Genomic DNA, 60,948 nt, shown 5'->3' with positions numbered 1-60,948 from the left:
ACAAATGTAAAAGATTTGAAGCCTCTTTGATACATATGTCTTGGTTTTGTCCCAATTTAGCAGAATATAGGACAGTTATTTTTAACCATTTTTGAGACTGATCGAGAAGCATGTCAGTTGATTGCAATGTTTGACTTCTCCAGTGATGTAAATGTATATTTAACATCTAACCAAAGACAGATCTCAGCATTTTCTACATTACTGGCTAGAAGAGGAATATTGCTTAAATGGAAAGAGGACTTTCCACCCATCCATAGACAACGGTTACTAGATATTGTCCTTTCTAAGTTTGGAAAAAAATATCAGACATAATGTTAGGAAGATTAAGATCTCTTTTGATAAGACTTGGGGTCCATTTAAAGCTTACTTTCATAATTGGAATGATCAAGGTGTGGGGATGCAGTAAATGGACATGTTTTGTCAGATCTCCAGAGGCCATTGCTCAATTTCAAGTCTGCTTGAATACCAATTTCAACCTTGGTTGATGGATGGGGTTAGTTATAATCAACCTTTTTTTTTTAACGATTCACTATATGTTTAGATTGGAATATGAGTCCATATTATTTCTATATGATGTGATACCAATACAAATGTATTGTGATGAATTATATATTTTATATTGTATATAGATATGTTTGGGAGATAGATTGTGGGAGTAGTGTAGGTCACAAACACCTTATTTAAAATGACAGAGCTTTCCTCAAGCCTGACAGTTCAGGCTCTGAGTGCCTTGGCAAAAACTTTGAAAAATGCCTATAGAGACTTCACAAGTAGGTGTTAATTGGACATGCTGTGGAGTAATGGATTATTGTTTTGGAAAGCAACAGATGAACTGAGTCAGAAGTTTGGGATCCGTGGTACAATCTGTCTGGTGGCAGTTAGCTGTTCTAAGAAGGTCATGTGGTTTTTGCAAGACGAGAAAGAGAGACCAAACAGGCTTTCTCTGAGAGAGAGGGAGCAGGAGAGGGAGAGGGGGAGAGAAAGAGAGAGAGAACTGGCAAGATGGCAGCTTGTTGAAACCCAATTTTGAAGACGAGTTGTGAATTTTGCCTGTTGAAAACTCTTGTGGTCCATACAAGAGGAAATGGCTGGCTGGAATGTTTCACATGAAATAAGGGAAACAAAAGGAACTCTGTGGTTACCTGCAGAAGCAGAGGTTATCATTTGGAAAATCCTGATGGGGGAAATTTCTTTGGCAAGATACTGAAGTGGCCAATTGGAGGGAATCAGCTTGTGTGCATCGAATGAGCAACAAATCTCTCTCTGAAACCAACAAGAACCTTCCTCAGTGGTAACCATTTAAGCACCAGAGCTTGGTGAAAATTCATAAATGTTAAATTCTGTGCATAGTATAAGAATTGCCTGATACCAGTGAACTTAGAGGAGTGAGAAGTGAGATTGGACTGTGTATCAAATAACTTTTCTGAACTTATACACATTACATACACGTGTGCTTAGAATTAGAAGGGAGTTAAGTTAATAGTAATAAGTTAAAATTTGATCCTGTTTTATGTTTAAAGAAAACTAAAAATGACTTTTGTTTAAGTAACCATTTGTCTTGGTGAATTTCTATTGGTGCTGGGTTTTGGTGTCCTCTGGGCCAATAATATTATATTTACCACATATTTTGGCATATAAGTGAATTTCAACCCCCCCCCCCAACCTTTTCAGCCTGACTTTAAGGGTTTTATGATACAGCTGGCGTATAGGCAGACCCCAGTTTTCTGGCTGCCTGGGCTGGCAAGTTGACTGGCATATAGGTCGACCCCCAAAGATCTCAATGCCTGAGATTGGCCGTTGACCAGCATATAAGTTGACCACCAGAGTATGTGCTCTGTTAGTTGCAGGATTCTCTCTGCTGCATGCGTGCATTGATCGACTGGGCATTGGCTGGAGGTGATCACTAGCACGGAGGGCCCATCGAAAACATGCAATACATGATGCAAGTTTGAAGTGAGTTTCAAATTGAAAGAGATTGAAATGGCCAAGAAAGAGGAGACTTTAAGAAAAATACCAAAAAGGCAATGTTCTATGAGAAATGGAATTACTTGCTGGCCAGAGTTAAAAAAGCAAGATGCAGAATGGGTATGTGAACAAGAGGCAAAATTGGTACATAGCTTTGCAAAAGAAAATAAGAACACTTGCACTGCAGTGGGCAAAGTTGCACCAAGACCTCAGTACAGACTTTAAAGCTACAGTAGGCCGGTGCAACCGTTTAATAAACAGGAAAAATTTGGTATTACAACAAAAAACTCTCAGAAACTACCAAAAGATCTTGATCATAGTTGTACATTTTCACCAGTTTATTATTTGTAACTGGCAGAAACCCCAGTTTTCATTATTGGTAATATGGGTGAAATGCTTATGAATTTCAACAAGATAGGCCAGAGGACAGAGGAATGGAATGGTGTTAAAACTGTGCAAACCAGTACAGGCCACAAAAGGACCTGGTTGACCGTGGTGTTATTGTACATGGCCAACTGGACAGAGTTAAGACCCATGGTGATCTTCAAATGCAAAATTAAACCGAAAATAAAATATTCACGAGAAAGAGTGGATGGATGAAAATGGAGTTAAACTGTGGACAGATAATGTATGGAGCAGGTGGTCAGGCGGTTTATGTAAAGAATAGAGTTTGCTGGTCTGGAATATGTTTTGTAGCCACTTAACAGAGAAAACTAAAAGTAGATTAGCACTACATAATGCTTGCATGGCAGTTAACCTGGATGGTTTGACGTCTGTATTGCAACCTCTCAATGTCCGCTTGAACGAGACCATGTCTGCGGCCAATGGAATACATGGATGTCAAGTGGTGCAGGAAATTTGTTTACAAATCTGCAACTGCCTCATCAGAGACAGACTGGGACCCATATGGTGACTGTTTAAACAGTGAGAGCATAGATGTGCTTGCTGCCATCTTTGCCTCAGACGATGACAGCGAGAATGATTTTGAAGGGTTTTTGTGATTTGTTTTGCAGATGATAGTGATCTAATTGTGCTGCTATTTTCAATAAAAATCTGTTGCAGTTGGGTTTCTTTGTTTTTTCAGAGGTCGACTTATACAACGAATCAGCTTTTAAGGGGTTGACTTGTATGGCGGATTGGTAATTTTCAATTTTGAGCTGATTGCAAGATCTCAAAAGCATATCCAGTGTATAAGTCAACCCCACACCACCTTTTGAGAATTTTTTTTGGTTTCATAACTCGACTTGTAGACCAAAATATAAGGTAATTTATATGGACCAATAATGTATATGGTTGTATGATAAAACTCAATAAAAATAATTTAAAAGAAAAAATGTGACTCAAAATAAAGTAAAGTGCTTCAAGGTTTATGTATTCATGCAAGTGAAGTTTGTTCAGTATAAGTACAGAATAGTATTTTTGTCTTTTAAACTGTTTATTCTTACTGCAGGTGTATTAGTTAGGCATTGTAAGAGCAAGTCTCAAGCAACTGGAAAATACACTTATCCGACATCTACCAATCCCCATAGGTGCTAGATACCAGGGGTTTCACTGTATTTAATGTATTGAAGAATACAACATATGATTTTTTTTTTGTTCTAAATTTAAGGCTTACATCACTGACATGGACTGGGAATGAATAAATGGATCCAATAATGAAACCCATACAGTTTATAAGTATTCTTCACAGACAGATGCTGTTTATATAACTGAAAATTATTCTGCTTTTGAGATGCACATGCAAACTCAATATTAAAAATGATTCCTTTCTTACAATTTATTCTTCCAAAAAGATGAATTTATAATGTAGCCACTGATGTTTTTTCATTGTATATCCTTAAAAAAATGTAAAAATGTTAAGTTTATACAACATTATGGCCTGATAACTAAGCTGCACTGCCCGTTCTACGAGCATAAGTTGTATTGGAAACAAAAAAGTCACATATCCAATAAAAAAATATCCAGATATTAAGAAAACACTTCCTGATTTCATTTGCAATATCGATCTGCTTTCATCTTGGATCTCCTGCAGAGCAAAACACAGAACAATAATTACGAAAGTAAAAATAAAAAGCAACTCAATAATCATAATGGATTATCATTTTCTAATTTAATACGTTCAAAAACTCAGTTACCGGTCTAGCAAAGCCTCGTGGAAAGCACCTTCTTGTCTGGCCTTCTTTAGTATTTTACTGTCTTCTGTATTCACTCTCAGCTTTTGATCTTGAAAACTCTGAAATTTCTTTCTGAAATAATGAGATATGTTTCCACAAATCTTATCACTCTCGATCAAATTTCACTTTTGAGATTTGAGCAAGGCAAGGGCATCAGCAAAATTTACACAAGGGGAGAAGTATATTGCACAGTGTATGCCATTGATGAAAAATCTCTAAGAACATTAAGTTACCATAAGATGTTCAGATACAGTAAAAGTTCTAAAAGCTAACATAAAATGTGTCAAAATGAGTTAATCTAATTTAAATTGTGAAAGGTAGATCAGAATATTTTGTAAACAAGAGAAAACTTGGAATTGTGGAGGACCAAATATTTAGCGACTGGTCTATGGAAATCACTAAAACCTGGTGGTCAATTTCAAAAATAATTAAGCTTTATAGAAAACTGACCTACCTTAAAATGACATGGAATACAGAGCAGACTGATTAAAATGCACCTGGGTTACCATGTCCATTTGACTGAAGAGATGTGAAAAATCACAAGAAAGTCAGTGATTTAATTAGGAGGTGCAAAGATCAGATTTATGTGGATATAAAACCATGGATAACCTAATTAAGATTAAATTTTAAATTAAATTTTAAAATTTACTCAGGATGAATGTGATTTGAAAACACAGATTCTCTGCTGGGCCAGTCCTGAACAAGATGAGTACCGTTAAAAGTAGAGTTAGATTGGTCAGGAAAATATACAAAAAAATGTTTTTAGAACACAATAAGCAGTGGAAATCTTTAGCTCTCAAATTTCAACAGCTGCAGAAGAGTTACAGTATTTTTGACAAACAAGATGATTTGACATTATGCATAATATTTCAGTCATATTTGAAGAATAAAAATTGTCCTTTTCTTCTCTCAGCTTTATATTCAAAATCTAGTTTTACAGGTCTGCTACTGTGCTACCGTATGTGTTGTTCCAATCCTATACCAAGACTTGACCCTCTACTGAAATCATGATTATTCTCCACAGTTCAACTTTATGAATCTCCTTGATTATAACATGTTAAGGCTATCCAAACTAAACAGCTAACTAGTGACCAAGAAAAAAAAACTCACTTAATCTTTTTGGGAAGATATGAACCTACACCTGGTGATGACATGATTTAGGAGTAGTAGCCCTCTTAGTTCCTGTATCTATCCACAGTAAAGGCCCTGTTATCCGGAATTCAAGCAACCAGCAAAATAATTATGAAAAATAAATAGGTAAAAAATATAGAAATGTAAAATTGGCGCACCTCGCTGTTAGTTTTCAATCAAGCAACAAGCAGCCGGAAGATTCACTTATCTGGCATCTACCAATCTCCATAGGTGCTGGACAACAGGAGTTTTACTGTATTTCTACTTTGAAAGTTTTGCTTCCTCTAGTATTTTGCAGGAGGCACTGATCCTTTTGAATTGCAGCTGTGCAATCTCTCATCATTTAGATCTGCATTTTTTTTGTACAACTATTTATTTTCTAGAAAATTGTAGATCTAATTGTACATTGCCTCAATTGTATTTAAATTGTTTGTGGAACTTACACATAATTGATTTCACATTGCTTTACGTTACCCTTGTCTTCATCCAACAACTCATCTTTTTCCTTTATTACAATATCAGCACAAGAACGGATCTATTAAAATAAAAATATAAATTACTGATAAGAGTACTGTTTGATATAATTAATCTGCAAGCACAAGAGAGATATATTAGCTACAAAATATAATATGACATTATATTGCCAGAATATTAAATCCATTAAACTAGAAAATTAGAAATAAAGACAAAACAATGCTTAAAAACATCGGACTGATTGATTTGTGAATGAACAAATCATCCTAAACAGAATTAAAGTATTAGAAATAGTAGCAGCTATTTGAATGGACATATTTAATTCAATACAAAAGACTAGTGGCTTAAGTTTCAACAAGAATGGAAATCAATAAAATTCAAAACTACAACCATAATTTTTCAGTGCTAACAAAAGGTCAGAAATTGAAATGCTTTTATTTTTTTCCTCCACCAATTTTGCCAGACCTAGTGCTTCCCCCCCCCCCCCACCTTTTCTTTAGTTATTGTGCAGTAAATGTAGTAATTCTGATAGCAAGATTTTCAACAAATAGAAAAATATTGTAATCAGGTAGTAGGATTAATAATTGCAGGGCACTAAGTGGAGCAGTTGAGGAGATGCAGATGCTAGGGCAAACATGCCTGAAAGGAAGGACAGATGAATGAGGATATTGAGAGTGATATGTTGAAGTGTGTTTGTTTTCTTCTTCTTTGGCTTGGCTTCGCGGACGAAGATTTATGGAGGGGGTAAAAAGTCCACGTCAGCTGCAGGCTCGTTTGTGGCTGACAAGTCCGATGCGGGACAGGCAGACACGATTGCAGCGGTTGCAGGGGAAAATTGGTTGGTTGGGGTTGGGTGTTGGGTTTTTCCTCCTTTGCCTTTTGTCAGTGAGGTGGGCTCTGCGGTCTTCTTCAAAGGAGGTTGCTGCCTGCCAAACTGTGAGGCGCCAAGATGCACGGTTTGAGGCGTTATCAGCCCACTGGTGGTGGTCAATGTGGCAGGCATCAAGAGATTTCTTTTAATGCAAGGCGTATTGTAGTAAGGCAGACAAACATAGAGCTTGGATTGGAACTAGAAAGTAGAATATTGTGGCCATTACAGAGATTTGCTGCAAGATAGTCAGGATTAGCAGCTCAATGTCCCTGAGCTTCATGTTTGACAGGATAGAGAATGAGGTAAAAGAGGGCGAGACATAGCAATGCTAATCAGGGAGTGTGATAGCTGCATTCAGAAAGAATCTATTGTGAGCTCAGCTACCAGGACAATGTAGGTAAAGATCATAAATACAGTACAATCACTCTGATTGGGCTACACTTGTGGCCTCCCACAAGTCACTGGGAAATGGAAAATAAACAGCTTAGTGGGAGACTAATTTTCCCACTATTGCCTAGGTAGCAGAGACTTAAATGAGGCAGAATTTGTGGTGCATTCAGTAGAGTTTCTTGAAGCAGCATGTGGATATCCCAACCAGGAAGGGGGTAATACTAGACCTTGTGTTTGGCAAATGAGTCCAGTCAGGCAATCAGAGTTTCAATGGTGGAACGTTTTGAAAACAGTGATTACTCTTCCTTAAGTTTCAAGATGGTTATGGACAAGGGTATGCTTGGGCCTTGTTGAAAAGTACTATATTCAGGGAGGGCAAATTATGATATGTTTACAGAGGAGCTAGGTGTGTACACTGTGAGCATGTTATTGAACAAATCCATTAATGACTTATTGGAGTTCTTTAAGGACCTACTAATTAAAGTCCATAAATGTACAAAATAAGAGAACCTTGCATCTAAGGTCATGAACTTAGTCAAAAAGGAAAAGTAGGGCACATGGAAGGATCAGGAAACTACAATCAGGCAGAGGCCCAGAGGAGTATAAAGATTGGAGGGAAGAGCTGAAGTAGGGCATTAGTAAGGCCAAAAGGGTGTATGAAATGTCCTTGGCAGGCATAATTAAAGAAAATCCTGACATTTTATATGCATTAAAAGCAAGAGGATGACTCAAGGACAGCGGAGAGAATTTATGCTTGTAGTCAGACAGAGTGAAGGTGCTCAGCAAAGCAATCTCCTACTCTTCGCCTAGTTTCTCTGATGTAGAGAAGGGCGCAAAGAGAGCACCAGATACAGTAAATCAATCCTACGGATACACAAGGTGTTGCTTCTTTTGAAAGGCCTGTGTGGTGCAACAACCTGAAACTCAACGTCGACAAGACAAAGGAGATGATAGTGGAGTTCAGAAGGACGAAGGAGCACTCTCCATGACATATCAATGGCTCCGTCATAGAGAGAGCGGAGAGCACAAAGTTCCTTGCCGTCCATTTAAAGGACAACCTATCCTGGACTTACAACATCTCCTCATTAGTCAGGAAGGTGAGCAGCACCTACACTTCCTAAGGAGGTTGAGGAGAGCAAGGCTACTGGCCAATATCCTAACAACATTCTACATAAATACAATAGAGAGTGTCCTGGCTCACTGCATCATGGCATCAGATGGGAGGTCAATACGGAGGGTGATTAAAACTGCTGAGAAGATCACTGGGGTCTCCCTTTCCTCTGTCGATGATATCTAAAGGCAGTGGTGCTTAAAGAGGTCTCAGAGAATCATTGAGGACACTTACCATCCAGCCTGCAATATCTTTAAGACACCATGTTCAAGAAGAGGTTTGCAAGAGAGCTTGTAATACCCTTCATACTTCGTGTTAATCAGTGTATCCTAATTTCACATCTGAAAGGTGTGGTTCTGATTTTGACTGTCTCATAGTGCTAGACTCAGAAAAAGTTCAAGATTCAATTAATTGTCGCGCTGCTTTCATCTGCCGTAAGGCAGACAGATTTGCCATCAGCAGAAATTACCTGAAGTTCCTCTTTCAGTCAAAGAAAGAGAAGCAAAGGAGAGTCCTCTCAGAATCATAGAATGTCCGTGGATTTGCCTCTAGCACTTCTGCAGCCATACAGAGTCCAGTCTAAACCATCAGCAGCCCAAGCTCCAGATATGAATCTCTGATACAATCAGGAACCCTTCAGCGCCCTCTCATGTCCCAGTTCTGATACCTGGTATCTCTTCAGACAGTCTTGAGCCATTCTCCAGCAGTCCAAAGCCTGGTGTAAATCCCTTGACCACAGGTGCCAGCAGCCCACAGCCTGCATGGGTTCCTTGCCTCAAGTTACCAGAGCCCACCGCCTGTGTGTTGCTTCAGCCTCAGAGCCCCTCACTGATCTGCCACTGCGGTTACTGTCCTGTGGGTCGTCTCCTCTGCTTCTCCTTCTCAGATTTTAAAAATTTTAATTTCAACCATCAGAAAAAAATTCGTAACTAATCCTAACAGTTTTCCCATACAAGGTGAAAATTTAAATCCCATTAACCAATCTCTTAAATTCCTGGGAATACAATCCTAGCCCATTTAAACTCTTTTCCTAAATCCTAGCCCATTTAAACTCTTTTCCTAAATCCTAGCCCATTTAAACTCTTTTCCTAATTTAACTATTGCAGTTCGAGTATTGTTCTGGTAAATCTACTCAGCTCTCCCTTCAAAAAGCAATACATCCTTTCTCATATTTTATGCCTAAAACTATGCGTAAACTGACTGTGCCATTGGAAGATGTAGCATAAATTTTAACTGCTTGTACTCATTTCATTAGATGTTAAGCCAAGTAATTTGGCAACAAGCAAAACTGTAAACAAATTGATATCAATGGGTTTATATCCAATCATTATTTAAATTCAGTTATAAATTATCCGTTGAGGCACAACATATCTTTTCAGATATAAACAATAGATTATGTCTCAAATTATTTTGAATACTCATGCAGAATTTACCAAGGAAATAAATCAGAATTTTTATTAACATTTGATAGCAAGGCTATGTAAACTTATAAAAGAAATGGAATAAACAACTTATTCTTAGTTTACAATGAATTAGCCACCCCCTCATGAATACCTTAATCATCTCGTCCTCTCCAGCTGTCTTTTGCTTTGCAATAATGTCACCTTCATCATTATATGAAATGAAGCAGCTGTTTGAAGCCAACAATGCTAGCTTTCCCTGGAAAAAATAAAGCTTGTGAGAATTCAATTGTTTCTTATTATACAAATATTGAAATTGTTTATGTACTACTGAGTAGGTTGCTGAACTCCATTCTTCCCATCTCCTCCCAAACATATCATAACACCACCATCTTAAAATAACACAAGGAAAGAAACTTGCTATTTCTAAACTCAGATCAGATTCCTGCATTTCTCCCCGAGTGCAAGATTAAACCAATGTTAAATGATTTTAATACTTGTAGGTCAGACGTCAGTAATCCTAACCTACAGCACAGGGTGAAAAAACACATAAATGTACCTTTGCCACATAAAGGTATTGTTTGATCTGCTGAGTTTCTCCAGCATTTGTGAGTTTTTTCACTTAACCACGGTGTCAACAGAATCCTGTGTTTTACCACAGCACAGAGTGGATCATTCATGCATTTTCATAGACATGAAATATCACTTATGCCAAAATAGCAGGTCACAAGCTACAAGTAAAATCATTATATTTGAATCATGGCATGCAAACTCATAACAGAGTTATGGCATCACTGGCAGTAACACAAAACTAGTAATTCAGGCTATGCAATTATCTTTATAAACTTTTATGGCTGTGTATCTCTCCTTTAACCAGCAGCTTGTCCTTAATGTGTTTGTGCTTATATTTTTAAATACAGGTCAAAGCTCCGAAATCTGAAATGCTCCAAAATCTGAAACTTTTTGAGTGCCGACGTGATGCCACAAGTGGGCGCCAGTTTGTTACCTACCAGACCTACATTATTTATTGTGTTTTTTGTCATCCAGCAAAACTTCTAGTATTTGGTGCTGCATTTATCTTTTGTAAGCAGAGATCAATTTTCTTTTGGTAAGTACAAAACATTATTCACATTATTCCAAAATCCAAAAAAAATCCTAAATCTGAAACACTTCTGGTCCCATGCATTTTGGATAAGGGGTACTTGACCTGTATTATTTTTAGTTGACTTGATTGGACTTGATAGCTAATTAAAATGGCCATTAAAGACCTTGCACCATGGTTTTCAAGCCAGTGATTTTTGATGTTTCTGGTTACTGAATAAGTACTTTCTTTCTCAGGCCTATAATTATGCAGGGAAATTAAATTAAGACTCCTTGCTTCAATGAATTAGAGAAAAAAAAAAGACAATTTCAATTTTAGAACTGCAACACTATGCAAACCGTTGGGAGTAGATGACATAGCAGATGTGTCAGAACGAGATATCAGGGTGAATCAAAGCTCTGAAGTATCAATCAGCCCAGCTCAACTTCAAACAGTTGCCAGGGAGAAGGTTATGGAATTGGTAGAATGAACAGGAAAATCATTCCTGATTTTAAACAGTTATCAAATCTAGTTCCCTCTTCTCTACTATCTCAATATGTCCACATAAATAAATCACTTATCCACTCTGATGAATTAAGAGTATTTGCATAGCTTGGTACCAATAACTGAATATAATTTTCTGCATTCAACTTTATTAATTACCAATTTGTATTTGGAATGCAGAAACCAAGGTATAATATTTTTAGGTAAGAATAAATGAATAAAATTTAAAGGAGGCAACTTACATCCTGAAACACTGGCTCCCACTGTTCTCGTGATCCAATTGCATCTGATCTCCCAGTAATGATACCATCAGAATTTATTCCCATATACTTGCCATAGCCAGACTTCAGTGCTATCCTACAGGAAATAATCAGAGGAATGAAATATATTCTGCAATGGTGATGTATAATAAAGTTGAAATAGGGATGAATTGTATTTACAATCATTTAAAAAATATTTTCCATAAAATCTATGACTCAGTGTAATAATGACTAGTTTAGTGACATATTTTTATCATCTATCAAATGATTTAATTATTATAACCTTGAATATTTGTATTACTTCGATAAAATCCGAACAATAAATATTATTGTGGCGGCCCGCAATTGCGGAGATCGGGCCGGCACATCACGCGGAAGCAGCCAAGGACAGAGATCGCTAAAGTGACTCCCAGGACAATGAACCAGTGGGGGTAGAAGCTGAGGAAGCATCAGACCAATAGCCCTAAAATGGTGTTGGTCAAGCTAACTCAGCAGAAACAGGCTGGGGAAGAGGGCATTCATATGCATGGATGTTCCCGCCCGCTATTTTTATTCATATGGATGGTGTAAACTTGAACATTATAAAAGCAGCCTTTCCAGCCCAAATAAAGGAGTGAGCTTAACCTGCCTCACTGAGTGTGTGTGTTTCTTTGTAGAAGTCGGCAACGATTGGTGACCTCGATGGTTTAGAAGGAATCTAAACCTAGCGATGGAGAACGAAGCAGCAGTCAGCACAGTCGGCCTGAAGCTCCCAACCTTCTGGACAGTTCGACCCGGTGTGTGGTTCAACCAGGCAGAGGCTCAGTTCCAGATCCAGTTCCAGAGACAACCTGGTACTACCATGTGGTGAGCACCCTGGATCCACAGACTGCAGACAGAGTGGCCAACTTTATCCACAGGCCACCATCAGATGGCACTTACACTGCCTTCAAAGAGCTATTAACCAAGACGTTCGGACTCTCTCGGAGAGAGCGAGGAGCATGTTTGCTCCACCTGGATGGGCTTGGAGACAGATCCCATTCGGCAATCATCAACGAGATGCTGGCACGTCTGGGAGATGAGCAGTCCGGCATCATGTTCAAGCAGGCGTTCCTGGAACTGATGCCTGAACAGATGCAGATTTCACCGACCCCCACAAAGTCGCAGCATGGGCAGACATTCTGTGGACTAGTCAACTAAAAATAATACAGGTCAAGTACCCCTTATCCAAAATGCATGGGACCAGAAGTGTTTCAGATTTAGGAGTTTCGCAATCAGACCAGAGCAGTCCCAAGCGAGGAACAGCAGACGAGAGGCAGGAGTGAGTCTAGCGACAGATGGTGCTTTTACCACCAGAGATGGGGCACCGAGGCCCACCGATGGCAGTCCCCCTGTGAGTTTCAGGGAAACAACAAGGCCAGCCATCGCTGACGGCCACAACGGCTGGCCACCAAGAGAGCCTCCTGTACGTCTGGGACCACCTGTCTGGCAGACACTTCCTGGTAGATACAGGAGCAGAGGTCAGCATGATACCCCAAACAGGGTTGGACACTAGATGCAGGCTAGCGGGACCCACGTTGAGGACTGCCAACAACAGTAGTATACGGACCTAAGGCACTCGTAGGGTGCAGTTCGGGGCCAGTCACTTCTTGTGGGAGTTCACGCTGGCCGCCAAAGAAGCACTGGCCAAAGCTGCACTCCTGACCCACCCCAGACCAGATGCACCCATGGCCTTCACAGTCGATGCCTCAGGAACAGCGATTGGTGGAGTCCTGGAGCAGCAGATTAAAGAAAGTTGGTACCCACTAGCTTTCTTCAGCAAACATCTGTGGCCCCCTGAACTAAAGTACAGTGGTTTCGATAGAGAGCTGCTGGCGCTGTACTTAGCCATCTGCTACTTCCGGTACTTTCTTGAGGGAAGGGGTTTCAAGGACCACAAACCACTGATTTTCGCCCTGGCTAAAATCTCCGATACCTGGTCAGCCCACCAACAGAGACACTTGTCTTACATCTTGGAGTACACCATTGGGAAAAGACAATGTGGTCGCGGACGCCTTGTCAAGGCACAGCATCCACTCCCTGGTCAACGGTCTGGACTTCACAGCACTGGCAGAGGCACAGCGGCAGGACGACGAGATCCCACAGTCACAGGCCTTTGGCTTCAGGACGTTCCAGTCGGCACAGGTACTACTACCCTCCTGTGCGACATGGCCACCAACTGTAGGAATGGCATGGAGGCGACGAGTTTTTGACTCCATCCATGGGCTGGCACACCCATCCATCAGGATTACGGTCTGGCTGGTGGCCAGCAAGGATTGCAGAAACGTGTCTGGGAGTTGGCCAAGGCGTGTACGCAGTGCCAAAATGCAGCGACACACCAAAGTCCTCTCACTGCCTTTCGAGCCAACGGAACGCAAATTTGACATAGTGGGACCCTTGCCAGTCTCTCAGGGTTTCCACTACCTGTTCACAGTGGTCAACCGCTTCACCCGGAGGCCAGAAACAATCCCCCTTGCCGACACATCCACCAGGTCCTGTGCCAAAGCTCTCCTCTCTTCCTGGATTGTAAAATTCAGAATGCCACAGCACATCACTTCTGACCAAGGGGCACAATTCACCTCCAGTTTCTGGACCGACACTGCCAACCTGTGGGGCGCTCCATACGACAACATACCACTCGAAAGCCAACAGCATGGTGGAGCGTTTCCACAGGCTCTTCAAGACTGCTCTCATGACCAGACTCAAAGACGCCAACTGGATGGACGAGCTACCACGGGTACTACTGGGCATCTGAATAGTGCCGGAAGAAGACCTCCACGCATCCTCTGCTGAACTCTTCTATGGAGCCCCATTCACAGTTCCCGGGGATTTCATTCCACAGGCCAGAGTGTGGATTCTGGTACATTCAGTGGACTCTACAAAATGACGTTACTGAAACTTTCGTCTTGGTCAGACATCCTTTACTCTCAGAATTGTGAGGTATGTGCACAGAGCCTCACAGAGATTCTCTCTCTGTGAAAGCTGACAGAGAAAAACTGAACATGTGTTTCAATGCTTTCCCATTGTCTGGTTCAGAAATGGGGGGAGTTACATTTGGCCCAATCAAAAGTTCACACAATACATTCTTACCCAATGCAATTGCTATTAAGTACAAATTACATTGCTACAGATGATTGATAGCCTCTTATCAGACCTGCTCATTTGATTGGTTCAGAGTAAATTCCTACAGTTGGTTGTCGTGCTAATTGGTCCTTTTGAATTGCCGTGCCCATCTTACTAGAATGTTGCAAAATCTAGCTACACTATCACTAGCTGTTAAATCTTTCCTTTCTCACATGGTCCAGCCCTTATTTTGAGACAACGGCCCCTGGTTCTGACTATCTGGCAGACATCCTTGTATCCAGCCTTTCAAGCTGTGTGGGAATTTTTAAGTTTCAATGAGACCTTCTCCAATTCTTCCATGTTCTATAAAACACAGTCTTTGCAATCTAACCTCGTGACATGATCATCATCCTTGGAACCAGTCTAGCAAATATTTGCAGCATTTCTTCTATAGAAAATACAGTATATACAGGTATTCATGTAAAATTCAATCTCATGTAAGTCAACTACCTATTTTTAGACAAAACATCTGGAAATTTCCATATATCTCGTGTAAAAGTCAACCCAAGTCTCCCACCTTGTCCCTGGCTGCTCACAGGCAGGTGTTCCCAGCGCCTTGGTTGCAAACTCATGCCTCAGCCCTGACTGCCTGCCCATTGGAGCTCCCAACGAGTCTAGTGCAGTCTCTCGCTCTAGCCACCTGCCGATTGAATCTCACGACGCCTATGACGACGTAGATACTTATCGCAGACCAGATTTCCGCCTGTGGTACGATGCATGTTTTGATGGGCAGACTGTATTATTACTTTAATTCATTGCATTTTTGTTCTTTATTCCTTTAGAGATCATTTGGACTTCTGATACTGATATGGTACTTTGAATTTCAGCCTCTCAAAGGTAGTATCTATATAATAGTTGACTCCATAGATTTAACATTAAAAAATGGTCTACAAAATACAACTTTTAATCGAGTATATATGGCAATTACATTTTATAAGAACAAGGGACTAAAACTACACAATACTGCAAGAGTTCTCGTTCTAAGTTGCTATATAAAACTGCAGTAAAGCATCTTTACTCCCATTCTCAAATCGATTTGTTATAAAGGCCAAAATACCAAGTGCCTTCCTAATTGCCTGCTGCACCTGCAATGTTAGTTTGCAGTGATTTTAAATATTAATATTACTCAATCTCTCACCACTTAAAAAAGGCTTATTTCTGTTTTATGCGAAGTAAATAATATAAAATCTAAACAAAAGATGAGTCTCAAAAGTAAACGTCTTTACAAATTATCAGTCATTAAATTTTGTCTGAATACACTCCTCCAAGTGCTTTCATTTTGTTTTGCCATGTCAAAGCCATTATAGTACTTAAATTCAAATTGCTGCAGTGCCTAGCTGCACAGTGCCTACTTCCCAATACAATTTGGCAAAGTGCAATCCTTTTATATTCTATTCAATGCAGACAATGAAAATCTCACACGTTGGGCCATTACCTTAGATGTTGACCATTCTTTTTCTCCCATTGATGATGCTTGACCTGCAAAGTTCCTCCTGCCAATTGTTTTTTGCTTCATTCCAATTTTACACACTTTCCATAATAGTGTGAGGTCTTATCTTATGCCACAGCCTTTTATGGGGTGCCTTATCAAATGTCAAATTTATAGAATAGGAAGAGAACTATTTACCATCTGACTAAGTCTGCACAGTTCTTCAATGTCAATGGCTTTGATTAACAAATTTCCTAAATGGCAGTGGCATCTGAGCAACTTTATCAGATTAATTTTGACATTGATCATTATTAGTAAAAAACAATGGTAGTGGTAAGCAGTGTTGATAGAGTAATGGGTGAAATAGGAAAGCAGGAATCATCAATAATATCACTGAATAATAACTTGCATTTCTCACCTGGTTTCAGATAATTTGATAGCAGTTAACTGCTCTGGGGGATCAGGGATTCCATTATCTGCACAGGAAGAAAAAGAATGGTAAAAGATGATATCTTACAAGACATCTCACAATTGTCAGGAAGAAAATGATGCTGAAATATCCTTGCTACAAAATTAATGAGGAAACAAACTTGCATTTGCACACCTTCCATGTCTCAAAATACCTCAGAGGAGCTTTATATACACTTTCAATGTGAAATACTGTAGCAAGTTAGTGTATACTCATTCGATAAATCCAACTAATGCTTTGGTTGAAGAGTGAACATTAGGTACACATAGGGAAAACCTGTGTTCCTTTCTAATTAGTGCTCTTGGATGGTTTATAAACATCAGATGAAACTGGCTTCAATAGTCAATAATCTTGTCTGAAAGGCAGCCATCTTTGTGTAGTTTGAATTCACACTGACACTGCCTATTGTTTGCTAGTATTTTCTGTTTTATTTTCAGATTTTTGCTGTAAAATTGTTTTTATTTCTCTTCCAGAAATGCCCTCTTCGAGTCTGTTCTGCAAGATTTCTCTATCACTCTCCATCTCTAGCCCTCCTTTTTTTTCTGCAAATTCCGATGTTTCCAATTTTTCTCAGTTTGACTAAAAAAGTTATTGACCTGAAATGATACCCTACATCTCTTTGGGTACTGCCTAACTTGGTGAATATTTCCAGGATTTTCTATGTTTATTTTCAATTTATAACCTTCTGAGAGGGACTGCTGTTTTGAGCCAACTTGATACATGAATTAAATTATTACTATTTAAAAGTACCAGATGAGATATCCTTTTGGTTAACATATCGATATTCTTTCCAACAGATATCTAGGATTAATCAAACCCAACTGAAACACTAGTCTGTCTGTGAAGTTTCACAAAAAGCAGAGAATGGAGTCAGAGTTGTACAGCACATAAATCAGCTTTCTGGCCCACCACATCTATGTGGACCTTTTTGCTGAACTACACCAATCCCATTGCCTGCATTAAGACTGTGTCCTTATATGCCTTGGCCTTTTAAATGTTTGTCTAAACGCCTCGTAAATGTAATGATTATATCTTGTTTTACTACCTCTTTTGGCATTACATTCTTCAGATTCCCGTAAAAACTCTATCTCTCACTTTAAAATTATGACCTCTTGCTTTCCATACCCCTACCATGAAAAAATTATTTTGATGATTATCTCTACCTCTCTCTCTCAATCTTACATACTTCTATTACAGTATGTCACTTTTACTTCAGGAAAAACAAGCCAAGTCTATTTGCTTTATCGCCATAATTTAAGCCCTCCAATCCAGGCCACATCCTGGTGGATCTACTCTGCACCCTCTCCAGTGCAAGCCCAGCTAAACAAAAATTGCATGTTTCAATGAGATCATCTCTCATTATTCTGAAATAGTTTTGGCTCAGTTTTCTTAACTTTGGGTTTAATAGCACAGACAAACCCAATTTAAATCATTTCATACTGTGCAAACAAACCTTTATGTGGTGCTCCAAGAGTAAAAAGACCATTATCAAGTGCATGGATATAGGTGCCTTTTCCCATCTCTATTGCCACACTTCCTGTAATTTCTCCAAAATTTCGAACTGCCCACCATCCTCCTGGAACAAAAAAAATTTATATATGTAACACTGAAGAAACTTGCAATTACTTGACATCTTGCACGGCCATGTTAAATACATTTAAATTAAAAAAAAAGAGATACAGCATGGTAACAGGCCCTTCTGCCCCATGCCATCAAAATGTACCTATGTGAGCAATCAACCCACTAACCCTGTATGTTGATGGAATGTGGAAAGAAACCGGAGCACCTGGAGAAAACCCACACAGACATGGGAGAATGGATAAACTCCTTACTGACAGTGCTGGATTCGAACCCGGCTTGTTAGTGATGTAATAACCACTACACTAACCGAGCTGCACTTCAGAAGTAGGGAATGATTTGGACCAGTAGCCATTTCTTAGCCAAATGAAGTGACTAAATTAGACATATTAAGGTCTCACAAATTGCAGACATAAATGTTAGTAAATCTATTATTGTGAAATTAAGGGAAAAAAATTACTGGTACCTATTTTTTAGTAAGTATCATTGTATCTTTTATGTTTTCACAAACAAAACGGTAAGAACCTAAGGTGAACTGCACAATATTCCTGAGGCAATTCAGTATGGGTTCCGTGCTAAACTGAAGTAGCATCTTGAAATGAGAACAAAAGTCGAGATGTATGGGTTCTTCCCAGGGATGCATGCAGAGATAGACAACCAGTACTTACTTGAAGATCATCAACTTGGTTAAAGATATTCTTTGGTTTGCCTGAATCTTGTTAATCTTCCTGCAAAGTGAGATGTCAGTGAGGGAATGCTGCTGACTGACTGATATTAAGGGGCTGAGATTGGTGGGAACTCCCTCAAAAAACAAAATGGGGAGGGGGTGGGAGGAAGGAGGAGTAATCCTGGAAGTTGGCACATCAGTGTTAAGAATGCCATAATGCTACAAGGTACAATAGCAGAATGCACAAATGAATAATGACACTGTGAATGTGAAAAGACTTTGCAGTATAAATATGTTTTTATTCAAGTGGGGTTTGAATCCAATCTTTTTGATTTGAGATGGTCCTGCCATTAACGACACAGTACAAATCCCAAAACAAACTTAATTGTAATGGCTGCGTAGCTTGGGTACAATCAGGTATTTTCTGTAATTCACTGTGACCCCATAGAAATTTAAACCACAGAACCAAAGAACACTACACACATAAACAGGCCCTTTGTCTTATCTAGTCCATGCCAAGTTATTTATTCTGCCTAGTCCCATCAATATGCATCTGGACCAAACCCCTCCCATCCATGCACCTATCCAATCTTCTCTTAAGTGTCAAAATCGAACCTGTATTTCATGACCTCTGCTAGCAGCTCAATCCACACTCTCACCAGTCTCTGAGTTCTTTCTAACATTCCTTTTAAATATTCCACCTTTCACCCTTAATCTTGTCTCACGCAACCTCAGTAGAAAAAGCCTGATTGCGTTTACCCTCTCTATAACCCCCGTAATTTTATACAGCTCTGTCATTCTCTGATCCTCCAGGGAATAAAATTTTTATCTTAGTTAACCTTTCCTTATAACTTTTCTCTGCAGTCGTGCAATTTTATTGAGGTCTCTCCTGTTGGTAGGTGACCACAACTGCACACAATACTCCAAATTACTCCAAATTTAGCCTCACTGATGTTTTGCAACTTCAACATAACATTCAAACTCCTGTTCTCAATACTTTGATTTTCAAAGGCCAATGCACCAAAAGCTTTCTGTCCGACCCCATCTACCTGTGATGTCACTTTCAAGGAATTTCATATTTGTATTCTCTGATACATCTGTTCTGCTGAATTCCGTAATGAACTGTTTACAAGTCATCCCAAAATGCAACACATCATACTTGTCCACATTAAATTTCATCTGCTACTTTACAATCATTTTTACAGTTGGTTCATGTTCTACTGCAAGCTTTGAGAACTTTCCTCGCTGTCCACTACACCTTCAATTTTAGTCTCATCTGCATCTTGTTGATCCAGTTTACATTATTGATGAAGATGATGAATAACAATAGACCCAGCACCATTCCCTGAGGCACACCACTTGTCACAGTCTCTAGTACCATTCTCTAGCTTCTCCCATGAAGCCAATGTCTTATCGTCATCCTGCATGCCAAATGACTGAATCTTCTTGACTAACCTCAAATGCGGGACATTTAACAAATGCCTTATTAAATTTCATGTGGACAATATCCATGGCTTTCCTTTGTCAACTTTCCTGGGATTGCACCCCTTCACCCCTTAACAATACAGGGGTTCATTTTTGGATACAAAATGTTGCAAGTCTAAACACAGGAGTGACCTGATAAAGATAATAGGATGTATTTATAAACATTTGAAAGAATTATAAGGGAGATTGATTGGCTGGAAGTAAAAATCTTGTGTGATTGTTAAGTCCAGTATTTATTGCCCATCTCTTATTACTCCTGAAAATGTGTCGAACTGACTTCTTGGATGGTTGCAATCCAGTAAAATTGTAATTTAGGTATGATAATGGGCAACTACATTATTTGAAGTATTTTTAAACCGTTTGACAATTATGGTAATGTGAAGTGAATATTTTACCAACAAATTTTGAGCATGTCCATTTAGATTAAAGAAAAATATTTTCTCATGTCCAAAATGAATGGGTAAAAATATGCATTAAAAACCCAGAAGAGCAGAGAAATTTTGTTACCAAACTCACTTACCAACAATATCAACCACCTGTTCTTCTTGTTCCTCTCGTTTTCTTTTTTCTTTGTTTTTCTTCTTCTTGCTAAAGTAAAATGCAATGACGAATTTGAACATCTAAACCACACAGAAGTTATTGCAATGATGCCTGACCATTCATTCTTCATCGATTCAAAAACAAATATGGCAGCCAGTAAATTCAGGGCTTTAGAATAATAGTATTCTTCAATAAAATTGAAGCTGGTCTAAGTGTTGGTCAAATTACATTTAGCAGAGTTGGCAAGAAAAACCTTTAATCTGCAGATGCACTGCACTCAACATGATACGGCTTCACTTTAGGAAACCTACATATAATTACACAAGGATATGATCATAGGTTACTACACACATACATACAGTGTGTTTGTATTTGTTGTTTTGCAATCATTTAAATGCAAAAACACTGTATATATCTGGTAATATATGGTAACCTATGACCATGTCCTCCTTGGACTGGCCAATCTGAGTTGAGGCCTGTGACTAGTGGTACCACAGGAATCAGCACTGAGCCTATTGTGTTTGTCATCTATATTAACAGATGAATGAGAATATAGTTAACATGGTTAGTAACTTTGTGGATGGCAAAGTGGATAGTGACCAGATGTAAACATTGAAGAACAGAGAGATCCAATGGTACAGGTATTTTCCTGCAAATGGTGACAGAGTGATGAAAAAATAATTGAACGCTTGCCTTCACCTTTCAGGAAATCCAGTACAGGAGCTGAGATTTGACAGTACAAGACACTGATAAGGCAACTCTGGCCCTCGGCTATTGGAAAAATGCTATTAAGGTCAAAAGGATGCAGTAAGGTAAGTAAGGATGTTATAAGAACAAGGAGGGGCTGGATAGGCTTGGACTATTTTCACTGGTGCATAGAAGGTGGGGAGGTGACCTTGTAGATATATAAAATCATGAGTGGCATAGATAGGTTTCCAGGGTATCCTACCAGGCATAGGTTTAAAATGAGATGGGAAAAATTTAAAAGGGACTTGAGGGGTACCTTCTTCTCAAAATGAATGGTGGGTATATGGAATGCGCTGTTAAAGTCAAAGAAGTAGGGACAATTGTAACATTTAAAAAAATATGGATAAGAAGGATTTAAAGAGATATGGACCGAACGCAGGCAAATGGAATGAGCTTGGTTGGCATGGGCAAGTTGGGCCAAAGGGTCTTTTCCTGAGCTGTAGAACTCTATGCCTGGTGTTTCTCTCTGCTGGTGCACCCTCTCTTTCCGCAGGAAGATTTTGCATGTCTCTCTGTCTGTGCAGAAGTCTACTTCCTCCCTCTGTGTGTACAGTCACTCTTTGTGGATACACACACTCCCTCTCTATATAGTCTTTGGGTAGATAGGCTCTTTTTCTCTGTAAATACAGCCTTTCTCTGTGTATAAATAGATACAGTCTCTCTGTAGACAGTATTTCTCTCTGTATTGTCTATCTTTGTAGACAGTCTTTCTCACTGTGTAGATACAGCCTGTGTGTGTGAAGATATAGCTTTTCTGTGTGTGTGTGTGTGAGAGAGAGAGAGAGAAAATACAGGCTCTCTCTCTGTGAGTAAAGTATTCCTCTCTGTATGGTCTCTTGTCTGTATAATCTCTCTCTGTGTAGATACAGCCCCTTTCAGAGTGTATAGCCTCTCTCTGTGTACATGCAGCTCCTCTCAGTGTGTGTAGTCTCTCTCATTGTGTATAGTCTCTCACTGTGTACAGATAGTCTCTTTCTGTGTAGATGCCCCCCTTCTCAAATGTGTAGATAGTCTCTCACTGTGTAGATACAGACCCTCTGTGTGTAGTCTCTCCCTCTGTGCAGATAGTCTCTTTGTCTTAGTGTGTAGATGCTGCTCCTCTCCCTCTGTGCAGATAGTCTCTTTGTCTTAGTGTGTAGATGCTGCTCCTCTCATTGTGTATAGTCTCTCTCATTGTGTAGTCTCTCTCACTGTGTAGATACAGACTCTCTGTGTGTAGTCTCTCCCTGTCTCTGTGCAGATACAGTCTCTTTCTCTTAGTGTGTAGATGCAGCCCTCTCACTGTGTACAGATACAGCCTCTCCTAACACCCCGGGTAAAAAGCCGCCTCCCTCACTGCAAACACCAGCCCCTAAGTCCCACATTCGCCGTATTATCTCCTTTCCCACCCGCCAATTTCTGGTCGCACTTTTGTTCTGAGCCAGTTAAACCCGAACCTTTTTACTCCTTTCAGCACCAACTTCGTACGCTTCACACACGCATATTCGGCCATGTTGGACTGAAGTCGCGACACCGAGCCGTCACAGCGACGCCGAGCGGACGGGAGGGCCAAGCACTGTGCGCAGCAGCGCCGAGCGGACGGGAGGGCCAGGCACAGAGCGCAGCAGCGCCGAGCGGACGGGAGGGCCAGGCACAGAGCGCAGCAGCGCCGAGCGGACGGGAGGGCCAGGCACAGAGCGCAGCAGCGCCGAGCGGACGGGAGGGCCAGGCACAGTGCGCAGCAGCGCCGAGCGGACGGGAGGGCCAGGCACACCGGGCGCAGCGACGACTGGTGGAAGAGTGTGGTAAATTTACAACACCCTTAAAGGAACATGTTCTAATTTTATTAAAGTTTTCTTTAACGTTATCCACGAATATTTAATCTTAACAATGTGAAAGTTGAAATGTTAGGTAATTGGAACGGTGTCAGCAAGCAATTTAGGGTTATCAGATTGTTGGGTGCTGTCCGGAGCCCCAATAACGACACAAAGACTGAGGGGGAACGATAGACTTCATTGTACTAAAGACTGCTGGCCTGGGTCCAAGGCGAGGAAATGAGCGGGAAGGAGAGGGGGCTCGACCTTTATGGCCGGGGTCACATGGGCAGGACCAGGGAGGAGTTAAGGACAGGGAGACTCGATGGAGAGTGGGGGCCAGCCAGTGCACATAATCATATCACCACATCAAGTTAACTACGCAGACAAGACTCTGTTACCAAAATATTCATTTCTTATCCAATTAAAATATAATTATTTTGGTAAACCACTGTATGTATATGTTTGTCTGTTCGGGCGTACCCATTGGCCGATTGTGGCTGCTCCCCCATGCTCCAGAATAAGAACAAGAAATAGGAGCAGAAGTTGACCATCCGGCCCATCGAGTCTGCTCCGCCATTCAATAATATCATGGCTGATCTGATCAATGACTCAACTCCACCTATCTACCTTTTTTCCCATATCCCTTAATTCCTTTTTTTTAATGTAAAAAATCTATCCAACTGAACTTTAAATATGTTTAGTGGAGTAGCCTCAACTGCTTCCCTGGGTAGAGAATTCCACGGATTCTCTAATCTCTGGGAAAAACAGTTTTTCCTCATCTCTGTCTTAAATCTACTCCCTGAATCTTGAGGCTGTGTTCCTTCGTTCTGGTCTCATCTACCAGTGAAAACAATTTTCCTGCCTCTGTTTTATCTATCCCATTCATAATCAGCAGCAAGTAAAATCAAGAATGACAAGATATTGAGTACCAGCCTGGCAAACTCAATGAGCCTTCTGATGCCCTATTTCATGGGACCTGTGCCAGCACACAGATTGACCGCTTACAAACCCTTCACAATGATCTTTGCTAACCCGGAGTTACCAAGTTCTTCCACTTTGTCAAACACTGCAACCTGCTGTACTCCATTGAAGAGATCAGGTCAATGACCAAAGGTGCCAGGTCTGGACGGAGTGCAAACCACACTTCTATCTCTAGACAGAGAGCAACTGATAAAAGCCACCCATCCTTTTAGATGCCTGAGTTTTGACTTCAAAAGACTCCTGCCCTCCATGGACTGCAGTTCGTACGTGCTCAATGTTATTGATGAGTACTCCTGTCATCAAGGCCCTGATCTGTCTGTTCAGCTTCCCCAGCTATATTCATAGTGACCAGGGGTCCTCTTTCATGAGGACAAGCTGCACCAGTACCTGTTGGCCAGAGGTATTGCCATGAGCAGGACCACCAGCTACAAACCCCAGGTCAGATGGAAAGGGAGAACGCTATCGTCTGGAAGGCCGTCCTCCTCGCCCTATGGTCTAGGGACCTTCTAGTCTCCCGCTGGCAAGAGGGCCTCCCGGAGGCACTCCACTCCATCAGGTCTCTCCTATGTACTGCCACGAATGCCACATTACATGAAAATATGTTTTCCTTTCCTCGGAAATCTGAGACTGAGATCATGCTGCCGGTGTGGTTGACATCCCAAGGGCCAGTGCTACTCCAGAAACATATGAGGAGCCATAAGTCTGTCCTTCTGATTGAAAGGGTCCACCTTCTCCACGACAACCCCCAATACGTCTTCATGGCATACCCTGCTAGGCATGAGGTTACTGTCTCCGTTAGGGATTTGGCAACCTCACTGGCCTTGGAGACCTTCACTGATCACTCCACATCCCCCTCACCCCTACAATGCACCAAGGCTGTGGCACATTACCTCACCTGCAACAGAAGACATGCCAGACTCATCGCTGTATACCCACCAGCCCTACACTGACGAATGCACACAGGAGCCCCAGACTGCCTAGGTCCCCGCCACTGCATTGCAACCTCAGCCCAAATTACGTTGGTCACAGCAATAAACCAGTCCACCTGAGAAACTTAATTTGTAACTGTATCATCACCACTTCACCCTGCTGGACACTTAACAAAAACAAGGGGTGAACGTATTAAACCATTGTATGTATATGTTTGTCCCATTGGACAACTGTACCTGTGGCTCCTCCCACAGGCTCCAGAATGTTCCACAGCTCCCTGCCCAGTGCAGAACAGTCAAGAAGCATGGATATGCTTTTGTTCTAAAGCTGATAAAAGCCTATCAGCTCATTCAACTTCAGTCTTTTGGAGTTATTGATTATGCATCAATTATTTAAATTATATATCTTTAATTATATTTCACTGATTACTTGACTCTCCTTAACAGGTCCTTGTTTTGTAGAACTTGCTTATGAAATTCCTTGCACTGACAGTCTATGTTCTACTTACATTGTAACATACCTTCTGCTGTGGTTACATCCAATTTATTTTGTTCTTTTGTCCATTGAACATTCATTAACGAGAAGACACGCTCAACATTAGCGTTATGAGCCGGTATACTGAACATGTACTGGCATAAAATTAACAACTCTGAGAATTGCTCTTTAAATTTAATTTGTTGAAGCACAGAGTACCATCTTTCATGGCATAACTTTCATGGCATTGGTTTTTCATTCTTAGGGATTACGTTGCATCTCTTGATCAACGAGTTTTTTTAATATGTTGTTCACTGACAAAAATGAACATTGTTATCTATTTTTATTTCCTTTTTAAACACCGCACATGATGATTTCACTTGTTCCCATGCTGGAAAAGTATTTAATAACATCCATGTAAAAGTATTGAATTCTTCATTCGGAGAAATCCATTTTACAAGTCGTGGCAAGTGCCGTAATAATTATCATTTCAGGTTGGAATTTATTTTTCTGTTCAAAAGTAATGTTGTCACTTTTAAGGCCAGCCTTGACACTTTTAAAAGGACAAACTTTTCATCAATTCTTCCTTTTACGCAGTCAACGGATTCCTTTAAACAACAAAGTACTTCAATAATGCTGTTTGCTCTCTTGCAATTTGCATAATCCCATTGCTTAAAGAGATATGGAAAACTGTGAACGAGAAATAAGTAGGCTTCACTCAATGGATTATTGAAAACGTCAACAAGAATTTTTGGGCCTTTTCTTCGGAATTAAAGTCTGATTTCAGTGCTACAAATAAACTGCATTTATTAAAGAGACCCAATGAGAACTGAAGGATACTGAATGCCAACAGAAATCACAAAAATTCTTAAATTGCTCAGTTCGAACAGTATAAATACTGAAGTAAGGAAACAGTTTCATGACATTCACTTCAATGTCAATGGAAAGGACAAGATGCAGTTTGAGCAGCAGGATGTAGAATATGAGCAGGACAGCTGACGCCTTCCATAGAATCATTCATGCTTTGTTTCAACTTTGAATGGACATTGTTCACACCTTTACGCAAACATCTACCAAAATTAGTACTTGCATTATCTCCACCAAAAGTTGTACAATATTTCTCGTTAACTCCTAGAGCAATAAGACTTTCTCTGCAAAAGTTTGCTATAGTTTCTGAGGTCCCATCTTGGGAAAAAAAATCGCACAATTAAAGGGAATTATTTTTCTGTGCTATGATTACTTGAATCCGATATGCCATAAAAAGATGAGGCATTTATATCTTTGACAATCTGCTTAAAGGTAGAAACAAGAAGAGGTTGTGATCAGGGTGATGGAGTATCTTTTGGTATTGACTGTCTAATTAAAACATAGAACATTACAGCACAGTACAGGCCCTTTGGCCCAAGATGTTGTGCTGACACATATAACCTACTCAATAATCTAAACCTTCCCTACCTGACACCCATAACCCTCCATTTTTATTGCACCCATGTCCCTGTCTAAGAATCTTTTAAATATCCCGATTGCATTTGTCTCCACCACCACCCCTGGCATGCATTACTCTCTGTGTAAAAATAATACTTACCCCTGACATCTTCCCTAAACTTTCTTCCCTTCACATTAAACAGATGTCCTCTGGTATTTGTTTTCATTGCCCTGGGAAAAAGGTGCTGGCTGTCCACCCTATCTATGTCTCTCATCATCTTTTAGTGTTAAAAGGATGTCGGTAGTCACTGTGATTGTAGTAAATACACAAAAGTGCAGGAGAAACACAGCAGGCCCCACAGCATCTATAGGAGGCAAAGATGTATAACCAATGTGTCGGGCCTGATCCCTCCTTAAGGTACGAGCAAAAAGCAGGCAGGTTCCTGTATACTCGTGATATCAGGTCTGTCTCAGCAAGAGGAGGAGCGAAGGACTCAGGAGAGCGGTGTGTGTAGGGAACCAGTCTAAGTGATTGAGATATTTTAAAAAGAGTGCAGAGGGCAACTGAAGGGTTAAACAGAGTGTTGATTTGTGGGAGTGAATACTTGAGATAATTAGCAGGGGAAGCTGAAGAGGAGTGGCCAGTGAGGAGCGGCCAGTAAGTTAGTGGGCTAGTGTAGAGTGAAGCTTTGAGGTTTAGGCTCGAGAGGCTTCAGTGAGCTGAGGACAAGCTCACTTCCAGTGAGGTAAGGGCAAGTAAGATCCTGTAATTAAATTTGGAGTAAGTAATGGAGTTAGCTAGGGCAGTTGTTTGCTCCGATTGCGGGATATGGGAAATCTGGGACAGCACAATTTTCCCTAATGACTACACTTGTAAAAAGGTGCAGCAAGCTTGAGCTCCTGACAAACTGAGTAAGGGAACAGGAGCTGGAGTTGGATAAACTTCTAAACATTTGGGAGGCAGAGGCAGTAATAGACAAGAGCTTTAGGGAGACAGTCACCCCCAAAAGTCAGGAGGAAGGTAGCTGGGTGACTGTCAGGAGAGGGAAGGGGAATAGACCGAGAAAGCAGAGCACCCCTGTGGGCGTTCCCATCAACAATAAGTATACCATTTTGGATACTGTTTATGAGGATGACCTACCAGAGACAAGTTGTAGTGGTCAGGTCTTTGGCCCTGAGACTGGACCCTCAGCTCAGAAAGGAAGGAGGGAAAAGAGGAGAGCAGTAGTGAGAGGGGATTTGATAGTTAGGGGGACAGATAAGATATTTTTGGGAGACATTGAGGATCCCGGATGGTTTGTTGCCTCTCTGGTGCCACAGTCCACGATATCTCAGATCGAGTTCTTGGTATTCTCAGGAGGGAGGGTGAGCAGCCAGATGTCGTGGTCCATGTAGGGACCAATGATGTCGGTAGGAAGGATGAGGAGGTCCTGCAAAGAGACTTTAGGGAGTTAGGTGCAAAGTTGAAGGACAGAACTTCCAAGGTTGCGATCCCTGGAGTGCTTCCCGTACCACGTGCCAGTGAGGCTAGAAATAGGAAGTTAATGCAGTTGAATAGATGACTAAAGAGATGGTGCAGGAGGGGGGGCTTCGTGTGTGTGGACAATTGGTCTCTGTTCCAGGGAAGGGGGGACCTGTTCAGATGGGACAGTTTCCACCTGAACTGGAGGGGGACTAACATCCTTGCGGTTAGATTTGCAAGTGCGGCAAAGTGGGGGTTTAAACTAGATTGGCAGGGGGATGGAAACCAGAGTGTTAGAGCCGATAGTGAAATGGAGGAGGCTAAAGGTCATGTGAGGACTGCATGTATAGACAGAAATCAAAGATTTGTACATGATAGAAATGTTTTCAGGTGTATTTATTTCAATGCAAGGAGTATTGTAAGAAAGGCGGACGAGCTTAGGGTATGGATTGGAACCTAGGATTACGACATTATTGCTATTAGTGAGACTTTGTTGCAGGATGGGCAGGACTGGCAGCTCAATGTTCCGTGATTCTGTTGTTTCAGATATGATAGAGGGGGAAGGATGAAAGGGGTGGGAAAATATTACAGCTATGTTTAGACAGGACAGACCAGAGGGCTTGTCTACAGAGGTCATATGGGTGAAGCTGAGGAATGGGAAACGTGTGACTACACTCTATTATAGACCACCCAATAGTCAAAGAGAATTGAAGGAGCAAATCTGTAGAGAGATAGCAGACTGATGTAAGAACCAGAAAGTTGCAATGGTAGGAGATTTTAACTTTCCACATATTGATTGGGATTCTCATACTGTAAAAGGGCTGGATGGCTTGGAGTTTGTCAAATATGTTCAAGAAAGTTTTCTAAATCAATATATAGAGGTACCAATGAAAAAGAGTGAAATGCTTGATCTCCTATTAGGGAACGAGACAGGACTGGTGACAGAAATATGTGTAGGGGAACATTTTGGGTCCACTCACCATAATGTCATTAGTTTCAGTTTAATTACAAGGTGCTTTCACACTGCTGTCCGAGTGGTGACCCTACTTGGATCCCACAAAATTCCCAGGAATTTCCCGGGCCTTTCACACCATTCTCTGGAATTTTCCCTCCTCAGCAATTTGGATGAATTCAAATTAAAGTATCTGGAGCTTACGTCCCCTTCATAATTCTTCAAAAAATGAACTGCAAGCTCTCGGTCTGCTCGGATATTACAACATATGATGTCATAGGCACTATGGTAACACTACAAACAATACTCCTTCTTAAAGGGATAGACACAAAATTAACTACGAATCAAAAACACAAGGTTTTAACCTTTACAATACTTAAGGAAATCAGGAAGGCAAAAATAAAACATGAGGCTGCTTTGGCAGATAATGTGAAGGTAATCCCAAAGGTTTATACAAGTATATTAAGAGTAAAAGGATAGGATGGGACAAAATTGGTCCCCTAAAAGCTCAGAGTGGTCATCTATGTGTGGAGACTCACAAAATGGGGGAGATCTTAAACAGTTTTTTTGCATCAGTATTTACTCAGGACCTTGAGGGAGACTAGTGTAGAAATTGCAGGGCCCTGGCAGATATATTTAAAATGTCCTTAGCCACCGATGAGGTACCGGAGGATTGGTGGGTAGCTTATGTTGTTCCATTGTTTAAAAAAATGCTCCAAAAGTAAACCAGATAATTATAGGCTGGTGAGCCTGATGTCAGTAGTAAGTAAACTATTGGAGAGTGTTCAGAGACATTGGAAATACAAATATTTGGACAGCCAAGGGTTGATTAAGGATAGTCAGCATGGCTTTGTGCATGGTCATTTGTATTTACAAATCTTATTAGAGTTTTTGAGGAGGTTACCAAGAAATTAAATGAAGGAAAGGCTGTGGATGTTGCCTACATGGACTTTAATAAGGACTTTGACAAGGTCCCACATGGGAGGTTAGTTCAGAAAGTTATGACACTAGGTATCCATGGAGAGGTTGCTAACTGGAATCAAAGTTGGCTAAATGGGAGAAGACAGAGAGTGGTAGTTGATGATTGCTTCTCAGACTAGAGGCCAATAATCTGGATGCTAATGTGGTAAATTGGATCAGCAAGTTTGTTGATGACACTAAGATTAGAGGTGTTGTGGACAGTGAGGAAGGCTTTCAAAGCTTGCAGAGGGATCTGGTCCAACTGGAAAAATGGGCCAGAAAATGGCAGATGGAATTTAATGCAGACAAATGTGAAGTGCTGCATTTTGGAAGGACAAACCAAGGTAGGAAATACACAATAAATGGCAGGGAACTGAAGAGTGTGGAGGAACAAGGGGATCTGGGAATACAGATACATAATTCCCTGAAAGTGGCATCACAGATAGAATGAGTTGTAAAGAAAGCTTTTGGCCTTCATACATCCAATATTGAGTACAGGAGTTGAGATGTTAAGGTGAGGTTGTACAAGCCATTAGTGAGGCCAAATTTGGAGTATTGTGTGGAGTTCTGGTTGACAAGCTACAGGAAGCATATCAATAAGACTGAAAGAGTTTTGAGAAGATTTACTTGGATGTTGCTGGGTCTTCAGAAGTTGAGTTACAGGGAAAGATTAAACAGATTAGGACTTTATTCCTTGCAGCTTAGAGAAATGACAGCAAATTTAATAGAGGTTTACAAAATGTTGAAGGGAATAGACAGATTAAATGCGAGCAGGCTCTTTCCACTTAGATTGGGAGAGATAAATACAAGGCTTTAGGATGAAAGGACAAAGGTTTAGGGGGAACATTAGGGGTAACTTCTTCACTCAGGGAGTGGTGGGAGTGTGGAAAGAGCTGCCATCTGACGTGTTTAGGGGGAACATTAGGGGTAACTTCACTCAGGGAGTGGTGGGAATGTGGAAAGAGCTGTCATCTGACATAGTAAAGCCTTGCTCACTCTTAGGTTTGCGTGTGATGTGCATTAAATGAGTGAAAGTATGGAGTGTCTCAAAGTGTATCACAGGAATATTATCAGTTAAAATTTTACATTGAATCATATGAGGGGAGAAATTACCAAAAGGTTGGCCAAAGAATTAGATCAAAATTTAAAAAGAAGAGAGAGTAAGTTTGAGGACATTCACTATGAGAAACATGCACTGTAGCAAGCATGAACCACGCCATTTTGCCAAATAAAATTGCTGTTGAATTTTCAGACTGCATCACTGACTTTGATGAATTACATAGTTTCAAACTGTCTAATTACAGTTCATTCCCTGATTATGATCACTCTGTACAGTGAACTGGAATTCACTGTCTATGTATTGTTCAGATGGCTGGCTCCTCCCTTGGCTCCACCCTCACCTACCCCAATATAAACCCTGGTTTTCCCGCCTTACCTCAGATTCACCTGAGGACTATTGTGTCTACTGGCCATTGATTGAAATTCATTCAAAGCATGTTTGTACTCTTCACTTGCCTCTGAGTGCATTCAATCGCATTACAATTTTAATTGCTTAACTTTGAAGCAGGTTGGAAGCCCTACTGAAGCCAGGAATGCTCCAGGTCAACCCTCTGTCTCCAGAGGCCCTGGAGGAATTCACCTACTGGCTGGAGTGCTTCCAGTCTTACCTGACAGCCATGCAAGACGTCTTCAACTCTGATAGTCTCTGGAGGTCTGCACTTCTCTCTTGAGTCGGCCCCAAGTGGTTCTTCATTATTATCAGGGTCTGTGCAACTTAATGAGTCTGCCGTTACAAGGCTTGAAGGCCCACTACATGAGGCCTCAGAACAATGTGCTGGTGAGACACTGGCTCTCTCAACGTTGCCCAACTGGGAGTTGATGACCTCACGGGTGAAAGTGGCACCCTTTCAGAGGACCAGGTCAGTGGGGAGCCAGTGACCCCTGCAGCCCCAGTGCCGACCACTGCGGCCACGCACGACTAAGGATGCTACTTCTGTGGACAGTCACAGCACCCCCGTGCCTGATGCCCCGTGAAGGACGCCATGTGCTCAGGATGCACTGGGTGAAGGTCTGTAGGACCAAGGGGAACCCAAAGAGAATGACCGCCCCTGAATCAATATTCCACCTGTGCCCTTCCCCACCTCACACCCTTAACTCTCTATTTTGTGATACCAGCTCCCAACTGCATCTCCACCTCTGACCCAAGACCTACCAGAAATCCCCACACCCAGTTACTTACTTGTGTTGCAGATCTAACTCCCAGATCCTGATCTGGTATTCTCCTCTACAGATCTTTGGACCATCCTTGGTATTAGAGGACATATTTTCCACAATTGAAATATGTAATATCCCTTTAGTTTGGGCCCACAATAAAACAGCAATTTGCAGGCTAATGCTAGACCTTCAACACAACCATTTAAGTGGATTAGAATTTCTTGGCCAACATATCTATAATTTTTAAAAATATTTAAACAGTGGTTCTCAACCTTTTCCTTTCCACCCACATACCACTTTAAGTATTCCCTATGCCATAGGTGCTCTCTGATTAGTAAGGGATTGCTTAAGGTGGTATGTGGGTGGAAAGAAAAAGATTGAAAACCACTGTTTTAATCATACTTAATTGACTCATTATGTGCACGGTTTCATAACTCCAAAGGAAATGGGCCAATAACAATTTTTCTCAAGCAAAATATTTCAGCAGCTATTTGATCTAGAGCAGTGATTCTCAACCTTCCCTTCCCACTCACATACCACCTTATGCAACCACAGAGCACTGATGGCATAGGGATTACTTAAAGTGGTATGTGAGTGGAAAGAACCACTGGTTTAGACATACACCTCGTTAATAGGCCCTTCCAGCCCACGAGCCTGTGATGCCCAAATACCCCAATTAATCTACAAATCCCATACATTTTTGGAGGGTGGGAGGAAACCTGAGCATCCAGAGGAAACCTATGTAGACATGGGGAGAATATATAAATACCTTACAGACAGCATCAGATTTGAACCTGGATCGCTGGTGGTGTAATAGCATTGCACTAACTGCTATGATCAGTTTTTGTTTGACCAGGTTTATGTTTGCTCTGTGCCTGGTGATATGTTCAGCATATCTTCAAAACTGACTTGTTTCACTTTCCATATCAGCATTGATCAAAATCACTGATGATTTAGGCACCATTTCATCTACTGCCTGGCCTGCCATGAAACTGAGTCATAGAGTGATAAAAAAACAGAAACAACCCCTAGGCCCACCGGCTGCTTGCCCACATTTTTGTTCATCTTCACTCATACCATTTTCCATATTTCAACCACATCTTTCCATTCTATGTCTATTTAAGTGCCTACTTAATAGTTGTACCTGATTTCACCTCTTCCTCTGGCATTCCAGATATCAACCCCTCTTGTGTAAAAGAAAACACCCCTCAGATGCTCTTTAAAGTTCCATCTTTTCACCTTAAACTCATATTCTCTTGTTTCAGTCTTGGAGCTAACAACTGTGAGCCTAATCCACAATGGAGTCACAAATTATTGATCAGAATGCAGATATGAAGTTCATCCAGCATGGGTTAGGGAACAGGGTGAATGATACGACTTGCTTTCATACCTGCAGGCATCTTCTTTGTTGTTGATTAGTGATTTGCCATCACCATTTTCTTTTACCACAATCAAGCATTAATATGCCAACACAATTGTTTAACTCAGACAGGGAACATCCAATCACAGTTTTGGCATGTAGGACCAAATATACTCACATGCTCTCTAAAAGAATAACACTAAAAGAATAACATCTGGTATGCAGCAACAACCCACTGAAATATTTGGTACCGTTGATCTTTGCTTTGATCTCCTTTTCTTATAACTACAGACTGGAACACTGGCCCCAGAAGGCTTGATTCAAGAGGGTACAGTTGTGGTGCGGTAGTTATTACTGTATTATTAATTTAGAAGTTTAGGATGACAATTGAGAGACGCGAGCATAAACCCCATGATGATAGCTGCAGAATTGACAGATTCTGGAATTTATAAGCAAATCGACTTCAGTAATGCTGTGCACAAAACAAAAAAAAATAAATTGCATTCTGCAATGGCTTGAAGGAGAGGAAATCTGTTGTACGTACCAGGCTTGCCCTATTAGTGACTCAGATGCACAGTATGAGCACAAGATAGGCTGGCACCTGAATAAAAAGGTGAGAGAAGGGAGGAAAAGGCAGAGGGTGGAGCACAGGCTCACAGATAAGAGGTAGATTTAGGCGGGAGGGTAGAAGTGAAATAAAGATGAGAAGTGATGGGGAGGATAGCTCTCTGGTAGGAGGGGGAAGGGAAGTGGAGCTGGATGAAAGGAGACAGGGATAGGGAAAGGAACAGACTTGGGGAAAGAGTTAAAAGGAAATTGGAGAAGTTGGTTAATACCATCAGGTTGGAAAGTATCCCAGACAGAATATAAGGTGATATTCCTCCAATTTATGTGTAGCGTTGGTTTGCCAGAGTATTAAACCATGGATAGACATGTCAGTGTGGGCAATTAAAATAGTTAGCCACTGGGATGTCTTTACTATTGCAACGGACAGAATGAAAGTGTTCAATGAAACTATCTCCTAGTCTACATCCAGTCTCTCTGAAGTAGAGGAGGTCACAGCGGGAGCACTGGTTGCAGTAAATTACACCCGCATATTCACAAGTGAAGTGTGTATTTTGGGCTATAAATGGCAGTGAGGGAGAAGCTTTGGGCACAAGGGTAGCATTTCTTGTGGGTGCAGGGGTAGGTGCCGAAGGGGTGATTAGTGGGAAGGGATAATTGGATGATGGATTCCTGGAGAGAGCCATCCTTGCAGAAAGTGGAGAGGGAATCTATCTGGTGGTGAGATCACATTGTATGTGGTGGAAATTGTAGAGGTGGAATATGTTGGAAAATGGTTGGAAATGTGATTCGTTACTGACTCCATTGCTCCCCTTAACAATTGAGGTTTAATCAGTCGATGGGCAAATTTTTGACATATTTGACAACTGACACATTTGAACTATGTATCTGAGACATTGCTAAGACCAACTATTTGCACCTCTGTCACATAACGTGGCATCACTCTTACATGATTTCATCTGCTATTCAAATTCTCATCCATTCTTTTGTTATCTTGAGACCTGCTTAACCTTAACAGACATTCAACCTAGGAGGGACTCAAAATATCTGGCAAAAGTGCAATTAAGGCAATATATAGATCAGCTGTAATCTTTGTGCAAGGTGGACAAGCTAGAGAGGCTGGCCAGCCCACAGCTGCTACTGTTTCATATGTTTTGATTCACTTCTAGCTGTCTTGCTTGATAGTCCATAACTTTGTCATTCAAACACTGCAGCCCTTGAATCAAGGCCCTCCACTGATCAGCCTACACTTGCTAACCTCTATCAAATCTAGTTAGCACCTTGATCTCAAAATTCTCATCCTTGTACTCGAATCTCTCCTTGGCCTTGGCTCCGCCTACAGCTTCTTGAGCCTGAAATCTCTTTCAGCCATAACGTTCTCTGAAATGGGCTTTGATGCACAGGTTTTGGCAACCCTGACATTCTTCATAGCCTTGCCATTTGCTTCCAAATCTGACAACCCTAGAACATCCAAAATAATTCTTCCTGATTCTCTAGCCTCCAGCCTTTTTAAAGACCATTTGACCTAATATTTCCAAATACGTCTTGGAGTCAAATACTGCTTGACGACACATTTTAAAGCAGCTTGGAACATTTTGTCACATTCATTGTTCCATGTAGACATAAATTATTCTTGGCTTTAATGAGGATGTTGCAGGATTCTGGATATCAATGATTATTGATAAGTTATTGCAAACAGAGAAGTTAATGTGGACTTGTTCTGTGTAATGACATGCCCTCATTGAGGGCTCAGTTGTGGAGAGGGTCAAGAACTTCAGATTCCTGGGTGTTAACATCTCCGAGGATCTCTCTTGGAGCTGCCAGGTTGATACAATCACAAAGAAGGCTCGCCAGTGGCTATACTTTGTGAGGTATCTGAGGAGATTTGGTATGTAACCGAAAACTCTCGAAAACTTCTCCAGGTGTTCCAAGGAGAGCATTCTGGCTGGTTGCATCATTGCCTGGTATGGAGGCACTGACTCTCAGGACAAGAATAATCTCCAGAGGGTTGTTAACTTGGCCTGTAACATCAAAGACTTCACTCCGTCAAGGACATCTACATGAGGCGGTGTCTTAAAAAAGCAGCCTCTATCCTTAAAGACCCCCAACACCCACACCCTCTTCACTTTGTTACCATCAGGAAAAAGGAACAGGAGCCTAAGACAACCACTCAGTGGCACAATAACAGCTTCCTCCCACCTTCGTGATTTGCTGAGTGGTAATATATAGCTGCTCTTGTTTAATGGAAGAGGCATTACGTACAGATAAAAAAGTGTTTTTTTAAAATCTAAAATCTAAAATAGTTCTTCTTCCCTTTTTGTTATCAAAGTAGAGTTCTGCTTCATGGATGAATGGCTAGTGGAATCCATTTATAGTTTGTTCTGCAATTCAGCTGCACCAGAAAATAATCTTTGACAACATTATTTATTGTAGTCATGCTGATCTGATCCTAGGCTTTGTGGTTAATAAACACCCTTTTGTTCAGGTGCCATGACATTGCTCAAGATGTAGAAATTATCATTCAATTGGCAGTCATGCTTTGTAGTGAGGAAGGCAGGAACTCAGAACTGCTCACTTGATCTGACCCCCTTTGGTAAATGCCAGAGCCTTTGAGCAATAATTGTAAGATTAGTTGATATTCTGAGATAGTCAAGGTCATTTCAAGATATCACCAACAAATTATAAGAATATTACAGGAAAATATGTTTAAATAAGTACATTGTACATTTTATAATGGATGATCTTTCATGCAAAATATGAAATGCACCCAGATACAGCATAAATAGGGCTCAGATTTAATTTAAGAAATCATTAAACGGTAGGTTTCTGGATGAATGGGTGAGAATGTGATGATTGCTTTTATATACATAATTTTTGATGTGACCTTGAGTGAATTTTATGGATAATGCTACTCTTCTAAATGGAAGCGTACTATTTCTGAACAAAGGATTTGAATGAGTCTAAAAATGTTCCTAACCTATAACATAGAGTAAGCACATCAAGAGCTGTCTCCTTCCCTGGGGAAGCTGATGTTAAATGGTGTGAGACAAGCACTAGATATATTATGACTAGGGTCAATTGATTTCATTGCTCAGAATTTTGCTCAAGTCAATCATTTTGCAATTAACTATTTTATAATTCGTATTATAATGATTTTTCAACAAGGTTAATCCTTTGGCCTATTGCATTTAGAAAGATTTTACATTCTGATTACTTTGAATTAACCTGACACTTTTGTCAATCTTTCTTGTTACAATTCTGCATCTCATCTCCAGCAAACTTCCTCTTGGAAGGGATCGAATCTACAGGAAAAATAGGAAATGTTTCAACTCATATTCTCTCCAATCCAGAGCCAAGATCACCATAATTTTAGTCATTGAGTTGCAGCATGCTGAAGATGCTTATGTATGTTTACGTTAAAAGTCTGAGTTCTAAGTCTTCATCAACTTTTCATTGGAGCATTTAAGAGAATAAGTCTTATGCTTAACATTTGAAAGACAAAAGTACTCCACTAATCTGCTCCTGCTGTATTTTATTGACCATGGAAACTGACGGTCACTGAAGTTAGACGTCAATGATAAAATTAATTACTGCCTTCAGTGTATTAGCACAGCTTCCAGCTGTCTGAGGAAAAAAAAAGCATTTGAAGATCAAGACCTCATGTTACTGTTTATCAGCCAGCCAAAATAATGTAAATGAAGTGACACCAATATTCTCTGTAAGAGTAACTCTGAGGCTCTACAGTCAGTTAGCACTGATTGTTTGCATATATGACTCAGGATTCCTGAAACAGGCACTCTATTCTGAACCCTGTCACAGCAAAAGATGATTAGTATAAAGGTTAAAACCTGTGTTTTAAAATTTTTTAAATTAATTTTGTGCCTGTCTCTTTAAGAGAACTATTGTTTGTAATGCTACCATAGTGTCTATGATGCAATTTGTGGTAATATCTGTCCAGGCTAATGGCTTGCTCTTTTATTTTACAAGATGTGAAGAAAGTGTGAGCACAAGAAATTTTTGTTTGAATGTTTATCTCTTTAAAAGCTTTTTATATCATTTGTATCTTTTTTTGAACATTTTATTTAATTATTTGTATCATTTCAGAAAAAAAACAACGAATAAAACATTAATCAAATATCCATATTCAATAATACAAAAAACTTTTAAATATTTTTTTCTCTCAAACTCCCCTCCCACCCAAAAGTAAGAAAAAGGAAGAAAGAAAACACCTACTATTTAATATACAATACTAGCATATACAAACATTAATTATTATTAAAATTTCTGATTAAGAGCAATGGATAAGGTAGAAGAGGTAGATGAAAAATTATCTATAAAATCCATATATAGTTTCCAAATACTATAAAAATTTTCAACTCGATTTCTTAAACTATATGTAATTTTTTCCAAAGGTATACAATTTTGCATCTCATTATACCATCTACTTAATAACACTTCTCTATCATCTTTCCATGATATTGCTATACATTTCTTTGCAGTTGCTATTGCAATACTTTAAAAAATTTCTTGATATTTATCAAGTTTCAGTTTTGTATCCTTTTTGTATATATCCCCAAGTAAAAATGTTCTTGGATCCTTTGGTATCTTTATCTTAATAATTTGTCCTAATAATAAACTCAGTTCATTCCAAAACCTTTCGACTTTTTCACAAGATCACACTGAATACAAAAAAAGTCCCTATTTCTTTCATACATCAAAAACACTTATTCGAGTAATTAGAATTAAGTCCATTTAACTTGTATGGAGTATAATATAAATGATGAAGAAAATAATACTGAACCATTTGATACCTAACATTTACTGTATTCGTAACACTTTCTTGACAATTTTGACAAAATCTCCTCCTGAATTTGTATATTTAAATCTTTCTCCCATTGTATTTTTGATTTTTATAAATCTTTTTTCTTTGCAGTTTCTTGTGAGTTTATATACATGTTAGTAATAAATTTCTTAACAGCAAATGTATCTGTTATTATATCTTCAAATTGACTTTGTTTAGGGAGTCTCAAATCTGCTCCCAATCACTTTTAAATAAAGTTTTAATTGATAATATGCAAAAATTGTATTATTATGTATCTTATATTTATCTTTTAATTGATCAAAAGTTAAAAAGAATCCTAAAAAAACAATCTTTTATTCTCTGTATACCATTACTATATCAATTGTTAAATAAAGAATCATTCAAAGTAAAAGGAAGAAGTTGATTTTGTTTTAACAACATTTTTGGTCATTGATAATTTTCAATTCCTCTCTCAATATAAATTCTGTCCCATATTTTTAATATACTTTAATACTGATAAATCTTTAATTCCTTTAAACAACTCACTATTCTATTTGTACAAAATTTGCTCTGGAATAATTTCACCAATTTTATTCATTTCTATTTGAACCCAAGCTGCTTTTTCACCCCATTGATAAAAAGAGGACAAAAATTTCAATTAAGCTGCTTTAAAATAATTCTTAAAATTTGGTAGTCTTAGTCCACCTTGATCAAATTTTCACATGAATTTTTCTAAACCAATTCTCAACATCTTACCTTTCCAAAGAAACTCTTGTACTACTTCATTCAAACTTCGAAAAAAGAATTCTGGTACATGAATGTGCAATGATTGAAACAAATACTGCATTCTTGGAAAAATATTCATTTTAATACAATTCACTTGTCCTATTAACTTTATTGGTAAGTCTTTCCATCTCGAGCAAGGAGTCATGGGTGTCGCTGCTAGTGCTTAAATGACAATGACCAATCCTATGGAAAGAGCTATCGACATTCAATCTCTCCAGAGCACACAATATATGGATCTTTCCAAAAGGAGGGTATTTCAAAAAAAATTCAACCATGTGAGTTGATCATACTCAACCATTGATGTCTCTTCATGTTGCTGGAACCGAAGGATACCTACCAATGTAATCATTTACAACTCAAGGTCCTACACCTATAGCATCAGTTCAAGATCCGTTTTCTCCATTCACCTCAAAGCAATCAGTCGCAAGCCTTGGTGGACAAGACAATATAATATCACTCATAAGAAAACAAAATGAAATTTCTGCTATGTTAGAGCAGCAACAAGTTTCATACTGTTTACCTAAGAAGGAAGTTTCAGTTTTTTATAGAGATCCATTATAATATTTGTCATTCATGAAATTTTTTGAACATCATGTTGAAAATAACACTAAAAATACTAAAGATCATCTTTATTACTTGGAACAGTATACTGGAGGACAAGTGAAGGAGTTAGTCAAAAGTTGCCGATATATGAATCCAGAACAAGGTTTTAAAAGGTCAAAAGAATTATTGCCTCATCATTATGGTGATGAACATAAAATGATATACATAAATGTCAAATACATTAATGATCTGGAGGATGGGGCAGTAAATTGGATTAGTAAATATGCAGATGATACTAAAATAGGTGGAATTGTAGATAATGAAGAAGGTTTTCAAAGATTGCAGAGGGATTTGGCCTGCTTAGAAGAGTGGGCTGAAAGATGGTAGATGGTGTTTAATGCTGATGAGTGTAAAGTGCTTCGTTTGGGTAGGAAACATCAAAACAGGACATACATAGTAAATGGGAGAGCATTGAAGAATGCAGTGGAGCAGAAAGATCTAGGAATAATGGTGCATCGTTCCCAGAAGGTAGGATCTCATGTAGATAGGGTGGTGAAGAAGGCTTTTGGTATGCTGGCCTTTATAAATCAAAGCAGAGAATACAGGAGTTGTGCAGTGATCTTGAGACTGTTCAAAGGCATTGGTGAGGCCAAATTTAGAGTACTGTGTGCAGTTCTGGCCACAAAATCATAGGAAGGATATCAACAAGGTCAAGAGAGTACAGAGAATATTTACAAAAATGTTATCTGGATTTCAGCATCTGGATGACAAAGAAAGACTGAGCAAATTAGGTCTTTATTCTTTGGATCGTAGAAGGTTGAAAGGGGATTTGATAGAGGTATTTAAGATTATGAGTGGGATAGACAGAGTTGATGTGGATAGACTTTTTTCATTGAGAGTAGGAGAGATTGAAACATGAGGTCATGAGTTAAGAGTTAAGGGGAAAAAGTTTAGAAGTAACATGAGAGGGAACTTCTTTAATCAGAGAGTGGTGGCTGAGTGGAAACTCTTTGGGTTGGCTTCGCGGACGAAGATTTATGGAGGGGTAATGTCCACGTCAGCTGCAGGCTCATTTGTGGCTGACAAGTCCGATGCAGGACAGGCAGACACGGTTGCAGTGGTTGCAAGGGAAAATTGGTTTGTTGGGGTTGGGTGTTGGGTTTTTTCTTCTTTGCCTTTTGACAGTGAGGTGGGCTCTGCGGTCTTCTTCAAAGGTGGTTGGTGCCCGCTGAACTGTGAGGTGCCAAGATGCACGGTTTGAAGTGATATCAGCCCACTGGTGATGGTCAATGTGACAGGCACCAAGAGCTTTCTTTAGGCAGTCCTTGTACCTCTTCTTTGATGCACCTCTGTCTCGGTGGCCAATGGAGAGCTCGCCATATAGCACGATCTTGGGAAGGTGATGGTCCTCCATTCTGGAGATGTGACCTACCCAGCACAGTTGGATCTTCAGCAGTGTGGATTTGATGATGACAGCCTCTGCCATCTCGAGTACTTCGATGTTGGAGATGAAGTCGCTCCAATGAATGTTGAGGATGGAGCAGAGACAACACTGGTGGAAGCGTTCTAGGAGCCGTAGGTGATGCTGGTAGAGGACCCATGATTCGGAGCCGAACAGGAGTGTGGGTATGACAATGGCTCTGTACACGCTGATCCTAAAAATTAAGGATAAAAAAACACGACATTGTGCAATCTGATTGCAGATTACAACACCACGTATTGTACAGTAGTGGTTATTCTCTCAGACCCAATGTACCCCCTGAAAAGTGCAAATGTACCACTGGGGATGCATGTACCCCAGGTTGGGAACCCCTGATCAATGGCATAGGGATTACTTAAAGTGATATGTGAGTGGAAATAAAAGGGTTGAGAACAACTGGCCTATCCATTTCGCCTATCATTGCATCAGGTCTATGGCAGATGCCATCTCAATGGCTCTACACAAACCTCTGGAACACCCGGACAGTAAAGATTCATTCATCAGGATCCTCTTTATCGATTACAGTATTAACACCATCATGTTTGGAGAACAGTTTAAAATGGGCGTGCAATGGGACTCAGGCCTGCTCAGCCATTTGCAGTCAGAGGTCGGATTTCGAGGTACTGTAAGTGCTTGGCGAGTGACGAGAGTTTGGAGTTCAGTTTAAAAAGGGCACACAGATGGCAAAGCGTTAAATTGAATTTTGATTTGTGTTGATGAATTGGGTAATTGAGTTAATTGGCCGGGACCAATAAAAAGAGGGGCAGCTAAATGAGCAGCCCAGCGTGTGAGTGGCCGAGAGAAGGAAGGAAGCAAGCTTGAGGCCTTGGCTCAAGAGGAAGAGCTTGCTTGCTACTAGAGAGGTAAGACCAGGTGAGTTAGATTAATCCATCAATTAAATTTAGATGATGGAGTCAGTTTGGGCAGTAGATTGCTCTGGTTGTGGGATGTGGAAAATCTGGGACAGCAAACTTGTCCCAGACAACTACTCCTGCAAAAGATGCATTCAGCTGCAGCTCCTTACAACCTGAGTTAGGGAGCTGGATGAACTGTGGATCTTGAGGGAGGCAGAGGCAATTATTGATAGAAGTTTCAGAGAGATAGCCACCACTGAAATCCAGGAGGCATGTGGCTGGGTGACTGTCAGGAGAGTGAAGGGAAGAGGCAGATAGTGCAGAGCAAACCTGTGGCTGTTCCCACCAACATTAGTGTAGAGCTCGTCGAAAGAACCAAAGACTTGTTGATCCAAACCAAGGCTTTTATTAGCAAAAGACAGGTGGCCGACCAGTCTGGAATGATCCGACCTGGCTAGGGACAACCTTTTAAGGCCCAGACAGTAGGCGTGGCTTAGCTCTCAGCCAATCGCTGTAAGCACAGTCTAGATACAGTAACTATATACACTATGTACATTGGTGATAGATCTGTACTATCACAATTAGGTATGCAGTTTTGGATGCTGTTGGTGGGGACGACCTACCAGGGACAAGATGAGGTGGTCACCTCTTTGGTATAGAGGCTGCACCCTGGCTCAGAAGGGAATGGTAGAGGAGAACTATAGTAATTGGGGACTTGTGAATAGAGGATTCTGCAAATGAGATTGAAGCTCCTATGTTGCCTCCCAGGTGCTATGGTCAAGATGCCTCTGATAGAGTTCATAGGATTCTGGAGAGTGAGGGTGAATATTTGTGTGTCATGGTCCCCATGGAGACCAATGACTTTTAAGAGTAGGGATGAGGTCTTGAAGGAGGAATACAGGGAGATAGGAAAGTTTTTTTTTAAACTCAAGGGTGGTGATCTCAGGATTCCTGCCTGTGCCATGTGCCAGAGAGGATAGGAACAGAAAGTTATGGCACATGAATGTATGGCTGAAGAGTTGGGACAGGGTTTCACATTTTTGGATCATTGGGTTATCTTCTGGGGAAAGGTCAGTCCTCTATAAAAAGGATGTGAACTGGAGGCAAAACCAATATTCTGGCAGGCTTGTTAGTGTGGTTGGGGAGGGTTTGAACTAGTTTGGCAGGGGGATGGGAATCAGAATGTGAATGTAGGATTAGGGTAGAAGGGAATCAGGGAGTTAGGGTCAAGAAAGAGGAAGTTGGAGAGAAGACAAAAAAGTACAGCAAAGAAGGCAAAAAAGGACAAGCATGTGAAAAGACAGGATAATTTTCTTTACAATAGAAAGACAGCTGAATCAGTAACACTCTCTAGTTTAAGAGTACTGTACTTGAATTCACGGAGGGTTTGGAATAAAGTGGAGGACCTTGATGGACAGTTACACATTGAAAGATATGACATTGAGGCTATTACCAAGATATGGCTTAATGATGAATGTGATTGGAATCTGAATGTCCAAGGGTACACAGTGTACAGGAAAGATGGGCAGGTAGGAAGAGGGGGTGGAGTGGCCCTGATAGTAAGCAATAATATTAAACACTAGAAAGAACCCACATGGGTTCAGTAAAGAAATGGCCAGGCTAAAAGGACCCTAATAGCAGTTATATACAGGCACCCCCAAAACAGCAGCTGGGAAATGGATTACAAGTTTACAGCTGGAAATGGGGAGGGGGGGGGTGAGGTGTATCAGAAGGAAAATATCAAAATAATTATGGGCTTTTTAAACATGAAAGGAGATTGGGAAAGTCAAGAAGGTATTGGATCTCAGGAGAGAGTTTGTAGAATGTCTACGGGATGGCTTTTTGGAACAGCTTGTTGATAAGGCCACCAGGGGATTGATGGTATTGGATTGGGTGATGTGTAGTGAACCAGAGGTGTTTGGGGAATTAAAGGTAATGGAACCCCTTAGGAAATAGTGATCATAATATGATTTGAGTTCAGTTTCAAATTTGAAAAGGTTGTGTCAATATTTCAGTAGAACAAAGGAAATTACAGTTATGAGAGGAACTGGCACTAGTTGACTGGAAAAGTAGAGGCAGGATTATGAATGGAAAAATTCCATAAATGTGAACAATAAGAGGTTAAGGCTAAAATAAAAGCAAAAGGAAGGGCATACAAGGAAGTAAAAATTAGTGGGAAAACAAAAGACTGGGAATCTTTCAAAAGCTTGCAGAAAGGCTGTGGAAGTTGTGTATTTAGATTTTCAAAAGGCATTTAAGGTGCCTCATAAGAGGCTGCTTAATAAGATGAGAGCCCATGGAATTGTAGGTAAGATATTAGATTGGGTGGAAACAAAGGGTGGGAATAAAAGGATTGTGTTCTGGTTGGTTGCCGGTCACTAGTGGTGCTCTGCAGGGGTCAGTGTTGGGGCTGCTTCTTTTTAAAATATATATTGATGATTTAGATTAAGTATTGAATAATTTTGTGGTTAAGTTTGGAGATGATTCCAATATAGGTGGTGGAGTAGGAAATGTTGAAGAAACTGAAATGTTGCATAGAGACTCGGACAAATTGGCAGAGTGGGCAAAGAAATGGCAAATGAGATACAATGTTGAAAAATGTATAGTTGTATATTTTGGAAGAGGTAATAAACAGGCAGATTATTATTTGAATTGGGAGAAATTTCAAAATTTGGAAGTGCAAAGAGATTTGGAGGTCCTCGTGCAGCCACTAGGTTGGATCAGCAGTAAAGATGAAAGTGAAGCCATGTTGGTGTTCATTTTGAGGAATAGTATATGAGTAAAGCGGTGTTGATGAGGCTGTATAGGACACTGGTGAGATCTCATTTGGAGTACAGGTACACAATCCTTTATCCGAAACCCTTGAGGGACAGTGAGTTCTGAATTTTGGATTTTTCAGGATTTTGGAAAGCCAGGTTTAATTGTGCTGCTGTATCTACCCCCTTCCCATCTCCCTTCCCGTCTCCCTTCCCGTCTCCCTTCCTGTCTCCCTTCCCGTCTCCCTTCCCGTCTCCCTTCCCATGTCAATTTTAGATGTCCTGATAAAGGATTGTATACCTGGACTGTGTGCAGTTTTGGGCCCCTTGTCTTGGAAGTCATGTAATAATGTTGGAGAGAGTATAGAGAAGATTTATCAGGATAGTTCCTTGAATGTTCATTGAATAGTTCATTGGAATATAGAAGAATGAGAGATCTTCATAGAAACATTTCAAATACTGAAAGTATTGGACAGAGTAGATGTGAATCCAGGACAAGAGGACACTCTTAGAATGAAAAGGTACCCATTTAAAACTGAGATGAGTAGAAGTTTCTTTAGCCAAAGTGTTATGGAATTCATTGCCACATACAGCTGTGGGGGCCCAATCATTGGAGTTTAAAAGGGAGATTGACGTGTATCTCCTCTTTAAACTCAAGGTATCAAGGGATTATGGGGGAGGGGTGGGGGGGGGGGGAAAGGCAGGAAATTGGAAAAAAAAAGAACATTTTTAGCTTGGGGTGGATGTGTGGAGCAGACTCAATGAGCCAAATGGCCTACTTCTGTTCCTTTATTTTGTGGTCCCCTCAAAACTGATCAGCAAACTCCAAGACCTGGGACTTAACACTCCACTGTATAACTGGACCCTGAATTCTCCAGACCACAATCAGTGAGGAATGATGAGAGCATCTCCTCCAATCTTCATCTGTACTGGAGCACCGCGGGGCTGTGACCTTAGACCCCTGCTCTACTCACTTTACACCTACGATTGTGTGGCTCGGTATAACAATAACACCATCTACAAATTTGCTGACGATACCCCGGTAGTGGGTTGTATAAAGAAATGTGATGGGCCAGCATACAGGAGGGAAATTAAAAACTTGGTTGAATGGTGCCCCAACAACAAGCTTGCACTCAATGTCTCCAAAACTAAGGAGCTGATTTTTCCCTTTAGGGAAAGCCAGAGGTGGACAATCCAGTGATCATTGGGGGAATGAAAGGTAGAGGGGGTGAGCACATTTAAGTTATTGAGAATCACTATCTGAGGATCTTTCCTTTAGGGAACACACTACTGGCATCATGAAGAAAGCACGTCAGCACCTCTACTTCCTCAGGAGTTTGAGGAGGTTTGGTATGACTTCATAAACTCTGGTAAATTTCTACAGAAGTATGGTGGAAAGTGTGTTGACTGGCTGCATCATGGTCTGATATGGGGACACCAATACCCCTGAGTGTAAAGCCCTGCAAAAGGTAGTGGACACAGCCTAGGACATCTCGGGCACAACCCTCTCCATTATCAAGAGTATCTATGGGGAACACTGCTGTTGGAGAGCATCAACAATCATTAAGCAATTGCATTACCCAGCACACATTCAATTCTTGCTGTTGCCATCAGGAAAGGGGTATAGGTGCCACAAGACTCTCACCACCAAGTTCAGGAACAGCTGCTACCCCTCACCATTGACTCCTCAATGACAAATTCAATCAGGGACTCTTGTTGCACTTTAGTGACTGGAGTTCCAGGAGAAGGAGGGAGTTTGCTTGAGATATTAAAATGGTACCAATCTTGGATATCAGTTGGCATCAATGTTGGGCTAAATTTTTGCTGTAATTCCTCCAGCAAAAGAATTTACTCCATAATATTTGATTTTGTTTTGGGGGTGGGGGGTAAAGGAGAGAGGAAGAGAGCAGACTATCATCTCTCCTAAGGTTATGTCAAAGTTTCTGTATTCACCCTATTGAAATTATTCCAGGTTTTTAACCTAATGTCATTCTCATGTGTTTATGGCTTTCATTTTTGATTTTACTTTCAAATTCTACAAGCTTGAAAGAATTGAGATTTGTTAGTAATGTTCATAGAGTAGAAAGGCTACAATACAAGCTCCATCCCAGAGGTGATACATCAATATAGTGTTGGGAGACAGTATATGTGAGGATGTCAGACTTCATGTGGATGCTACATTTTGATATTCTGCTGGTTTCTGGACCACACCATTCAAACAGCTTGCCTGCTGCTCACCTCATTGCTGTTTGTTGAACTCTGCAGCATGTAAATTAACAGCTATGTTCATAAAACAAGAGATTTTTTTAAGCTTAAAAGTGTGCAATTTTGGAGCACTTTGAGATGTGCTCAGATGGCAAATGGTTCTGTACAAGGTTTCTCAGAAACTCCTGCTGAGGCTTTAATGGGAGATCAACAGAATCTCTGGAGAAATGGCGCCAGCAGTGGTTGAGACCACACTGAGAGATTTGTGTTCAGTTCTGATTACCTCCTTGTAGAAAGGATGTGGAAGCTATGGAGAGGGTGCAGAGGAGATTTACCAGAATGTTGCCTAGATTGGAAAATGGGTCTTGTGAGGCAAGGTTAGCAGAGCTAGGGCTCTACTCTTTAATGCAAAAGATGAGAGGTGACTTAATAGACGTCGTCAAAATTGAGAGATGTAGATAAGATGGACAGCTTTTGCCCATGTAGCAAACACCTGAGGACATCTGTACAAAAGTGAAGGGAGGAAGGTTTAGGAAAGATATCAGGGTAATATTTTTAAACACAGAAAGTAGTGGTTGCCTGGAAGGCATTGCCAAGGGTGATGGAGGCTGGAACTATAATAGGGGCATTTAAAAGACCTTTAGGCAGGCATGGATAAAAGAAAAATGGGGGGGATATGAGGTAGGGAGGCTTTAGTTTTTAGTTGTGTTTGTGTGTGCAACATTCTGGGCCAAAGGGCCTGTGTTTGCCTGCTTCAGTCTTAAGTTCAGTTGCTGTTGTGCCTTCCTGACAAGTGAGATGTGTGCCCATGATAGGACACTAGTTAAGTAAACTTGGTACTCTCAACTCTCATCATTATAGTTGATGAGTAGTGGAGGGTGGTTATTCACGGTCCTCCTGAAGTCCGTGATCATCTCCTTTGTTTTCTCAATGTTGAGACTCTGGTTGTTACTCTGGCACCATTTCATGTGATTTTTTTTCCCCCACCTCTGGTGTAACTCATTGTTGTTGCTGAAGAGGCCAGGTACTGTTGTCATTTGCAAACTTGATGACCTTGTTGATGCTGGCTCTCTGTTGCAGTTGTGGATCAGTAGCATGAACAGGAGCGGGCTGAGCACAGTCTTGAGGTGTGCTGGGAGTGAGAAAGTTGGAGGGCAGGGTGTGACATAAAGGTCTGACAAATCAGGCAGAGATGAAATGACAGACAGGCAGGTAGAGGAGTTGAAGATGTAAGAGGCGAGAAAAACAAAGGGGTCAGGTAGATACAGAGTGGACTGGCTGATTGGAAGATGAAAGCTGTCAGAGGTGGAATTTAAAAGTAGAGAAGGCCATATAAAAATTGAACAGGAGGTATGGTGAGGGAGAGGAGAGTGGAATAATCCAATGAGGAGATGGGGATGGAGGGTTGGGGCCATAAGTGAACTGCAGAGGGAGGGGAAGAGTGGGAAGGGTTTTAATGATCGGTCATTGGATTGGAGCTTGATTTTTCAGATTGTGAAAGAAAGTTGATATGTGATCTTTATCTATTTGTTGTTTTTAATGGGGCTTGCTAAGTTCCACTATGTAATTTCTGTCTGAGAGGAAGGGTTTTCTCCGATTTATTTTTGCCTCAGCTAGTGTTGAAAGATAAGAGATGGATTCCTTTCTCTGTAACGTGGGAGCTAGGGCTGACTGTCTCATTATTTGTTTTGTCTTGGTACGGGGTGATGGTGGACATGGACATTGAGAAGCATCATTAGAACTGGTTAATGTGGCTCTGCTTCAGTTTACTGATCTTGTCAGGTTGTTTTATGCTAATTAGTTTATTCTAAATTTTGGCTTGAATTTTTGGGTTTATTGGTCAGAATTTAGAAAGACCATACCAGCATAATTAAAAAAAGGTAAAGGTTTAAAAGATTCCATTATTGATATGTCATACTACATTTAGAATGTAACATGCATTAAATTCTTTTCCTTTTCCTACTGTAAGGAAGACAATCTTCAATTTGTCCAGTGTCCCTTATAGAAATAAGGCCCCAGTGAGGAATAAACTTGCAACCCTTGGTTTTCAAGACCAGTGCTAATGGCAGTGTATGTGGGTGTGGGTGTGGGTGTGGGTGTGGGTGTGGGTGTGGGTGTGGGTGTGGGTGTGTGTGTGGGTGTTTGGGTGGGTGTGTGGGTGGGTGTGTGGGTGGGTGTGTGGGTGGGTGTGGGTGTGTGGATGTGTGTGGGTGTGTGTGGGTGTGTGTGGGTGTGTGGGTGTGTGTGGGTGTGTGTGGGTGTGTGTGGGTGGGTGTGTGTGTGGTCTCCCCTAAACATCCTTCACCTTAAACTGATTGTAGTATGTCGAATGACTCAGACTTGTTGACTCGAACCAAGGCTTTTATTAACAAAAGACTAGAGCATAGTACATTGAGGTAGACCAGTCCAGACTGACCTGGGTCTGGTTAGGAACAGCCTTTTATGACCTGCCAGTAGGTGTGGCTATGGCTCTTAGCCAATCACTATCACTATATGTAAATATATATACATTGGTGATGGTATCCTGTATTATCACACTGATGTCCTCTAGTGTTTTCTACTTTCACCCCAGGTTAAAGGTGCTGGCTGTCCACACTTCCCTTTGCCTCTCATAATCTTGTAGACCTCTAAGTCATCTCTCATCCTTCTATGCTCCAAAGAGAAAAGCCCTAGTTCTGCTAACCTTGTCTCAACACTTGTTTTCCAATCCAAACAACATCCTGGTAAATTAGCCTATGCAGCCTCTTCATAATTTTGACCTCTTCCTTGTAATGAGGTGACCAGAACTGAATACAATATATCAAGTGTGTTCTAATCAGAGGTTGATGGAGCTGCAATGTTAGCTTGTGTACCTGAACCCAATCTCTTGCCCAGTGAAGGCCAGCATAGCACAAGCCTGTTAACTGTTATCAGCCTGTGCAGCAACCTTGAGAGATCTATGCATTTGGACCCAAGGTTTCTCTGTTCTTACACACTGATAAGAATTCTGCCATTAACCATGTACTGTCTTCAAGTTCAACCTTCTAAAATGTATCACTTCATTTATCCAGAATGAATTGCATTTTCCATTTCTCCACCCAACTCTGCATCCTGTCAATATCCCATTGTAACCTACAACACCTCCCAACCTGTCACAAGGTCATTATTTTAATTTGATAAGCACCCTTGTGCAACCTGGCATTTCTGCTTCTCCAGAGAAACACGAAAAAAGTGCAAATGCTGGGATCTTGAATGAGCAAAGAAAGGCTGCAGAGACTCTGGGTGAAGGCAGCATCCGTGGAAGGTTCTGATCCAAAACATTGACTATTTCTCTCTGGATGCTGCCTGACCTCTGAGTATACTTGCATTATGATATAAGATTAGATTTTACCTTTAATTTTGATTTCAGTGATGAGCTACACTCTTGAACTGTAGTCAGGGAAAATTTCTAGTAGAGTATTTGTACCCTGAGGTGATAAAAGAATAGAGATGTATTTCCAAATTAAGATGATGTTCTGGATGATTGTGTGTTCCTTGTGAGTTCTTCATGTCACTCACCCAGGAAAGTGGAGAGTATTTTGTCAGAGTTCCAAACCCTGCCTTGAAGATGGGGAAGAGGTTTTGGGAGATGAGGAGGTGGGTCATTTGTTGCACAACACTCAGTGCTGTTCTTTTGTTTGTGGTTGGGCCTAATTGGGTTTCTGGTCAATGGTTCTGGCCCCATGAATGTGACGGTCCAACATTCTCTTTGCAATATCATTATTTGAGCTGAGGTGAATATTACTTTCTACTTAGTCTATCCTGAACCTTGCAGGTCATTTTCAATATAAAAATAAACTCATGTCTTCCTATAAACTCCATTGCTCTATGTGAAATTCAATTTGACCATAAAGAGCCATGGTTTTTATTCTTCATCTATTCTTTGCTTACTTCCAGTCAGATCAGCAGAGAGTTGGTGTTACTAGGTTATTTCATTTTGCCGCTGCCTATGGTGGAAGCAAGCATTATTATCTATTGACTATAATCAGGAAGTATATATCTGGTGATATCAAGTACTGTACATGATGGGATTTGGCCCAATCATTTTCCCATTTAATAAAATTACAATAAAATATGTGAATCATACTTGCATGGGTTCAACTTCAAGGTTCCTTTATTGTAAAGTAATAAAAACAGTGCAATATTAGACATGGTTTGGTTTGACAGATTTCCTAAAATGCCTCTTGTGGTCAGAGAAACAGAAGCAAGAGTCTCCTCAGACAGTGAGTGTCCATAGATTCACCTCCAGTGCTCCCACAGCCACACAGATTCCAATCCAAACCATCAGCAGTCTGAGCTCCAGATCTAAACCTTTGACACCTCAGGAATCCTTCAGTTCCCTCTGCATCCTCGTGTCCCAGTTCCAATTCTTGGTACCCCTTCAGCCAGTCTCCAGACAATCTCCAGCAGTCCTATTGTGAATCTGTCACTGGCAGCCCACAGCCTGCACAGTTTTGTCACCTCAAGTTGCCTACAGCCCGCCATGTGTGTTCTTCAGTGGCAGAACCCCTCACTGGTCCGCCACTGTGGTGACTGTCATATAGGGGTCGTCTCCTCTGCTTATTCTCCTCAACGTGGGGTTCTTCCCCATTTTCTAGTGGCTTGCACCAGTTCTTTGATCCTCTAGAATCTGCACGCTTCCTGACTGCTGCCAATCATAGACACTGCTGTAACAATAATATTTGGGGAGAATTTATAAGATTTAGAGTAGGTCACATACATACACACATTTTATTTGAAAGACTGAAGAATTCACATTGCAAGATCTCTGGAGAATATAAGCACCTTTCACAAGTAGGTGCTAATTGAACTGACATCATAAAATGCTTGACCATTGTCTTGCTGGAGTCGTGCTGTCTATCAGTACCCTTTCTGCAAAGTGCTCATAGAAAGGTCACTCCTGGATTTTTAAAAATCTAACAGATTGTCTGGATTTTGGGAGCAGAAGAAAGAACTCCTGTTGTTTGCTCAGGAAGATGGGAGTTTTGCAAGACATGAGTCGCATGCTCTTTGGAGTTTCAGTTGGAAAAGAGAGTCGAGTTAACAGCTCAGTCAGTATGTGGGACACTGACAAGTAACTGAAAAGTGCAATTCAGGGAAAACTGTTTGAAACTGATGAAAGCAAGTTCCAGAGCAGTAGATGGCTGGAAGTGCTATCTGTCTGATCCTTCTCTTGAAATGGAGGAAGGAATGGAACTCTGAGGTAACTTGAAAGAAATGGAGGAAGGAATGGAATTCTGTGGTGTCGGACTCTGGCTTTACCTTACTCTTAATTTAGTCTATGTGTAGTCTGAGTCCAGCGTGTTCTTTGAATGAAGTGATAGGAGAAGGTATTCGGTTCAACAATCAATTTATTACACAGCACAAGAATAAAACTTAACAGAGCTCTGGGTCACTCATTAGTTCATAGGTCACCTGCACAGTGAGCTACTCCCCAAGACTGACCCCTATTGTCCAGTTGGTTCAGTTTATATAGGTCAACCTTATCATACAGAACAAAAGTTGGCTTCCTTTGCTAGATTTCATTATCATACAGAACAAAAGTTGTCTTCCTTTGCTAGATCTTTTTGCATAAGGGTTATCACAAGTCATCTCCTGTTTTGCAGATATCTGGGGTGTAGCACTCCCATCTTAATCCTCCAGGCCAGACTATCCTGTTGTGTTGATCAGAAATTAATTCATCCCCAGATATTTCTAATCACCATTCTGTTCTTGTCTGGCCAATTTCTGCTGTTCTCTTTAACACCTCCTCATGCCTTAATCTTCCTCCTAGACTGGTTTTCCATTCCCTTTGTTTCTTGCAGGCCATTCTTTGTTCTGGTCTGGCCTGTGTCTCCTGTGTTACTCACCACCTCCTTCAGTTTGAGCATTCCTCCGAAATCGTTTTCTGCATTTCCTCTCCCTGTATTTGGGAGCAGACAATTTTGCTCAGCCAACTTTGCTCCATGTTGTGATTGCCACTTAATCACATTCCTCTTTTTCCCTGAACCATGCAGTAAATATAAACTTATTAATTAATCATTTCTTTCATAATGTTTTAACCCCTAGATTCCAACAGTCCCCCTTTTGGTCTCATGAAAATGAGACCAACCACCAGTTAACTTATGGGACCAAGACCTCATGAGTTTTTGCAAGGACCGGCATCTCTGACCCCTTGTTAAACTTAACCTCACAAACTTGGCCATTATGAACACACTTCAGTCCAGTGGGGGCCCCCAACACAGTGTTCAGAAACGTCAGTCCAATCCGCAAAGTACTGTTTCAGTTCGTTATGGGCCTCCCAGGCTGACCACAAACCCTTTGTACAGTTGTTTCCTTCTCCAGATGCTTCAAGGGCTAGGAACAACATCACCCATAGTCCCCACATAGTATTCATCCCAGCTCCCTTCATTGTTTTGATGCCAATAAATGGATTATACCGTCAACCACTGATACACAGTCACTGTAGTCCAATAGTCTCTTTAAAAAGGGATGTTAAGTGTTCTTAGTCCGTGGTTTCTTCACAGAGTCCCAGTCATCTCCGTTCGAATCTTTTCCAGTGTCCGTGTCGGTGGGTCCGTGGCTGTTCAGACTCCAATGATACCACGTCTCGCTTTTTCCCTGTAGTCGAACCGCGTGGGACGTTCTCTCCACCGCTCTGTAGGGTCCTGTCCACCTGGGCTCCGACCACTTTCTTTTGATGACCTTTAGCAGAACCCACTCCGCGACTGAAGGTATCGGTGTTTCCTCTTTTCTGTTGGGACTTGTGACCTGTTGTGAAAAATCTGACACCCGAGCCGTTAGTTTATCATAATAAAGTTTGCATCCCATTGAACTTACCTCATTCTTCGTAGTCTGAATTCCGGCTCCTGGTCCTGGAAACTGGTGCCCTGTTTGTAGCTCATATGGAGTAAATCCTGTCACAGGACTTACCGAACTCCTTATTGACATTAATGCCAGGGGCAACGCATCCACCCAATTTAGTTTGGTCCGTGCCTGTACTTTCCCGATCTTACCTTTTATTGTTTGGTTCATCCTCTCCACTTTCCCTTGGGATTGCGGATGGTACACCGTTCCAAAGGCATGTTTCAATCCCAACATTGCTTCTACCTCCTGTAGATCATTATTCTTAAAATGACTTCCATTATCAGACCTAATTTTTCTAGGAAATCCGTGTCTCGGAATATACTGGTTGATCAGGAATTTAGCATCTTCTCTTTTGGCAGGGATTGCCTCCGGCCACCCTGTGAACACATCTACTGCTACTAAGAGGTATCGATAGCCACTTACCCTCTCAATCATGTCCGTATAATCAAGTACGATTTCCTGCCCTGGTAACTTCGGTAGCGGGAACTGACCTTCATATGGCTTTACAGTCGCCTTTACATTGAAAGCTATACATACCTCACACTCTCTAATATGGTTCTCCACCATCGCCGGCAGGAAGGGGTGCCACCAATGTATCAAGTACCTTATCATCTGTTTCTTTCCACAGTGTGTTAGCCCATGCGCCTCCTCGAGGAGGGGTTTCATGAGTCCAGATGGTAAGACTGGCCTCCCGTCTATTGATCTCCATAATCCTTGATCCTTGGTTGCCCCCCTTTCCTCCCATACCATCCTTTCCTGAGGTGATGCCTTTGCTTGTTCCTGTATTATTACTTCTACCCTACACGGTGGTAATAAGTCATGTGGTGTTCTGTCTGCCTGTATCATAATAAACTGAGGGCCGTATCCTGCTGCCCTTTTAGCGGCCATGTCCGCTTCCTGATTTCCCCGAGCCACCATCGTATCTGTTCTATCATGTCCTTTACATTTAAGAACTGCTAATGCCCTTGGTTTCAGGAGAGCCTCAACCAGTTTCCTAACGTCCTTCTCGTGTTTAATTGGGGTCATTGCTGCTGTTAAAAACCCACTTCTAATCCATTGACTAAGCTCAACCTGTATTGTCCCTACCACATATGCCGAGTCTGTATATATATTGACCTCCTTCCCTTCTGCCCATTCTAATGCTGCTATCATTCCCTGTAGTTCTGCGAGTTGTGCTGACTCCTTTCCTCTCACTGTCCCTGTAATGATTTCTTCAAATCCTCCTGTAGTTTTTCGTACCACCGCATAGGCAGCTTTCAATCCATCTGTGGGGTGTCTGTAACAACACCCATCTGTAAACAAGGTTTCATCTGGTTCTCTTAAGGGTGTAGCCTGTAAGTCAGGTCTTATTTTAATATCCTTTACTACCCTCTTCTCACAACAGTGTGGTTCTCCCTCTCCCATATTGTCTGCCATGTTAATGCCTTCATGGGTAAACGTAACATTTGGAGCATTCAGGATCTTTTCTAGTCTCGTCTGCCTTAGTGAAGTCATTGTAAATGCTGTCGAGCTCACAAATGCTACAATGCTATGTGTTGTTAATACCGTCAGGCCATGTCCCATTACTATGTGTGCCCCCTTTTGTAAAATCTTTGCTACTCCCGCTGCATGTCTCGTACATGGTGGGTGTCTGTCTTCCATCAGGTCTAGTGTGATACTCACATACATGAGCACACATCTTCCACCCCTTTTTTTCTGAAAAAGAACACCATCAATTGTGTGTGCTTTTTCAGAAACATCCAAAAAGAAAGGTAGTTTATAATTTGGAATCGCCAAATCTATAGCTTTTGTAAGAGCTTGCTTCAATAGAATAAAACTCATCTCAGCCTGTGCAGTCCAATCAAGTGTAGCTCCCAGATTCCTCATCCCCTGCTCATTCACCAAAGTTCACAGTGGATGTGTCAACTCACCATACGATGGGATAAACTGCCTACTATAACCTGACAAACCCAAAAACGAAAGCATCTCTTTTACTGTCTTTGGTTTTGGATGATGTAGTATCGCTGTTCGATGTGTAGGGGAAATCCCTGTGCTTTTTGCTGAGACCATTCTCCCTAAAAAGGTGACCACCTGCCTGCAGCATTGCAGCTTTGAGCGAGAGACTTTAAAGCCTGCCTTGAACAGCTGCACTAGAAGGAGACAGGTGGCCTCCAAACAGGAAGTATGATCAGGTGCTGCTAATAGGATGTCATCTACATACTGGATCAGAACTACCCCACCTGGCAGTGCTACCCCCCAGCTGTTCTTTCAACACCTGATAGAAAATCCCTGGAGATAAAATAAAGCCCTGCGGAAGCCTAGTATACCGCAACTTTCTACCTCTATACGTGAACGAAAACACATCTCTTAATGGTTCTGCCAGCGGCAAGCAAAAGAAAGCATCCGCTAAATCTATGCAAGAGAACCACTTGTAGTTGGGGGTTAAAGCAGTCATGGCAGTATATGGGTTTGGTACTGAAACTGTGGGTGTTCTCACAATACCATTGATGCGCCTTAAGTCATGGGCCATCCGATATTTGCCCGTGTCTTGTTTAGGAACAGGTAAAATGGGTGTATTCCAACTAGAACGCGAATGTTCCAACACCCCTGAATACATAAGGCCATCCATGGTCTCTGCCAAACCTTCCTCAGCTTCAGGTTTGTGGGGATACTGCATCTGCCAAATAGGGGTGTAATCTGACAGTTCGAAGGTTATGGGATCAACCTGTTGACAAAAACCCACATCTGCTGATCCCACTGACCACAGGTTCTCAGGGAGAGAATCTAGCATAGGGGCCAAGTCGGGGTGATCCATCTTCTCTCTACAATGAAAGCGTTCAATCTGTCTATGCTCAAGGAGGACTTGATCATATGTCGGAGACAAAATTCTGTATGCCTGACCAGATGAGGAGAACTGCACTGTCGGTATTTGGGTGTTAGACCAGTCACTAAGGGACATCAAGTTCCGACACATCGGTCCCAAATCTTTTGCCTGATGAGTAGTGCCAATTGCAAGGGTGACATGAGGAATGGCCTCACCTGCCATCTCATACCATTCCAGCTGTTCAGATGTCAGTGCCACCATAGCGGCCACTCCCTCCTTTCCTACCACTATGTAGTCCGAATTAATTTCCCATAGCATGCCCTCTACCTCTTCATAAAAGGCATGCTGATACATTTCATCCCCATCCCTATTGAAAAAGAGGGTCATATGGGGAGGGTCCGAGGGAGGGGTATACGGGTGTAACGTCTGGATCCATGGCTTCCATTGATTATAAAGCTTTAGCAGCCCTCCCTTCTGTGGGTCCTCTGGTTGCAGCAGCCCCCAGTAAATGTCAGCCCATTGTCCCTCAGACGCGGATCCTCCAGCTGCCGCCAACAACATCTGAGAACTGGAATGCAGTGTAGTTACTGAACAGTTCATAGAATATCCATTTGGAAAGGTGACCTCTATTCCGCTGGGTCCACACAGGATCGATGCTCCGCACTTGACCAACAGGTCTCTGCCCAAGAGATTGGTAGGGCACCTGGCTGACAAAATGTATTGATGTGTAAAAGTCTGTCCCGCCACAGAAGTGACTAATGGTGTAGAAAACGGCAGATTTTCTGGTGTACCCGAGAACCCTATTAGCTGGACGCAAGAGGATGATGTTTTATCTTGAAACTCAGCGCCAGTGAGTGTTGAAAATCTGGCTCCCGTATCCACTAAAAAGGATACTTCCATGTCCATTACTTTAATCTGCAGGAAAGGGTCTGCCAACCTAGCCTGCTCGTGGGTGCTCGGGCTCCGTCACTGTGGACAATATTGCTCCTCCTCTGTCAGCAAAGGGAATTGTCTCTTCGGAGCTAGAGCCGCATAGGGTGCCTGATGTACTGGGGGTGGCACTGACGATCTCTGGGGCTGGACCCAATGCTCATTTTGTGGTGGTCCATATCCCCTTCCCCCAGTGTCCCGAGGATCCCAAGCCAGGGGGCAGTCTCTCTTCCAGTGTCCTGGCTGACCGCATACAAAACATACGGCTGGTTGCATTCGTGGAGCACCCTGACCTCTCCCTCTTACTCGGAATCCCCCCATTGGACCTCCCGTTCTGCCCACATAGGTGGGACCCGGTGCCCAATATGGGGCCGGGTGCCAACTCATATTATTCCCTTGTGGTGGCTGCGGTGGCTGCTGAATCATCTGGTTCGCACCCTTTGAGGAAATCTTTTTTGCCTCGTTTGCCTTTTTCCTAGCCTCTTCCAATTGAAGTTTAAGGAGTTGCACTTGTGCAGACTCCATAATTTGTTTGTCCTCCTTTTGCTTAGCCCTGTAACGTTTCATGTGATGGGTCAAATGTTTTCCCATTGCTCACTCGAGCAGCCAGGAATATCAGGGTTATTCTCTAACGCTTCCCAAACTACAGCTGGCAGTCCACTCGTTACTGCAGCCCTAAAGAGTGTAGTCTGCAAGGGATCTGTGGCTGGGTGTAGTCCTGCTTTATCCGTCCAACTCTCCTTACACTGACTCAAAAAGGTCAAGATCTCCTCATCCTCTGACTCCTTTTGTCTATTGTGAGGAGTGGGGGTGGTGTGATCCTCTGACATTCCTCCCGAGAAGGCATTCTCAAGTGTCTGTTCTTGCTCTCTCTCATTTGTTTTTTCCAGTCGCATACTAGTTTCCCTCACTTTACATACACCATTCTGTATTTCCTTTGTTAACTCCTTCATTTCCTCCACCCTTTCCTGCATAACTCTCTTAAGTCTCTCCTTCGCCTCCTGGAGTTCGTGACCTGCTAATTCAGTGACATTCACTATTCCCTCATTTATCTGCATCACTGACATCTGGGGAATAGGATAAGGTGGTGGCAATGTCTCTGGTAACTTTGGATATAGCGGGGCTGACGGCTTAACCTCCCCCGTATTCTCCTTAGTGATATGGGATCCCTTTTTAATATCATGTTGAAGGTTCGCTTCCACAGCCATGCAAGCCAATGTCATATTGTGTAAATCTGCCCTTCTCTGTTCCTTCACTTCTCTCTGTTGTTTAAGCCTTCTTCTATTCCATATAGATCCTTGTCCCTTTGCCTCATGTTCCTGTACCTCCTTGGCTGCTTCCCTCTCTGCTTCTCCTAAATACAGTACCAGCCGGATTTTTTCAAACCCTCGTGGTACCTTCCCCTGACTCTGCAGCTCTTTCCATATCTGTTCGTACTGTGCCATAGCCTGTACCTCCTCTCCCTTCGGTAATCCTCCCAGTAATTGATTCCTTGTTTTCTCCCACTGTCGGTTTACAGATGGGGGAACCCACTCTGTCTCCCCCGAGCTCTTGCCCTACATCCCTATTTACTCCTTCCTTCTCCGTTCTGATCTTTAACCCTTTAGACTTCGTACTTCACTGGGTCTCTCCCCTGGTAGGATTTTGACACCCTGCAATCTACTTCGTCCCTTCCCACGTTATTATGAACACCAGCAGCACACTACACACGATCCTTAAACAAATACTTATTATAAACTATTATGATACACTACACGATTCCTAAACAGATACTTATCCACTATAGAAGCAAATAACTATAAAACAATACACCTTATACAGATACTGATTATCCACTACTATGGTACACGATCCTTAATCAAATACTTATTACACACTATAGAAGCAAATAACCATCACCATACACCTTATTCTAATTGGCCAAGTGTCTAAACCTATCTCTCGAGATCGCTACGAGGGGACTCCAACCCCGTTCTACTAGGAGGACTCCAACCCCCTTTCTACTAGGAGGACTCCAACCCCCTTTCTACTAGGAGGACTCCAACCCCCTTTTTACTACAGGGGACTCCAACCCCATTCTACTAGGAGGACTCCAACCCCCTTCTACTACAGGGGACTCCAACCCCGTTCTACTAGGAGGACTCCAACCCCCTTCTACTACAGGGGACTCCAACCCCGTTCTACTAGGGGGACTCCAACCCCCTTTTGTTTTATTCTTTGGCTTTAACGAGGGCTTTTGCAGAGTAGTGACAACACACAATTTATCTTTGCCAATAGCAGAACTTCGTTAAAACAGGCGTCTGCTTACCTCCCTTTGTAGGATGGTCACTTGTTGTTATCACCACACCACAATCGACCGGTGTTTCGTATCTTTTTCTTCCGTCACTTCTC

General features: G+C 41.3%; 1 protein-coding gene across 1 annotated transcript; it reads right to left on the bottom strand.

The window, feature by feature from the left end:
- Nucleotides 1–2,147: 2,147 nt before the first annotated feature.
- frg1 (FSHD region gene 1) lies at nt 2,148–22,960 on the bottom strand. Its single transcript, XM_069924532.1, has 9 exons — nt 22,854–22,960; nt 20,651–20,718; nt 17,854–17,976; nt 16,350–16,407; nt 11,344–11,458; nt 9,671–9,775; nt 5,714–5,805; nt 4,101–4,211; nt 2,148–3,991 (listed from the first exon to the last, which is right to left on the bottom strand). The coding sequence occupies exons 1-9, from the start codon at nt 22,907–22,909 to the stop codon at nt 3,955–3,957; spliced, it is 765 nt and encodes a 254-aa protein (XP_069780633.1). The 5' UTR covers nt 22,910–22,960; the 3' UTR covers nt 2,148–3,954.
- Nucleotides 22,961–60,948: the final 37,988 nt, after the last annotated feature.

This window comes from Narcine bancroftii, chromosome 3 (assembly GCF_036971445.1).
Source record: "Narcine bancroftii isolate sNarBan1 chromosome 3, sNarBan1.hap1, whole genome shotgun sequence".
Classification (NCBI taxonomy): Eukaryota; Metazoa; Chordata; class Chondrichthyes; order Torpediniformes; family Narcinidae; genus Narcine; species Narcine bancroftii.
Note: the sequence above shows the minus strand (reverse complement) of the source record. Positions and strands in the feature narration are given on the sequence as shown.

What these genes read in the sequence shown, in the direction of transcription:
- frg1 (XM_069924532.1), bottom strand. Translation starts at nt 22,909, where the DNA reads ATGGCCGAATATGCGTGTGTGAAGCGTACGAAGTTGGTGCTGAAAGGA. An exon ending in GGGAGCCAGTGTTTCAGGAT is followed by an intron (nt 9,776 to 11,343) that starts GTAAGTTGCCTC and finishes TATTTTTTCCAG; the next exon opens with GGAAAGCTAGCATTGTTGGC. An exon ending in CAATGTGAAATCAATTATGT is followed by an intron (nt 4,212 to 5,713) that starts GTAAGTTCCACA and finishes TCATTATTTCAG; the next exon opens with AAAGAAATTTCAGAGTTTTC.